The following is a 71685-nucleotide window of genomic DNA, read 5'->3' as shown; positions in this document are numbered from 1 at the left end:
AAAGGCTTTAATAGCCTTTAGATGGTATCAACTTCTAGTTGTTCCTCATCTGGGCTGGAACTGAACCAGCATCCTGTTAGCTGAAAGGCTTCGTATTCCCATTAAAAAAAATATTTTACTGCCCTTGTCTACCTAAAATACATCAAAAAGTTTCTGTTTGTGTATGTTTTTCTGCTGAAATATGGAAGCTAAAAGTGGTCCTGGAAGAACAGCTTAAACTGAAAAACATGAAGGGACAAAGCCATGGGTTGTTGAGGGCCTTTCAAGGGCAGGATGGAGTGAGCAAGGCACAGCAAGAGCTAAAAGCCTGAAAAACAGAAACACCTAGAGAGGCTTAAGTTCCTCCACTCTACAGCATAGTTGAAAAGTCTCATTAGCGTTTGTGGAGAAAGAAAAACTTTCTCTTTTCTTCCCTCCCTTCACTGTACATTTATAGCAAAAGGCACAGAGCTATTATCTAAATGAGGGGATCACAGAAATGTGTATTTTTGGTGAGAATTTAACTCTGAGTACAGCATTCCTGAAAAGGTCACTGCAGGCCATTTAGTTGGGAGATTTGAACGACCAAGAGCTATGCAAAAATTAGGTTTTCATAGAAATTAACTCCATGTTATTTCTTCTGATTTTTTTTTTTTTTTTCCAGAAAAGGCTATGGTCTTAGAGCAAATAGATTTTTCTCCAACATACAGTATATATTGTCTTTCAGTACAGCTTCCGACTAAAATTTATCTCTTACTAAATGCAGACTAAATGAATAGTGTAGAACTAATACATTTTGTGCCAAGAAAATAAATGGGCACAGTGCTAGACACTTAAAAGTGTCACTAATTATTCATGTGATTTGTGGCATCCCTTCTCAGCAAAGGTATGGGGGCTATAACTGGGAAACTCTTTCTCATTTCTCTCTTGGAAAACATATAGGGAAGAACTCGGCAGGCTCACAAACATGCCTAACCCTCCTAATTTTGGTATACCCAGAATGCTGTTCCAGCTCGCAGAAATACCGTAATACGTCTAGTGTTTGCGTGCTAAGGACAAACCGTAAGGCTTAGGCATTCCCATATGGGAACCATGTTTTTTGTTTTGGTTGTTTTTTGGGGGGTTTCTTCTTGTTTGTTTGTTTTTTTTTTTTTTTGGGGGGGGAGGGGGGATTCTTTTTGTGTACTTTGCAAGCTAGAATTGTGGAAGGCCAGTCCTGCTTTTAGCCTCCATACCTTGAATTCAAGGGCGTACCCAGAAGAGTTTTTTTAGCGGGCAGTGAATAGTTTCCAACCGCATAACTCCCAATCTGGCACAACATGTCTGCAGCTTCCGAGTAGCGCAAACAGGCGTACAGGGGCTTCCATGGTTTTGCAAAGAAATTAGAACTTTTTCTCACTTTTTTTCCCCCTTCCTCATTGTTTTTGGTTATTGTTGGCCAGCAATTTAAATGAACAAAGGAGAAGGAAGAAACAAGAGGAGGTAGCAATGTCGAGGATAAGAGTCATGTTGGCGAGAGGTATTTTTTTTAACCTTCACACATTATTGATGAATGTAGAAATTACTGCATGAGGTACCTTGAGATAGGAATGGAAAACATTCTGCCTGTGTGACTTCTTTAAAAGGAGAAGCAGATTGTCATATACACAAAGAAAACCACTGGCACACTGGAGGACATAGTCACCGGTGACAACTGCACAAAAAAACCAACAATGTAAAACATTGTAAATAAAAAGTAACCTTGTTTAGCCCTTAGGTGACTTTTTCATTTTCTGGGCAAGTTACAATTTTAATTTGGCTTTGTGATAGTCCTTGATGAACATATCAAGTTTTGTCATTGTTAGCTCCATTTTTGTGAAAAGGAAAGAACTGTCCTGGACAGCCTGTATTTTAGAATTGGTTTTCTCTTGAGGTAGTTGTTTTATTTTTGTGATAGTTGGTAGATTACTTCCACATACTGTTACCAGCATGGTCTCCAAAATTAAAGTCAGCATGGCCAAAACTGGCTGAGTGATAGCAGCTTAGGATATTTTTGCCCTTTCTCATAAGTGTGTCTGGCCAGTGTAAATTCATATTTTTAAGGGGGGGGGGGGACAGGGGGGCAGTGTTCTTTGCTTTTTCTGTATTCCCACTGCAAGGACAGGAAGTCTGCAACTACCGTCAAAAGAAACCAGAATTAGTAGGAATACAGTTATTATGCTTTTGTCTTTTATTAGACGAAAAAAGATGTTTGGCACCAACATAGTGAGATGGAGCGTGCCCATTTCTACAAAGCATTGAAAACATATTACCAGAAAAATAACTGATGTGTGTGAAAATACAACACATATTTAGATATTTGAGTGAAAACATGCTGAAAGACAGAGATTAAACTCTACCTTTAAAAGCCAGCCTGCCCAGCAAAGGCTCCCGAAACAGAGCCAGAGGGAAGCAGCTCAGATGGTGAAGGGATTCAGAATTTGGTGCAGAAGGGGCATGAGCATAGAAGGAATAAGCAGACTGAATATTGATGTATCAAAAGTCCTAGAAATGATTCCCGTTTTGCAAGCTTTTGTTGGGGAAAAGTCCAAGTTGTATTGAGAATGCTTAAATGAGCAGCATTAAGATTAATTTGGACTCGGAGTCACCAATTAGAAAACCTCTCTCTTGTAAACACCAACCTCTTAATTAGACAATCTTGCCTTTTTGTTTTCTAACATCAACAAAATGGATACATTAGTGCCATATGAAGCTGCCTTAGGAGGATTAGATAAAGGAAACTGCATATTGAACTTCACCTTTTAATTAACTTTTAATGAATTGCTCTCACAGTAGAAAGCAGTCACAGAGGGACTCAAAGATTCAGGAGTTACCTAAGGTCTATAACAGTTTTAAGGCAGGCGAAAAAGAGACCGATTTCATTGCTCTGCATCTATTTCAGCTTCACTCATAGCCTGGGCTGCAGAGTCATTGTGGGATATTTGAAAGGAAGAAAAGCTGAAAAAAAAAAAAACAAGTTAGATGTGTAACTAATTATATAAACATGTCATCTTTGTTTTTGTCAGTGTTGGTTACTGGGAAGCATATTTTCCTTATTTAGTGTTGCCTTTGTGCAGTTATATTAAGCCAAAGGGAAAAAAAAAAGGAAGGAGAAGCAGGGAGGAAAGGGGCTGGCGGGATGCTCCGGCTGCCGGTGGCAGCCCGGCCCAGCCGTCCCCACAGCGATGGCATTCCCTGAGCACAGCCATCGGGTGGAGGTGAGGATCACTAGCAGGGGCGAGTAATCACACTTGGCATTCACTGTCAGGAAGACAACTTTGGTACCGAGCCTAGAGATCATTAGGAATGAAACATCAAATGCTGGAAAACAAATGGAGGCTTAATCTTAAATGAAAGAGAACATCAGCAAAACGCGGCTTTCATGGGTTTGGGTACCTGACGTGCTGGGAATTGGCAGATTTTTACCTGTGCTGCATTCCCCATCCCTTGGACCCGTGGCACTCTGAAGCTGCCGTAAAAGGCAGAAAATCTCTCCTGCTGTGTAAGGAGAAAGCAGGCGGCAGGGCCAAATTTGGCACAAATCCATGCACATCCAGCTTTGCTTGAAATCAGAGGTAGATCTAGATGCACATCAGAGGCAGGGTTTGGCCCACTGCTTTTAATTTAAGGGGCCTTGGTGGTGGGATGCAGGATGGGAATGTACTCCCTGTATCCGACAGACTGTACATCCAACAAACCAGGACTCTGCGGGGCTGGGGCCACCCTCTCACCACCTGCACCCCACACCTCTGGCGAGCAGCTGGGCAGTGTGGAGTCACACTGCCACTATGAGAACCAGTTCAATGTGGTGAAATCAGAAGAGAGCAAACTTGCAGGAAATGGTGGTGTTCCTGAAAACCCTCCCGGTTCTGGGGGACCCTTCTCTTTGCTGTTTGCCTGCCCTCCTCTAGTTGCTTTGTGTAAACATTTGCTCACACACATTCTTGTCAGCACAATAGCCTTTCTTACTGCAAACTTCCATGTTAGCAGCCAAGACAAAGGCATCTGCGAGCAAACTGAAATATTCATTGTTGTCTTTTGCTTGGCTGAGTGTTCGCCTTCCAACATTTGTCTTTGTGACACTCAGGGACTGCCCTGAGCTGTGGGATGTCCTTCTGCAGCCCACCCCAGGCTGGGTGATGCCCACCAGAGGGACCTCCTACCCAGCCACTGAGCCGCTGCCTTGGCAGCAGGCACCCAAGCTGCCACATTTTGGGGTCCCCTGGCAAGCTCACACACAAGACATTAGGCTGGCTGCTGCAGTTGGCAGCTGTGTCCTGACTCTCATCACCCACCACAGCCAGACCACCTGAGTTTGGCAAGTGGGACCTCAAGGAAGGGTTGGCGACCCTTCTGCATGGGCTGCCCAGGAATTTGGTGCATGCTGGGGTGCATGCCAGGCCCTTGCAGAGGGGTTCCCCTGAGCCCCACCAGTGCCAGCGGGTTTTACATCCTGGCAGGGATAGCTGGGGATGGAGGCACGCTGGGTCTCCACAAGCCCTGTGGCTCTCTGATGACTGGACCCTCATGTCCTCCTGCTCCTCATCCTCATCTCCTTGTTTATGGGGTTAGAGCTTTGGTTATGGGAGTCACTTTATCTGGAGCTGCAGGTATTTATGGACTCTGCCTAAATAGCCAGCAAGTTTGTGACCCGACTAAACACCCATGTCAACTCTGCAAGGGACTTGGCACCCAGGGTGATGCTGGGATATTTTGTTTTCGCTACAAATCCACTTGCTGTGAAGGGCTCTCGTCCCATCTTAATTGTTCATTTCATCCCTTTTGTCCCCAGGTGGGGCTCCTCATCCACTCATTGAAGATTTTATAAGCTATTAATTATACATTGATTCCGTTAAGCTCATGATCCCTGTCGCATTATCAGCTTTCTAGGGAGACTGCACATGACATGCTGTGAAGGCAGATGACAGGCTGGGTGAGACGCGATGGAGATGTAGCTCTGAGAGAGGGGCCTCCATGCCTTTGCAATGCCCAGCCCCCTCCCCAAATCCTTGGGATGCTCTTCCAACCAACCAGTCACTCAACCAGAACCAGGCCCACACGACTGGTATTTCCACATCTTACAAATAATCACACATAATCAAATCAGGAGCAATATAGATGAGCAGTTTGCAGTCCTTGGCTGAATATCCTACATTATTCAAAAAAACGTGCAAGAAGGAATATATTCAGAGAAGACAAGATTGCTCATAAACAAGTCACAAGTAGAGAAAAAGCCTGTATTTGTCAGATAATTTATCCTCCATGAATAATTCAAACAAGTCTAATAATAATTATTTATTATTTATATGATACACACTGACATAGGTGTACACGGTGCCTCAATAAAAGTAATTAAAGTAATTTTGCATGTACTTATTGGATTAATGGAATAAGCACAACATATACTTTTTCTGCTTAGTGTGTTACAGAAATGATCTTTGCAACACATAATGGGCTAAGAAGTGTTTATCCAGAATTTTAGATGGGTTCTCTATGGCTCTCAATGGTGTAAAATGGCTTTAAATAATTAAAAAAATACATCCCTTGACTCAGCCTAGATATCAGTTCTGATATTTGTCTCTTTTAAGTGAGTTCAGACAGAACTGCTCAAATGATAGTCTGTCTTTCCATGGGTTACATATTTTAATCACAATGATGTGGCAGCTAATGATAAAGACATATATTAGATCTGACTTTACAAATTCTTCATGCAGGATCCAGTATTCATTTTGCTTAAAACAGAGAAGAAATAGTATGGTTTCAAAATGGAGGTTTAATAGGAACTAAAAGACGAAGATTTTGATTTGGAAAATTAAATTTAAAAAAAGAAACTTGAACTTCCAGTGCACAATTGTTTAAAAATCATGCAAAGAGTGTCTAGAAAAAGGTTTACCCCAATCTTTAATCAAGCGATTTGTATCCCCTTATGAAAAAATACTTGGATATTTTTTTTTTCTCCCTGAAAGAGTCTGAATATTATGCTGGGTTTTGCAGAGAAGCAAAATGACACACGACCTGAAAAGGTCCTCGGAATTTGCTTCCACGGCATAGCCCAAGCCATGCTTTGAGAGATGTCCTGGATATTTCAGGGAAAGAATGCCTATTAACTGTTTTCAGGGCCTGATGCATTTCACCTAAAAATGTGCTGGCAATATGCTGTCAAGCAGATCAGCTACATATTGTTCCTCCTGCTTCGCCAAGCATTTGTACGGTCCCAGAATTTCCAAAGTAAGAATAGTTCTTATAAAAAGCACGGTTTATTTGTAAGTACGATACTCTGTGTAATGACCTCTGCAAAATGCACAATCCCTAGCAGTATGCCTGGCAGGAGGAGTCCTAGCTTAGCCTCTCGCTCCGCAGAGCTCTGAAGCTTGTGCTCGCTTTCAGAATGAGAACAGGATGAGAACAGGCACATTTAAGTCGGTGAGATAACTCACCCGCATAACATTTAAAACATGCTTACACACTGTAGTGAATCAGCCTTGGCAATAAAATATACCCACAGCAACTGTTAAAGAATTCCTTAACCTAACTTCCAAAAAAAAAATTGATTGCACAGTGTCGATTTTTTGGTTTTGTTGTTGGTTTTGTTTGGTTGGTTTTTAAATCCTTTAGTAAGAAATATCTACTTTTTTTTTTTTTTAAATCCTTGCATTTTTCAGCTTGGCTTCAGTATGTTAAAAAAGTGTCAACAAACCCACAAATGTTTAGCTCTTATTAATTATGGGGAGGGAAAATTTAATTTCCTGACTGCATTTCCCGTGTACACACGAGCCCCAGGAGTTTGTGGCAATCTCCGTTGCTGCTCAGGGGAAGCTGTTAGCTGAGCACACAGCACCAGCGCAGATCTGCCAGCCAGGGAGCTGAAAGAGCAATATTAGAGGCTGGCTGAGGCGGCTTTTATAGCTAAAAATCCTACAGGCACAAAGCATAGGGTTTTATTTAATTTGTTCTCAAGAAATTAGGATGGGATGAATTTCCAGGAATCAAGGAAACATCAGGCTGTGAAAGTTGCAGTCCCTGTGGGGATGGGGAACCCTCTGGTCGGTGAAGACATCAGCTGTGTTTCAAAAGCCCCAAGTTTGCTGCTGAGCTTCTCAAGGCTCATGAAGAACATGCTGGCTGGGGCCTGCCAGGAAGGGTAGTAGGTGACGACAGGTTCAGTGTGAGTTTTCCTCCTTCTGTCTTATATCTTCTATTTTCTTAGTGATGTGTAACCTACAACGTGAAAACTGTTTCTGAAATTGATTATTAACCTGCATTTAACTTGCTCGTGTTCACATTGCTTTTTAACAAACTTACATTCAACTACATTAGAAAAGCTGCAGTGCTGTCAAGTAAAATGATTTTAAATCCAGCTGGTGGCACTGGTGCAAATTCTAGGCATACGTAAACTGGTTTAAACCTCACTTAAATTAGTTTACCGTGATTTGGTAATTTACCAGTTTCAGATAAACCTAAATAAATCCCACTCTGGGGCCTTAGGTCCTTGGGCAGCTCTTAACCCACAGTGACTGGGACTTCCAGTTGTGCTTTGTAAACTCCACAGATTCTCCAGATGAAATAGTTCCCTTTTATATTTGCCCTCTTTGTTACTCACACCGTTTGTGGTACTTGGACTTCCAAGCAGGCAGGGTTTAAAACTATTCCTTGTCACTACAATACTGATCCCCAATAAGAATTTTACAAGACTAAATTTTAAAAGTAAAAGCTCATGAAGGCTTGCAAATTCTTATGTTTGGTTTAAGAAAAAAAATGAAGGAGGGCTGGATGAATTGGGCAAAGCCAAGATGCTAGAAGGGAAGGGGAAAGGGAAGAGGAAGGGAAAAAGAGAGAGGGAGGGAGGGAAGAAAGGAGGGAAAGAAGTCCGTCTTCCTGTTACTGAAATACCAAGGAATAAAAGAATCTACCCAAGAGAATATCTGCAAAACTTATTGTTCTTTTATTGTTTGTTGGAAATGCCACTCAGAATAATGGTTATTTTTCTATTGGGAGGTCTTCTAAATTTGATCCATTTCTTGCATCACTGTATCTAAATTTTTAAATAGATTTTGAAGTACTTATTTCAGTTTGCAAAACATCGTCTATCACAGTTCTTCACTTAAAAAGTTGTTCATATGAAGGAAATGAAAATTTTCTCTGTATTTTTTACTGGAAATAGGCATGCCACTGTCATGGGAATGATATTGACACAAATTGTTTATTGTCAGGTACAGCTTCAGCAGAAATGACGTGAATTGGCTCATTTAAAAGGAAAAAAAAAATTCCTCGTCCACTGCAGAGTCACCATTATCCTAAAACTGGGGATGGGAATCTTTTAAAAATTATTCCAGGACTATGGAATAATTTTCAAAAATTACTTTAAAAATTATTCCAGGACTAAGTGGGACTATGTAAAGTTAAGGACGTATATATCTTATCCTGAAGAAAAATAAACTAGTCTACAGAAATAAAGAAGCAGCTCACTTCTGTTACAGTCGGATCCTTCCATTGCTGTTGAAGTTAATGTAAATGATAATGATCTGATGAATAAATGTTAGCTTTTCTTTTCTTTCTTTCTTTTTCTTCCTTTCTTTCTTCCTTTCTTTCTTCCTTTCTTTCTTCCTTTCTTTCTTCCTTTCTTCCTTTCTTTCTTTTTAATTTTTGGATACATAACATTCTGCAGTTGAAACACAGATCCCCTTAGGACTCAGGCTGGTTTACAGTGTGCCTATGGAGATCCCTCAGAAATAACTTCCATGAACTCCCAACAGCAGGTAGTCCATGCTACTGATCCCACCAACTCATTCTTGCAATTTCCTGGCAAAATTCTCCCTCATCTGTGACTCACACCACACCTGAAGGTGAGAATTTTATAGAGGAGCTTTCAGGCAAGTGGGTGAGGTAGAAAGTAAGAGCAAGATTGTAAGTGCCATATTCACCTTTTCTGAGCTGCTGCATCTGCTTGTCCTCCACCTGTAGGCTTGGGACAGACAGCAACTTGGCCCCTGATGGACAGCCTGAGATCATTAGGAAGCTGACACTGAAAACGTACTGTCTGCTCTCAGCATCATTTGGTTTGGGCTCTACTGGCACCCAAGAATCCTCCAAACACATAGATCACCGTGAGATCTGCACATCTGCTTTAAACGTCTCCTCTGCTCATCTTGCACAATGTATTACCCTTCTCCAGAAAGGGTGGGCCTTCTGCTTGATATGTCCAGTGTGGGGAAGAGATGCCCTAACATCATGAAGATCCCTGATACTACACAGGAATACACTTGCAAGAAATCAGATGGCCAAAACACCCCTGCATTCAAATTGATGCCAGCCTGTCCTGAAACAACTTTCTGTTTTCAGCCTCTGCACAGAGGGAGACTCTAGAGAAGGTCTGGATGAACATGTATTTTCACACCTACCGGTTGAACACGATGCCAGCACCAAATCTGGTTGTGAGGGGCAGGACACCCCACATGTACTGTGGGAGGTGGACACTAAGAATGACATCTCCATCTCCCCACTGGCTCCCCAGGTGTAGATGGGTCTTTGGAGACACCGCAAAGGTGCTCCAGGGTTTTGGAAACAAGAAGGACATGGACAAGAGCCCAGTGATGCTGGGCTTGCTCACAACGTGGAAGTAGGGGGGACAGAAGAACCCCAGAAAAATCCTGGAGGTAGTGGGGGTGGGTGGGTGTTGGTGTTGCTGTTGGGTAGGCAGCAACTGCTTGCAATGGGGAGGCCCCTCCTTGTGGACAGTCACCCCATGCCTTGGCTGGGCCCCCACTGCAGCCACCTCAGGGATGGGTGGACATGTGAGGGGAAGTGACATGAAAAACCACTGCTGGTGGGAAGGGCTGACCTTCGTGTGCCCACATAGCACATCGTCCAGCGCGGCCGCCACCCTCAGTGAGGATTTGCATGAGCCAGTCTTAGGTTTGGCTTATTTTTTTTTTTCCCATGGAGTTGCTGAAGTCCCGTTGGAATATTAAAAGCCACATCATGGTGCTATACATATTAATGTGCGAGGATTTTTTTCTATTGTCTGTACCTCTCAGTCTAAGTCTGACTGACAGCCTTATCTATGACATCCAAGCCTTAGGATGGTCTGATTTTTAGATAGGTCACTCTTCTTCCTCTTCAGCATCATATTTATTTTTCCATTTTCTTTGCTTTGCATTACTGAATGTCCAGTTTTAGTGACTTTTACTTTATACAATGTAGAGCTGACAAATTGTACTTGTTGTCTTGGCTATTAAATGTTTATACTTCCTAGATGCTAAAGTCAGAATACATTTGATTGAGCAAAAACCAGAAATGTTGATAGTTTAGATAGATGGATTTGACACAATGGAAAAAACATATGGCTTTTAATTTTAGTATTTAATATCTCTATCATTTCAACCTAAGGTCAACATACCAGTTAACATTTTTTTTCTAGTAAAATCTACTGTCACTGAAATGTACAAAAATGGATTTTTTTTTTGTATTTTCTTCTTGTTTTTTTTTTATACTATGACACTGTGCAAATCTCTTTCCCTCACCTACAGAGGGGTTATTGTTGGAGTAGTTTTCTTTTTTGATAGTCAAAACAAATAAATAAGACCAAAACCATACATAAGAGAAAAAAAGCCTGTTTGGTGTTTGACTTTTCTTCCCCTCTCCCCTAGTAGCCATGTTTGTAGCCATATTTATTTTAAGTAGCCTTGGGCAAAAAGTTATGTGCCTCATTAATCTAAATCAACCTTGCAGGGTTTTTATGGCAACTGTTGTTGCTGTTGCCACATTATGTATGCTTTTTCCTTTTGTTCTTCAATATAGTGCTTATGAAGCTAAGGAACAATTGTCACTTCCTATTATGTGAACTAAATGTACAAGAATTGATGGGGCTTTCTACCTAATGTTGTTAGCCTGAACCTGGTTTGTTTATTTAATGAACAAAATGTCACAGTGTATCTGCATCCTCCTGACATCTGAAACAGTGGCAGCTGCTGGTGGCAGATTTCCTGAAACTGGGGTGCAGAATTAACCAATTCAATTTGCATGTTATCCAAAAAAGCGGGGGGGGGAAGAGAGAGAGAGAGAAGACTCCCTTTTGAAAACATTCTTTTAAAAAGCACGTATTTTGTGCACAGATGTCCTGAGGACTATTGTATTGTGGGGGGCGGGGAGGAGCTGGTATAATCCTGACACATAACCTACTTCAGGGTGAGTAGATTTAGAGAAGTTCATTGAGATTCAGGGTTTAAATATGATACCATTACCAGATAGATGCCGGGCTGGTAAATAAAAACTGGTACCTACAGTAGCATTTTAAAAAACAGGTTTCAGTTTTGCTTCCATCCTCCCACAATGGGCTCTGTTAAAAAGGAGTTGCTGATTTTGCAGCCATGGCACCTAAATAGAAGATACACTTTATGCCTTTTTGAAGTTGGAATTTGTAGCCATAAAAAAATGGTGATAATGAACTCTTTAGAAAGTGACAAAATCTGTGGGAATTACTGAAGATGTTCACACACTGCAACTGCTAATCCTAATAATAATAATTGCTAAATCACAGTGTTCTGACATAAGCAACCAGAAGCTACAGCCACCTTTTTAGCTTGGAGTGGTTGATGGCACATAATGTTTACTGGGCACCGGAAGTTTTCAAATCAAGGTAAAACCTCCTCAAAATTTGTCTAGTTTTAACTGCTCAGTGGCAAGGCGATGCTGAGTCTCCACAGGCTCCAGTCAAAGGAAGAGCAAAGGCAACTGCTCTGGTTCCTTGTTTAGGGTGTTATGCGCATCCCTCATTGTGGCCAATGCTACTGCTGCGCTTCATATGCAAAGAAAAGAAAACACAATCTTTGGGTATATTACATGACAGTGCAGGGATCTGAACTACTTGGTAAAAGGCCCAGTTATGAGTATGTCTGGCAATTAAAAATAATTGGGAAGCAGGTTTGCCACTAACTCTTCCAAGAATGCCAGTTATGATATAATGATGTTTCATTAGACATGCTGAAAGCTGTGAGCTCCGTATGGCAATGGCAATTAGGAAGGATCATAAAGAAGAAAAAAAAAGAAGAAGAAGAAACATTAAAAATATCCCAGCTAAGATTAGCATAGCATTTAATGGCCACTTCATTAGCTAATTGATTTCTTATTAGTTACAGGGAAAAGCCCAGTTAGGGGCTCTGCACAGCTAATTAACAGCATTTACACAATTAGTCAGTTGCTCATTTTGTAACCAAACATTCTTGGAATCAACTGTGGCTCTGATGCTCTGGGCCATTTGATTAATTTTATTTTATTTTTTGCTAATATTGGCTTAACCTTCAAATAAAAAATTCATTCCCTAGGGTCCCACCATATTTAATCACAACATTATATAAACAGAAAAAAAAAGCGCTACGTCACATAGTCTTAGGACATTAATAGGTTCCTCTTTCTTTTATTTGCAAGTTGTTTTATTTGCCCCATGAAGTCAATAGCATTCAATAAGCAAAATCGTCCATCTTCTCTCCCGACAGCTGAGATTTTTGCCCATCAAACGTTATTATTATTTTACAATTGGCAAATGGAACAATGTAGGTTTGACCACAACATATTTTTTTGCTTATGAATTGGGAGAAGTATGCAGGAGGTCTGGCCGAGATATTTATTTCTAATGCAGTTGCTTCCTACTGCAGAAGAAATGTGTTTAGTAGAAAACTTGCCATTTAATAAAGTGCATGTTTTCACATTAGCTGATACCTGGAATTAAGGCTGAATGGGAAAACTGGATGATGTTATAAGGGTCAGAAAGGGACAGGCTGGATTTATGTGACACTTTGTTAGCGACTCCGAGAAAATTGACGACCGAGAACATAATAAATAACAATAATCACATTTAATAAAACAAACAAAAAGAAACTTGTCTGTTCATTTTCAGTTTATGGCAGCACTCCATAATCTCATAACAACCAATTATTATTCTGGCGAAAACCGACGTCCCTTTCGCTCCCTAGACTCCAGTGCACCAAGAGGAGCCAAACTCTGATCTCGCTGTAGGCAGTAATGATATGCCCCCGATACAGGGGCTCTCCTGTGAGACGGCAGCCTTTTAGCATTGATGCATATAGGCTGTTAGCACTGTAAGAAGACATTGCATATGTGAGCAGAAGGTCAATGTTTTCACTCGCCAGTTTTCATCGGCACACTGGGATTCTGTATGAAATTACCATACGCTAATTAAATCAAACCAAAACCTCATGATGATCGATCAGGTGAGAGATGATAGCAGATCATCAGTATATTAATTGTTATACTTTGTTTTTCTCTCGTTTCATGTCTCTTTTTTTTTTTTCTCTTCAGTGTTTCCTCACAATAAGTGCAAAATAGGAAATTATTTTCATTTACCATTACTGTAGTAATTGCAGCTAATGGAGATACACTCTCTCAGATGCATAATGGCAATTATTCCACTTCTTCTTCCTTTTTTTTTTCTTCTTTTAATGAGAATTTATTCTGTAAGAGTATTTTCAAACAGTGAACTATAATGGATGGTCATTTCTGTGTTCTGTTCCTTTTTTTTTTTTAATTGTATACATAGATAATATCTTTTGTTTCCTCCCACATTGTTTCTTTTTTTTGTTGATAATGCACATCTTGCTGAGTTGCTTCAAAGGATTGTGTGAATCAAGAAAACCTCCAAATTACCTCATTTTAAAGTGGCATATTGGCAATTTGGGACTATTTTTTTTTTTCTCCTGAGGAAATCTACCATAACTGATAGCTCTTTCTAAACTCTGAGCAACATCTACAGCACTCATGCTGAGCTTCTTTGTGCTTCTATTAAACACAGCAGAAAAGACATGGATCTGTGAGGCTTTTCCAGATTCCAGATTACTGAATCAGTTGAAGTGAGCCCTTAGGTGTCTGTGGGGTTCTGGCATTAACCTCTACAGGCTCAGACAGTGCATCAAAAGGAGAGGAGGGACTAGAAACCAGTAGCCTTGGTTCCAACTCTTATTCTCCAGCTTCTGCTGGAGATAGGTTTCTATTGTGTTCATTCAGTTCCTGCACAGTTGCCTTCTCTGGGTTACCTGGATGTCTAGATGTGTAGCAGCTACCCATGTATTTCAAATGAGGACAAAATGTAGTATGTAACTTTTGCAGCTGACATCTATTCTTCTCTTGCTTCTCCTTTGCAAATGCTACCCACTTCTCTCCTCCTTTCCACTTCAGTCAATGAGCAAAATCTTCTCAAGGTCTACCAGCTAGAAAAGAAGATGAAACAAAATCAGTTTCTGAAATTCTTCCCTGCCACCAGGATAACTATCCTGTAGGCAGCTTCCCCTACATGTGCTTGTGCAGGATTCAGGCAACAGAAGCTGCATAGCAACACCTGACTGATGCCACTTTTCTTGCCTAAAATGCAAAGGAAAAAAAAAATCATTGCTCTTCCTCTTTTAGTCCATTCCTGAAAGGAACAAACATATTTTCTCTGCCAATGATGGCTTACAAACCAGTCTCTTACATGATGTCTGTTGAGGTGTCTTCCCCCAGTCAATAGATCTCCACTGGGACACTGTAAATAAAGTAGAAGCAACTTGTCTGAATTTCAGTTTCATATGGTAATTTTGTTAGCTGCATCACCCAGCAGTTTCTTGTTGCTTTCATTTTACTGGGTTTGAAACACTTAACCGCTTAGGGATAAACATATTTTTTTTCAGTTCAAAAAAAAAGCAAAAAAATCCTTGTAGTTATCTGGTCAAACTAAGTTCCGCCCCCCATTTTTTTGCCTAAGGCCTGACTTATTTTCCAGGGACTGGAGTGTGTTTCCGTTGCCTGGACTAGACACAGAAACAGACATTTAACAGTGGTGTCTGGGCTGCTGCTCTTATGATACCCTGTGCAGCTCTGTTCCACTGCCCAAGTGCAGAGATGGCAGCTCGTTTTGGTATTTGAGTAACACAAATATTAAGGAGTGCAATTTGACCATTTTATAGGGAACTTAGGAAATTAAAGTTATATTTTTGGCTCTGTCATGTAAAGTGTAGGAAATCCCATAGGTTCACCTTGCCTCAGTTTCTCCATTTGTAAAATCATTACCTTGAAACCCTGAATAGACTGCCCTAGAAAAGGCAGGTGAAAGTGTGTACAAGACACAGGTCTTACAGAATTGCTGTCAGTCTCTGTGTGAGAGCATCTAAGCCCCGATGGCTGTGGGCTGGTGCACACCGGCTTTGAAGGACACGGTTCTGGGAGCTTGGAGGGTTGGCTCTGGTCACGCAACAATATTTGTCATTGCTAGTAGAGGTCAGCAAGCCATCTGAATGAGTTAAACTCTGATTATTTTTGTCCCAGTAATAGCTATGGTTACTCTTCAAACAGTTGGGGGAGGAAAAGGTCTTTCTTTTTTTCCCCAATATATTTTTGCTGAGGATTTAACATTATTTGGAGAAGAACCACTTTCATGGTTTCACTTCCTGGAGCCTCCTCCTGTCCCAGTCCTCATTCCCTATTTAAAAAGAGACAGAGAAGCAGTTTTTAATGACTAAAGGGATCTGTATGTGTGTGTGAGGAGCAGGGTCTGTCAGTCGCAAGGCTGCAAATTCCCCCCTTCTTTGCTCTGGAGCTGGCTAAGCTGTGCAGTTTCTGGAAAGAAATTACTAAGCACAATTGGAAAGGTGAAACAACATTATTATGGTCATCTCATTGAATCCTATAGAAAAAGTCCTGTTGGGAGAAAGAATTAGCCACTCCACAGACCCCCTGAAATTGTCAAAACTGGGAAACTAGTATCCATCCCAAGAACCAAAGAAAGAAGTCCAAACCCAGTAAAGAACATGAAACACTAACATCCCAATTGCAGGATAAAACAGAGGCTGGACAAGATATGCATAAACTATTTCTGGACCACATAAAATATACAGATTCAACAAATGATGTATTAAAACTGACAGCACAAATATATGCTGACTTCCCTTCCAATGCCTCTCTTACCACACTGTCTCTCCCTGTAATACTTTCCTTCACTCTACTGATATAATCAATGTATGGGAAAAAAAATAAAAATAACAAAACAGAGAGGGCAAAAAAAATCTGGGATTCAACTCTGCTTGACAGGCAAGTCAACGACAACCAGCAAAGCCCAGAAATTCTCAGAGTGGCACATAGAAACTGGTATGGGATGATGCTAAATGGATAAATAACAGAATGAAAAAAAAAAAATGTGGAATAATGATCTTAGGGTACAGGCTGACTGTTGTGTAGGTGAACAAACAAGTAAGAAAACTTCTTGCACACTAAGGAAGGTCTCACTTGGATTTGCTGTGTTCCATATAAACTTACCAAGGAACGGCCATCACTCCAGTGTGATCTGTCAGGCTGCAAAACCAGCAGGATTTCAACCTTTTATCCTGCACAATCTGGGCCATAAAGCTGCCGGGACATACACAAACCTTTCTGCCTTTCTGCTGAATCAATCTCTTCTGCAACCCTGTGAGGAAAGTAAAGGAGTTGAGCCAATTTTCTAGCTGTGTTTGTCTGAACTTGCAGTATATATTTTAGGGAGGACTTGGGCTGCCTAAATCCTAGAGGGTAACCCAGCATCCCTGCACGTGATTTTCCCAGAGACCCTCACTGAAGAGCTGTGGATCCCTCTGGTGAGCAACCAGATAGGGAGCGTGCTTGGGAAGAAATGAGCTTGAGGCCCCTTATCTGCTCTCTGAGGACTCTCAGAAGCCCAGTGCCCAGCTGTATCAGCGGAGCCCCGGTTACCCCCCAAATGCTCATCTCCCTGGTCCAGCACAACAGGTGATGTAGACAACCTGAAATGGCAGTAGTTCTTGGTGGCCAGGGCATTGAGTCTTACCCTTCTACTTAAGTGACATCAGAGGGCAGAAAACTTCATTTTAAAAAGAGCTAGGTTGGATTGAGGCTAGATAGGTTGGATGTCAGTGGAGGAGAATGCCAGGGAAGGTTCTTACCCCCTCAACCCTGCTGCCGGTGCCATGGCTGGCACTAGTGATCCAGGGCTACATGGTGTCCCACCAGTTGGCATCATCTCCAGAGACCATGGACAGACTGAAGATACACCCAAAAGGTATTCAGAAGTAAGCTGCTGGTGAGGCAAATGGTAGAGTGTTTTGGCTTGGGGGAGTGCTTGCCTCTCTTGTGGAGAGAGGAAAGGCAGGTTAACTAGTCTCAAAAGAAGTAATCATAGCAGATGGAAACCAGTTTTCTGAGACACAGGCTACTTAGGCTGGTCTGAAAGGTATTAAACTAAACAACAGCAAAAGGACATGGTGGCAAAGGAAAGAGAAAGCAGAAAAACCAAGATTCCCAGAACAAAATTAATCAAGGTGCCAAAGACCTGAGGAAAAGTCTCTAATTGCCTTCAAGGATTGCAAGGAGCCTTTGCAACAAGCAAAAGGAATGGAACTTGCTCACTGACTAGTGCACACACACTCCACCTGGTATTGTAAGCTACCATAAAGAAAATTGGCATGACTACAATGTTAAAATCAGTTGTACAAAACGCTTTTTTCAAAGACTGATCAAATTAGTATAAAAGGACAGAGAATGACAGTCTACATTGCAGGTGACATCAGCTGTCCCTGAATCACTGCCAAGTGCTCTTAAATTCTTATGGGCTGCTGTTCCAAAACAGAGAGCAGAAGATGAGTGGTTACTGGTACCTATTGCTGTGACCAAATTACACTAGAGAACAGAATGACTGGCTGCTTAAACACCCATCTATCAGGTGTAGAAAAAGAAAAACTGTGCTATCATGGAGGATTTCAGTCCAAATGACATGTGTTGGAAGTTTTGTGCTGCCAGATATTAAAATACCCTTGGAATTTTGCAAAATTATAGGTGACAGTTTTCTAGCTGAGAAAGGACGGCAACCAACACAGGACAATTCTGAATTGGACCTCATCTTGACAGACAGATAGAAGCTGAGCTGAGAACAAGAAGTCAGTGGTTGTTTAGGCTCAGATTAAATATATCTGTTTATGCAAACCACGTAAAATTCACATCCGTAATATATTTACTTATAGTTTTTAAAAGTCCAGTTTTACAGAACTTGAATGATTAAGATGTGAGATAGCTTGAAAGAACTGAAATGGTAAAATATGAAAGGTTGAACTCTTTTAGAATGTTTTATAAGTTATCCAAGAGCTAAAAATGTGAAGTCAAGAAAGAAGGCTTAAAAACAAACAGGTGCATATGGGAAGACAAAGCATGTATAACAATTAAAAAACAGTATAAAGAAAAAAGAAAAGTAGATAGTGGTAAGGATAAATTATGAAATCAAGAAAATTGATAAGGGAAGAAAAAAGGTTGCGAAGGGAAAGCTATAGCCAGCAGAATGTAAGGCGGTGGAAGGAGTTTTTGAATATCTAAAGAGCAAAAGGAATCTCAATGAAAATGTCATTTCACTAAGTAGTTAGACATGGCAGAACTGTCGATAAGAGGCTGAAATATTCAATAAATCTTTCTATACCCTGACTGGAGGAAGAGAGTTGAAGAAAACAGATAGTATATTTAAGTCATGCAATAATGATGAAATATGTCCCACTTCCACAGTGACTAAAGATGGTGTTAAATTACAGATACTAAAATAGGACCTTTTCAAATCATCATGTCCAAAAGTTTCAGGCTGTGAGCTGAGAAACATATTGGATCATTAATGCTGAGTTTTGGTAAACTCTGGGAAACTGGAAGACTTCAGAAAAAAAAAAAAAACGATGTACCCATATTTAGGAAAAGCAGAAGAGACACCTCAATTAACCGAAATCAGCTGAGAGCATCCCCTGATGGAGTAGCCTAATAGCAAATATAGGACCAAATTAATAATGATTTCAAGGAAGAAAATATGATAAATAGTTCTTTACAGAAGAGTCTTGTCAGACTAGCTCAGTATAAATTTTAATATGATTACAACTTTGGTTCATAGAAGTAGTAGTATTTGCAATGTAATAAAATTCCAACATTATTGCATATGGGACCACACATCTTGAATAACAAATCAGAATGTTATAAAATCAATGTCCCACATTATATAGACTGAAAATGTATTCAACAGTGTGTCCAAGTCCGATTGTAGACAGGAAACTTTCATCAAGAAAATGCATTCCTTGGATTTTGCTTTTCTTGCTATTTTCCATTTTTAGCAATAATTTAAGGATCGAAGATGGAGTTCCTCACAGCTGAGACAATAATTTGGGGATAGGCACTGATACAAAGAGAAAATACTGGACCTGGTCAAATAAGTGTTTTGGGATGGTTGAATGTGAAATAACCATCTGGGAACATGTGCAGGTGGCACTTCCAGAGGAGCTCTGCTTGGGGAAGCAGAAAATTTTGAAATGGTATTTGTGGTCAGGATGAAAATCTCCTAAGTCCAAGCTCCCAGCACAGCACTACAGCCAGAAGGGTTAAATCAGTTCCTGCTGGTATAAAAAAGAGGAATAGAGAGTGCAACTACTTCCACTGTTCTTGGTACTGGTACTGTGCTTGCTGGGGTCCTATGTCCAGATCCAGTGCCTAAATTCAAGAAGGATGTGAAAAAAAAATGCTGTGAGTTCAGGGAAGAGCTCTCAGAATAAATAAAGGATAACTAATAGGAAAAGATTTAAGTAACTTCCAAGAGAGAAGGTTAATGGTGACTTGATCATAGCCTATAAGTACCTCCACAAGGAAAAGACGGGCTTTTCAGTCCGTCAGACAAAGGTACAGTGACTAATAAGACCAATGGCTGGATACTGAAATGAGGCAAATTCAGACCAAAAAAGAAGGTGCATATTCTTAACAGCAAGGATAATTAATCATTTGGAATGATTTACACAGGATTGTGCTGGATTCTCCATTGATGGTGATTTTTAAATAAAAATGAAACACTTTTTAAAAGAGTTTGTCTGCTGCAAGCACAGCTTTTAATCTTGAATCATGAATTAGTATAGGGAAGTTCTAGGGCCTCGATTGTATTGGAAAGTAGTGAGACAATCACAACAATCCATCTTAGCTCCGAAATTGGTCAGTTTAGGAAATCTACATCAATCATAGGTGTATAAGCTTTTTTGTACAACACTTGGAGGATTTCATTTTGGTTTTGTGATGAAATTTGGTTTCCTACATATTCACGCTATTTCAGGTGTCAGGGTTTAAAAAAACACAGTGCAACAAAGGCAAACATAAGTATTTTCAAAAGCAAGAAAAGTCAGGATTAGTCACAGGATGAGGTTCTGTTTTAAAAACATAGCTATCAAGAGATGAAGCACTTGTTACAGCTTTTCATTTTACAATTTTATTAGCTCAAACCCCTTAGGAATTAATATTCCACATTGGCCTGATAAAAATTCATAGCAACAAAGTTAATAAAATGTCTCATCACCTGACAAATCTAGTAGGAAGTATTTTAAAAAATCTGTATTACAAAGTAATCCCCCAAGCCCTCGTGGCATAGTCAAAGAGTTAACTTTAAGTAGTCAGAGGTAGTGGACTGTCATTCTCTGTGCCAAAAGATGACCTGGTAGCCTCCAGAAGGAAGTCAGGAAAAAGCAGTAAAATGGTTGTTGAGAAATGGAATTACAAGAGAAGCTCCATGCCTCCAGTTCTCCAAATATATGCATTGTTATTTCCTATAAATCTCTTGGCTTTCCCCAGTGCTTATTAGACCAAGTATCTCCTAATTTTAATGCTGTCACCAAAGACCAGATGCTACTGTCAGATCCATGTTATCTGTCTTCTGAATTTGCCTGAAGTTAGGTCTGTCCTCTCTTTTGGTGTTTGCATCCAAGCATCTTTACCATCCACGGCAGATGACACCACATTTCAGCACGGGAATTGTTCCCTCCCTGCTCTAACGGGTATTTAGAGACTTGTGTGGTTGAGGTCTTTGTGGAAGAAACTTGGTCATGTGCTACAGCCAAAACTCTGTCTGCAGTGTAGGCCAAACTAGGATGACTGATTGCCTTTCAACAGGCACAGTGTTTTCTTTAAAGTAAATAAGTTGGTGTCTGATCTCTTTGGTCTCTGCCCACCAGCATACTCTTTCCAAAGAGGAAGTGGACCAGAATATTTTTGGATGTTTTCTGAAGAGGTGGCTAAGGAGCTCCATTCATGTTCTGAAGTCAGCTCTAAGTACTTTGAAAAAAACTTTTAATGGAACACATTTTTAAAAAGAGGAGGAACATCTACACTTTCCAAACATTCCTGTGAACCTGCACACTCATATTTACATGTGCAAATCCTGCAGATTTGCAGTCACCCTGAGTCACTCAGTGCATCATCAGCACCAGGCTGATGGCACAGCTGTGCACTGCAGAGATAGGTTACATGAACGCCAATGGTACTTAAGTGTTTGTGTCTACCAAAACAAGCAGGCTTTAAAGAACATGGCTCCTTACATCTTGCCTTCCATGTGGGACAACAAAGCACAGTGAACAGAGGTTTTATGAAACGCTGATATTCAAAAGACTTTGCTCTAGATGTGTTTGTATTTATAACACCCTTCACTGGCAAGCGCTACTTTCCAGCTGGGGATGTGCTGTTCTTGCAGCTTGTGCACAGAGGAGGGTCCCAGTAATTTTCAGCCTGATCTGAAAATTCCTTCCTTACAAAAGCAGCATCTGGCTGAAGAATACTGAAGGGTTTCAGCTCTAGTACTATGTATGAATTGGCTTTTTCCAAAGACCATTTGCCTTCATTCTGTGCTGCACTGCAGTGACTCATGTGTATCCAGTATTCTTTATTCTTTTTTTTTTTTTCTCCAATACACAAGTGATTGTGTAATTACCTTTACAACATCTGTGAGTAAAAAAAAAAAAATAAAAAATATACCAAGAAAATAATTGCAAATGGGAAATAATCATGAGCATGAGATCATCTCTATATCACTGCAGACTTTTATTAATGCTTGACTCAAAGGGATCATTTTCTCTACATTTCTTGGAATCCACTTCTTCATTTTCATGGACATTCTGGCAATATATTAAACATTTTCATGCATTTAATTCTAAAGCTTGTCATTTTCATTTTCCCCTTGATTTGTGACCCTTACTTAAACTAAAAGAGCAGATTCTTTTTACTTTCACCTCTGTACAGAGTGTCTTGGATGTCACCCATGGGTCCATTAACTGAGGCTTGGCATAATTCTCAGCTGGTGCAGAGCATTGCTGCCGGCTGCCTCCCACATCTGCTTTGTCTTGGGTGGAAAGAAGAATAGGAAAAGGCATTTTGGGACAGGGTGGGGCACACCTGTACTTGGCTAGCCCTCAGCTGGCACAGGGTTTCTTGCAGTCTAAAGCCATCTGGTATAGATTAGAGATGTCCTTCCTTGGGTTCAGGAGGGAATCTGTGTCAAGAGGTCTAGATTTTGTGTTATATTAAATTATATGATCTGATGGCTGATGGAGATCATCACAAGAAGAAGGGGGAGGCAGAACGTGTCCTAGAGTAGCAATAAAGTGTTGATTTGTATCAGTTTGGGACGGCCACTTCAGTCTCGAGTCATGAAATCATGGTAAAGCTATGAAGCTCAACTCATCGAGTGTTTATACCATATGAGGACATGTTTTGCCCATGCCACAATCTCAGAAAGGACATTAATTTATTTTTCCAATGAGGTGTTGAAATTTCTCCTTGTATATTTGGTATGTCTGTAGATAGAGCCACACTTTCCTGATTTACAAGGCTTTGTCAACATATGAAAATCTGCTTTGCCACATAATCAAACACATTTGTTAGCAATTAGAAGGGATGAGGAATTCAGAGCTTTTCGATAGACAGGCGTACCATGCACTTTGGATTGTGGAGGAGATGGTGGTTTGATATCGGGGCCTGTGCTTCTCCACGAGGTCTCTGCTGACTCAAGCAGCCTTCTCAGCTTTGGATTATTCATCCCCAGACCCTCACCAAACAGCAAAGGGCCTCTCCAGCTGCCTCTGGAGATTCCTGGACCTCTCTGGCTTTACACACCCACTGCCATCCTTATCCCCCTCTACAGGAGGAAGGCCATGAGGGAACCAGGGAGGAGATGCAAGGGACCGGGTGTGTCTTGCCACAGCCATGGCCAGACTGCAGCAGAGTCCCCCTGTCATAGGAACTAGCCTTGCCATTGCCTTTGCTCAGCAATGTCTACGGTTTCTGCAAGGGCAGCTGTTTGCCACAAAAGATGTGGTCCATACTGGGTCCTCCTGTTGTACCCAAAGGACACAGGTTTTTCTGCTTTCTGAGCCCCTTCCTGCAGGGACAGACCTAAAAATGAGCAGTTTTTGAGATGCTGTAACAACACTGAAAACTAGGAGTTTTTTCTACTTAATTACTGTGTCATTGGAATAGTTGAGAAGTGGTGGGCCAGCTCATGCATCTGGGCTAGCTGCAGTGGACGGGAACCAGCTCTCCAGGAGAGACCACCAGGAGAGATGAGGGAGAAGGGCCTTGCTGTCTCTGTGAAGGAGCAGCCGGGCTACAAGGAGCTCTTCAGTGGGATGGATGATGGGCTGGTGGAAAGGCTGTGAGTCCGGGGACAGGCCTGTGAGGGGGATATCATGATGGGAGGGTATTGCACACATCCAATCAGGGTAAGTAAGTTGATGGAGCCTTCTTTGAAGCACTGGAGAAAGCCTCTGAAGCACAGACCCTAGTTCTCATGGAGGAGTTTAACTTCCCTGACACCTGCTGGAAAGGCAGTGTGACAGGACACCAGCAGTCCAGGAGGCTTCAGGAGGGCATAATCTTGAAACAGATATGGGGTGGGCCAACCAGGGGTGACCCATAGTTGCATCTGCTGTTCACTGTCAAGGAAGAAGAAGTTGGGAATATAGGAATCAGCAACAGTCTGTAGTCACCATGAAATGGTGGGCTATGAGATCTGAGGAGAAGAGAAGAAGGAGACTAGCAGAAGGCAGACCCTGAATTCCAGGAGAGCAGATTTCAGCATATTTAGGAAACTGGTAGGTGGGATCCCAAGGGAGGCAGCACTGATGGACAAAGGAGCTCAGGTAAGCTGATGGGCCTTCAAGGACAGCGTGGTCCAAACACAAGAGCAGTGTGGCGCTCATGAAGACAAGCAGAAGTATCAGGAGAATGTTTTGGGTAAGCAGAGAGCTCATGGTGGACCTCTGATGTAAAAAGGAATCATACAGGAGGTGGAAGCAGGGATGTACTGCAAAAGAGGACTTTAGAAATATTAACTGGGCATCTAGGGATGGTGTCTACCTGGAGGTAATGCTTCCAGGTGAGGTCAGGAGTAATAGGAAGGGTTTCTGTGATTACATTGATAGTAAAAGGTTGAACAAAGAAAATGTGGGCCCATTGATGAACGGGAGGGGTGGCTTAAATGACAGGGGACACAGACATGGCTGAGGTAGGGACCTTCTTTGTCTCTTTGCTGAATCTGACCCTTGTGCTACTATCTGTATGCTAATAAAATAAGTTGCTGTGAAGTACTCTGTCACGTTCATGAATTGGTTTATTGTAAAGCTGTTCATGTTTACAATTTTTAAAAGTCTTATGTAGTCAGAACTGCAATATCTGGAAGTATGAGGACAAGAATAGGAAAAAAATAAAGATTTGTTGGTTTTATTTTTACTATAGTTCTCATTCTCTCAACACAGTTAATAGTAGGAGTGGACTTAAGTTCAAGTTGCATTTCTATACCAGTAGAAAAAACACAAGCACACAGGGGCTTCCCAGTGATCAATGTGAATCTCTCCTGCTCATGGAGATCTCTTTTCCACTGAAACGTTTCATTGGAGGCAGAGCTCCTTTGCACAACAGCACCTCATTATTTCCCTGCTGAGATCTAACCCTACAGTCACAGGCAACCAAAACCCCACTGAATTCCTTAAACAGAGTTCAGTGTACTCCAGAGCAGGACCTGGATCTCTCAGGAATTGAAGTTGGCCTTCCTGAAAAGTTGGATACTGCTTTTCCCCTCTCTGAGCCTCTGACTTCTCCTACGCAAGCACTGAAGGATCTCGGTTCAAGTACTGTGGGCCAGTCCTGAAAAAATCAGAGTTATGCTCCAGGAAAACGTGAGATGCTTCTGTTCTGACTGCAGGGAATCATCTGCCCAGTCACCGCACATCTGCACATGTCTCCTGGGCTTCACAGAACAACTGCATGGCATGTGTACTGGCCGTCTGGCTTTCTCCCCCAAGTGAGGGAGCTTCTCCATGGGACAACAGGGGCCCCAGGTCCAAGAAGTCAGGAAGCGAGTTAGTGAGTTAAGGAGGAATTTGAAATGGAGAAGGGAAAAAGATTGGCAGGTAGGAAGAGGCCAAAGTGTTCCAGGTGTAAGGGACAGTACGAGAGGCAACGCAGAAATGAGTGGGAGGGGAAGAAGTCTGAGAGGTCGGGAGCTGTGTAAGCTGCTTGCTTTGAATTCCCAGGGATGTGCCTTGCTTTTAAATATCCCACTGCCTTTTTGAGGAGTGAGGTCACTTTCTCAGAAAATGTCCTAGGACTATGGCCCAACATGTGAAAATCCTGTTAAAGTATACAGGCTTGCCACAGTAAGCCTGTAATTTTAACAGGTCGGTTGTTTTAACAAGACCTATTTCAGAGTGCAAACCTATTTTGTGAAATATGTTTTGGATTAGTGCGATGGAAATGTGTTGGTTTTATAGGTCAATTCTCTACTGTAAATTGCTTCTCACTTGTAATGAATTTTTATCCCCTAGCAGATTTAGTCTTTTAACTGGAATTCATTGGACAGACACACAAACAGTTCAGTCTCAAAATATAAGTTGCTTCATCATGTTAACAATAACAGTGGACCTAGCTGCATTGGCTGGATCCTCACCATTAGTGGGCTGGTTATTCATGCTTCATCACCACCCCACCTCCAGTCCTGAGCCAAGTCACTGGCTGGTAGAACCTTACGGCTATTCTAAAATACAGTTATCTGAAAAAGTCCTCAGAGGAGGTGCTCTGTAGTGGGAGATAGAAAGAGTACCATTGTCCATGCCATTTTCTTCCCAATATAGCCATAGTCAGACCTTGTATATCCCGGGAGCCTTCCCTGTGAACAGTGAGGTGGGCTCCCCACTCCACTGTTCATGGCAGCTCTGGGCTACAGGAACCGGGAGAAGCAAGCTTGAGGGAGCTTCATCCTCGTTATTTAGCTCCGGGCTAACATGGTCATTGCTAATGTTTCCCAGGATGCAGGTGGATGGGGTTCTCCTCACCTAATTTTTGAGATGTCTGCATGTGAGATGTCTGGTCTGGGCACATTGCCTGAGCTCCTGCTGCAGCAGGTACAGCAGCAAGGACCCCATGCAGGTGTCACCCTCCCCACCTGCCACTGGCTCCTGACCTGAGGGGTGGGGTGGCTCCATCTCAGGTGGAGCTTTATCTTTCTTCCTTGGCTACCAAAAGGGTAGTTTTGTCTGGACATCCATCTTGAAGAAGCCTAATATTAGGAAATGAATGCAGTCAGCCAATAGCCCCTCGCTACCCTTTTTTGCCAGGGACAGAGGCATCTGCCATACAGTGGGTGGATTTCATGGCTGTGACAGAAATGCACCTGGGAATCAGCTGAGGGAAAATATTGTATAGACATGTGGTTCACAGACTCATCCTTTACCTCTCAAAAACTCCTGCAACATGTATGTTTTGAAACCGGTATGTTTTATGCAAATACCTTTCGATTATGCCTTTAGTCCTCTACATTCTGCTTGCTACATGTCATTAGTATTTTCCTGCAAATACAGGTACTCAGTGCAAGTGGAACGTTTTCATGGACTGGTGAATTTTTTTCCTAAGTCCAGAGACAGGAGACAGAAGATATTTACTAAATTAAGACAAAGCAAACAACCTCACCACCCCACAAAGATAAAGTGCTAGTTTCTATTCCTTTGGAAGCAAAACATTTTAGCTTCCTATTAGGAAATTATGTTTTGAATGTTAGCTAATATTTTTTTTTTTAAGAATGAAAGAAAAAAACATCTTAAGAATCAGGGAAAAAGTTTCAATTACAGGTTAAACGAAGCATTCTGCACTCATGGAAAAGAAACTTTTTGTTCTGGTTAGAAGATATTTTTGCCTTGTTTGTTTGTTTGGCCACTGAACAACAACAAAAAATTCAACTGTGCCCTGAGATTAAGCTCATATGTTTTTAATGCTAATGGCCACAAGAAAAAAAGCTCAATGTAAATAAGTTACATTTTCAAAATTAATGACATCTGCTAATTGAGTTTATCCAGGTAATAAAATCCATCTAATAAAATGTATCCATCAAATATAATTCTTCCAGTTCTATAAAAAATGTATGTTTCTTTGCCTGTATATCATCTGTGTGGAGATAATGAATACCTTGTGACATTGGGGTCACAGGTCAAATCCCAGACCTTATTACAAATCTAGGGAAAATTACTTTTTCACTGACCTGTAGTATGACCTAATAGTCTAGGAGGAGTTAAAGGCCAATTGTTCATTCAGCATCACCAAATAATATATATATAAGTGTATATATATATTTAATAACACTGATGCAATGAAAACTTACTCCTGTAGATGTGGATTTACAGCACGTCCACAGGGATTTCTCATGCAGATCTCAAGATGTCAAAAAACAACATAACCGCAACACTCTGAAGTGCATGTTTGAAATGAATGATGACAGACCTTGGTGTGTGGGGTAGGGTTTTATTGTTCCTCCAGTGACTTGCCATAGCCCCAGATAGAGCATATTTAACAACTCTAGATGACAAGCCTTTCTCACACTTTTAAGGATGTGGGTTAATTGCAGCTACTTTTGCTGGCTATGAGGAGACAAGGTGTTCAATGGTGTCGCTCCATGCAGCAGCACTGCCAGTGCCAAAACCCTTCTGTGAGGTCCCAGCCCTCCATTGCTGCAGCTTCTTCTGATGCCACAGTGCGTGGGACTGGGCTGCAAAACTGAGCCAGGGAAATGATCCAGGCCCTTAGAAAAGCCTTTGGAAAGGGGCACCTGGAGTTGTGGGGAGTTTTTCTTGCTCGGCTCTACAGCACATCCCCTCACATGACTGCACCAGGAGGGAAGGATGGCTGACCCACATAGTGCCCAAGACCAGGACCAGGGAGCGGGGCTCGGGGAGTGATGTGGCCACTGAAGACCTTGTAACATCTTGAAACGACACCCTAAAAGATTACATCAGCCAAAGGTGCTAGCATGCCTAAGAGAGCAGTTTTAATGTGAAGAGGAGGCTGCTGCCTTTTCCGTGGCTGAAGATATTGTCCAGCACCAGTTATTATCAGGCCCTTCATAAGAGCCCCATGTGGTCAGAATGGGGGAGCCTTAAATAATCACACATGTTTTCTACATTCATTTGCTCCCTTTTTTCAAGGCTTAGACATGTTCTCAGCACACAGGTCATTCAAACGCGTCTTTCTCGGCAAACTTTCATCCCGATTCCCTTCCAGCCTGCTGCACAATAACATCTCCCATGTTTCCTTCAATGGCTGTGTTGAACAGCATCCTGTGTGTTTGAGCTTGCCTTGATTTGCAGGTCTGCTGCCCTATAATGACTGACAAACAGGCCACAGATTACTTCCATTTTATGACTGGAGTTTAGGGAAATTGAACATCCTAATTAAGCACAGATGTAAGGTTAAAGTGTAGAACAATCTGGACTGGTTTTCATTTAAGCCCTTTTCTGATTCATTTGGTTCCATAAGAGAGTCACAATTAGAAAAAAATATTTTGTCAATGTTGAAAGACATGTGATGTAGAACTGATTGGATTAAATCTGAGTTCATGTGAATTTTGGCAAATTCAATTAGGAGAGGCCCTTGCAAGTACTCTGTGGAAAACCTCCAATGGCTTTGCAAACTGTATTTGGATTTTCCAGTCCATAACGCTGCATGCGTTGACAGAGCGCCATCCCAGCATAATGTGAGAGCATTACAAACAAGTTTCTTTGCTTTGCAGGAGCCGTAAGTTCAGATGCAGAGTGAAACTGCAAACCCAGGCTCATTTGAAGATTCCAGACCATGGAAAAGACCAGGTGAGTGCAGGTTAAGGGGCGACTTGAGGAAAGACCTCAGTAAACTGCTTCAAACAGCTTTTGGTGGTACAAGAGTCATAGGCTAAGTGGGAGAGCTTTCTGAAGGAGCGGTGGCTTTTTGTGCAATTGCTTGTCTCATGACTGGACAAAAGTACCCTAATTTCTGCTTGCAATGTCCGTGTGCCACCACCATGAAAAGCTTTTAATACCTGATATTAAAATATCTTATGAAATGTTTCTGGGTCTGAAGATGGTGGGTCTGACCCTGCTACTTTGATAGTCATCTAGTTGTTCATGGCTTTGGTTCATAACGTTTTTGTGGGGAAAATACTTGCAGAAGTACCTGTGTCAAGCCAGATCTACTTGGTGGGGGGTGAGGGAAGATTGACTGAGTTTTGTTGAAATCTCTTCTCCCCGAGCAGACAGAAAGAAATACCTCCCTGTTAGACGTAGTAAGACTGAAACAGTTTTCTTCTATTTTCTGACTTTGTTAAAGATGAAATCCAGCTCCTGACTTCCCTTATGCTACTCAGGAATGTGCATCAATTTTAATACTGGTAACATATGTTGTCAGTTTATATTATTTTTAATAATCTTTTGTTCTGTCTGTGCTAGCAAAGCACGATCACCAGGACTTCTTTGGCTTGATAACCGTTCTGTATGAACTAACAGACAAACAAGAACAGCTTTGTTTTCATAAAGCAGTTTTCCTTCCCTTAGAAATGCAATGTTTTGTTATTGATGCAAAATGGATTTGCCTTTCTCAAGTCTCTCTCTCCTCTCTAGTCAGGCACTGGATAGTGCTGCAAATAAAAACAAAACAAAACAATAAAACCAGTACATTAAAATGGACCCCTGCAATACAGTCAAAATAGAAAGCAAGTAGAAGGCTTGGTGAAAGAACCGCAAAATTTGTTGGCCGTTTCCCATCTCTCCCCATGGTGAGGGACTGTCACATGTGCCTGAGGGGGGTAAAGTCCCTTTTTGCTGTGGCTTTCTAAGAAGCCTCTAGCTATGTGAGCTTTGCCTAAGTGCTTGAACTGATTTCAGAAACTTTAGAAACACTCGTTGCTTTTTGATTCAATTTACAGGGCCTCTTCTTCTTTTCTTTTTCCTTTGTAAAATATGGGGGGGTGTAGAAGTAATTTCATACTTTTCCTGAAAACAAAGGAGGCAAAGCCCCCCTCTATGAAGCCCCCCCAAAACGAGAAGCCAAAGATATCTTTGTTGTGACAGAGGAACTATTTGAGCTGCAGCAGCTGTGGCTGCAGATCTGGCTCCTCTGCATGGAACACGTTTCAGCCATGCCCAGATCGGTGGCTGATCAGGCTGAGTCCCTTTGCAAAGTTACTTTGCAGTGAGGACATTACCTACACCCAGAGTCCCTCAAATCAAAGTTGTTTCTGTTCCCCCTTTCGTCAAAATTTTGTCATTGGTGATTCTGCCAGCAGCAAGAGTTTTATCAGCCCCTTCCAACGCAGCTTTCTTCTTTTGCACGTCTACCAGTATTGGCTCGTGTCACTCAAGTTTGTACAAAAACGTGGCAATTCATCTTGCTGATATATCTCCAACTCCTGCTTTTTATTGACAGTTTTCCATACTGGAATAAACTCTGGGCTTCATTGAGTCAGTGGGAATTTTGCCTTTTCCTTTCATCAGGTCAAGATTTCCTCTGTCATCTTCAGATACCATCGTGAACTTGCTCCCCATTTTATCATCTCTGCCTGCTCTGAAACTTGCTTCCTATACTCCTTAAGTACTCTTTCTTTTTCTTCCAGTGCCCTTCCCCTTAAATGCTGTACTGCAGTTGAAAGTCCTTGTAGGAAAGGCCGGGAAAATTTTCTCTGGAGAACCTGAAAATAATACATGCAATCTTCTGCAATCTGGTATACCACAAGGCAGAAGAGGAAATTGCACTCAGATCTTTTGCACCATTAGAATTGACATAAAGATTAATCCTTCAGACTTAGGTGGAATCTGAGCTGGCTCTTCCACCTCTCTAAGTTTTGAACATGTAATTATGTCTCTGTGGGGAGAACATGGATAGATTTTGTATGACACAATTATTCTTCCCCTTGTCTGGCCATCATGAACAATGAGGCCAGCTTTCTTGATACTTCTTTGGAAGGGTGCATGCAAATCTCATTAACAAAGTAAACGCTAAATGTTCTTGAAGCTTTGCTGTAGTTGTTGGGAAGCCAGGATGGGTCACGTTGCAAACTTGAAAAGAAAATTACTAAGCTAGTGATCTCTGATTTGGAAAGAAACTTTTCCTTGGAGGTGCTTTGGAGGCATGTGGGAATGTTTATTTGTCCGGTATATGTGAATTATTTGGTTGCTTCTTACTGAACTGTGGATTATTAAGTTATTTTTTATTGAAGTACTTTTTCAAATCCTCTATAGCCAAACCAACTCATACTGTTATGATCTTAGCATGTTGTTGTTAAAATAGTGCACAAAATGTTACCCTTTTTTTTTTTTTCCTTTGTCTATAGTGGTATTGTGGGATATTGTAGAACTAGCAAATATGAACCCACTGTTTGGCTCTTCTTACAATTCAAGGAGACATTTTGAATTAGTTGACTAAAATGGCAGCAATGCTACAGGTTCCACCAAAATCAGTTTCTGCATCAGTTGCCTGGGATTTTATGAACCTAATTTTTATTGAGTTAATGGATGGCAGGACATTACTTCTGAAGCAGAGCTGAATAATTCAAGGATACTGATAACAGCTACTTTTCAGCACCAACCTAAGCATGTAACTTTAAAACTTAGCATCATACAGAGACCACTGGCAGGCAGATGGAACCTAGAAGCACAGCTCTGTTAAGCAGTATGTAGGATCATATCTAACTTAAGAACATTTACCCCTTCCCTGTAAGCTACTGCTTGTTACTCTCTAAATATCTTTCATCTGGATTTGTTTTCTTCACTGAAGGAAATGTGGTTCTGGAAAATGTGCTTTTCAAAGGCACTGAGACAGATATCCATCCAACTTGCATTGGTTTTGCATGGGTATGAAGTCCACAAGCAAAATTTGTCTAGGAGGATGTGATTTCAGTCCTTTTTGAAAATGACAGAGGAAACAAAATAACCATTCTTCTTATCATAAACACACAAAACCTGTGACGCAGCTGACATGACAATGTATCTCAACACATTTGGTATTAAAGCCCCGTTTATTTGGCCTGTTCACTTACTTATGTGCAAAATCCAGCTCCTAGTCATGCATTTCCCAGCCTATAGTGTGACCTGGTGCAATTCAACTGTACTAATTTCAAGATCATTAGAAAAAAATCCAAGCATCATATTACTCTGTTCATTACATATGTACATGGAAGCAGCTAATGAAGCTCAGCTTTTGCCAGGCAAGAAGAGGAAATTTGCAGCCTTGTTAACACTTTTGAAATGAGAGGGAGAAAAATCTCGACTGGATGTGCAGATCTGCCTTCTTACCCGCACAAGACAGATTCTGCCTTGTGCCTTTGCAGCCATGAAAAGAAGCAGGACCAAAAGCTCTCCTAAAAATGGCTTGGATTAACTAGTTTGGAGATGCACCAACTTTGTCATTTCCAGGGAACTGGTTAGAAATTTTCCATCTGAATTGGAAATGACCTGAATGGAAAGAAAATGTTGCCAAACTGTTAGGAAATTATTCATGCCCACCCTCTGTTTTCCTATAGCTGTCCTTTGGCCTGACTCATCTCCTCCTGGAATCCCTGGACATCCTTCCCCTGGGTTTGTTTGGAACTTATCTGGTCCTTTGCTTTCTATCTAGAATTTCTGAGACACTTATATAGAATTTTGTAAGTTAATGTAAAAGTAAACATCTATTGTACAGAGAATAAATACTGAAAAGCAATACTGTTTTATGTAAAAACCATTCTGCTGTAGACACTGTGCACACGATCCAATAAAACTCTTAGGAACACATAAGAGGAAGGTAGGGTCCTTCACTTTGGGGTGAATTTCACATGTAAGACCTCAGCTTCACTGAGATCACACTATGAAACAACCTATTGCATACACCTTGCATTGAAAACAAAAGGTAGAACTTCATTGAAATAATCATAAAACTATTTTTCCTATACTAACTACAGCTGTGGGGCATGTTTCTATGGAAACAGTTTTCCTTACGTGCTTCTCTATAGCTAAAGGTCTCAAATGGACCTTCTGTCTACTCATTGCCTGTATAAACTGCGGATTCTGTACAATAATCTCTAACACAGATCAGCTGAATCTCCTGATATGTGTCAGAAAACATTATCAGGAGGCAAACACCAGTTATTGCAGGTTCCCATAAATTTCTAGATAATCAGGTCCTTAGTGGCAAGTTGGCATCTTAAGTGTAAGGACTGTATTGAGGAGTTTTGATTAGAGGTCATTGTCCTATCCAAAGCTGTAACACATGGCGATGAATTCTGCAGCTTCACCTTTGCTATACAAAGATTTATGTTGCTTTGATTTGAATAATTTATGCTGCATACTGCATTCTAGATACCAGACGCTAAAAACAATTTGTTCTTTGTTGACATAAGTAAAACTCTTGCAAAATTGCTGATTAAACGAGCCATGCACTTTTAATATTTCCCTTATTGTAAACCATTACTGTAGAAAAGAAGGCATAAGTAAAGCTGATATTCAATCAGTGATGCCTGGCAGTACAAGCTAGTTGGTAAAGCCACATAGATAGTGAAACAGCTGTTATATAAAAACACAAGATAAATTGCTTACAGTTTTAGAAATCCTCAAATTATCATCTACTAGTCCACACTGTGCAAGCTGTCTTTATATTATTCACACTCAGAGACACTTAAATATAAAGGTATACAAATGCAATATTTTTTTTTAATATGCTTGTGTACATGTAGTAATCTGTGTATGAATAATGCAGAAGCAGTTAGGGGTATAGACTAATATGTACATGAGGGGGTCTTATTTGATTCAGAAGAAGGCAATGTGTACATTTACATTTAATATAACAACTGAAACGGTTTGTTTTCAAGCTGTCAGTTGTTATCATTGGTAGAGCATGGGCCACAGCTATGCACATGGTTATGAGAATTAAATTGTATTATAGCAGCTCCTAATAAATTATGAAGATGGCAGGCAGTAACTTTTGAGTCCACAGTATTGCATAGCAGGGTGAGACTCATTGAATCCTGCTTTAGAGTTCAGCATGACTCTGAGAGAGCTGCTGGGGATCCTTTTGGAGTCAGCGAAGGAGAACCTTCAGAAAGTGAAAGCGAGCCATCCCTCTGGGACATGCAGTATGGGCTGAGATGGGTGAGATAAATGAAGCAGAACAAATTCCCCCATAAGGGTGATAGCCTCTTTACACAGTATAGGAGAGGAAGCCCACACCACCAGTTTTAACTGAACACTGAACATTTAGATAAGTAAATGTAAGTAATGTGAATGCAGTTCTACTTCTCATTACCCAATATCTTCAATGTTACATTTTAAAATGTGATTCATTTATGCGTTTAATTTAAAATCCACTTCACTTTTCATCAGCTACATTCTCAGTTTACTCTTTATACTTCACTCAGTTCAGGCAAAATAAACAGACAAGTCTGATATTTTATGTCATAATTTCCTCTTTCTGGTTCCCTTTAGTGGCATGGGGTTCCTTGGACTTTTTTTTTTTTTTTTTTTTTTTTTATGAGAGACTTTTACAGCTTTTATTTTACATATTTTACATAGCTGATAAATGTACATCCTACATAAGTGTGCTGGGTGAACCTGCCTGGGTGGGCACAGTGAACTCAGGTAGCAGGTGGCAGCGAGCAGTGAGCAAGGAGAAGTTTACTGTGTGCTCAAACACAACTCTGACGTGTTCACGGAACATCTGGGCGCTGAGGACAATGTCCCAGTTTAAAACTGTGGGGAAGCTGTGTGCACGGTTCCACACACCCAGTCACTGCTGCTGCCATGGGGTGTTATCCGCTGTGTGCTGGGAGGGAAGGTCCACACTATTAAAATGGCTACAGATTTCCTGAGCTCACCATTATTATGACTGTTTATACCAGGACAACATGTGCCCAGAATAGCCAAGAGTTACTTTCACCATTTTGGGATCATGTTATGGCCTCCTGAAGCAGTCTGTATATGGAATAATTCCACTTATCCCTGTGGAATTTCATTAGATCTTTTCCTGGATACTCAAAAGAGGAGTTTTGCTTGTTTATTTTTGACACTTCTCTTACATAAATTTAACTGCATTACTTTTGCTATTGTTTGACTAGCTAGGGCTTTTATTTCCCCTAGATGAACAGCTGGAAATGTGTGCAACCCTGAAAGCTTTGTAAAAACACATTCAGCATGGGAAAGTGCTGTGGAGTGAATAAGGTGTAGTGGATGACATTGGGCCAAATAAGGGGAAACCTGTGGAAAAAGAAGCCTATACCAAAGTTGAGTTCCATCAGAAGGACAGAAAAGACTTAAATAAATAAACCCTTAAAAACCAAATCCTTCTTGCCTTGTCAGTTCATGGTTTTGAATCAGTACCAGAAACTGTTTAACTGGTTTATTTATATCAGCTATCCGAGAATATCTCAGACCAATTAAACATCTCAGAACCGCATTACAGGCAAGTTTTATAGAAATTTTAAATACCTTTTTAAAAAAAAAAAAAAAATTAAGAATTACTTATGGATGAGAGGAAAGTCCAGAAGGATTGCAATCATTAAAAATATATGTAGTTATCCATTGTTGGGTCTCACGTGTTTAACTATATCAGACTCAGTAGTCCAATACTCTCATCTGCAGACTGCTTCCAGTAACTTTTGCAAAAGATAGCTGTTAAGGACATATGGCCTAGCACTAAACCAATTGCTATCCTGCATTTTTTTGCAATTTCTTTCTATTTTGCTTTTTGTTAACACAGCCAGATATAACCAAGCATATTGAAGCTGTAGTTAAGCCCCGTGCACCTGCTTGAGCTTACTTCCTTCTCCCCAAAGCCAAAGCAAATCTCTGTTAAGGTTAAGTGCGAAGAAAATGCATAAGCAAGGAAAAGTGCATTAAAAAAGGCTCTCTGGATCTGAGCAGAGTAGTGGGAACCAGAAATACCTCTGATCTGTAGCCTTCTTTGTCCCTGACAGAGGCCAGCTTTGCAGGAGAAGCTTCCAAATCCAAACGTCAGCATCTGCAGGTCCCCAAGCAATGAGAGCTCGCTCCTGGCCCTGGAGGCTCTGGTTGCCTGAACCTGCGCTGGTGGTCTGATGCCCCTTCAGTTATTGAGCTAAGTCTCTTCTGATTCCCTCTGCCTTCAACACCAATGTTTCACTAGCTAGTTGTAGTTCTGCATTTCCCACTCTGGTGAAGAGCCGCTCCATTGAAATGGTTTATTTGCATCATTTATAAATGCTCCTTTCCACTATCGCTTTAGCACACTCTGTGTCAGTGTGCATTTAAGCTATCAACACCTCTGTCTCAACATACCCTTTGAATTATGTAAGAGATGTAGGGCCTGCCTATTGTAATGTCATCTTCATTAATCAGCCTTTTAATTTTGCAGTATATTGCTGCTAGGGGCAAAGAATTGCCTGAGTTTTCTTCGGCTTTCACCGTAGCTGTTTGCTGTCGAATTTCAGTCAGTACTTTCTGTGGGATGCAGGAACCTGAATAAACTTCCCTTTAAAACCTCTGTGCCAAACGTTGCTCTATTTGTTCTGCCTCTCCATTAATTAAAGCAGTATACTGTTGCAGCTTTGCAGCAACCAGATAGCAGAGCTCAAGCTAAGACCTTATAGGCAGAGCAGGTGATTTCGTTTCACATCAGAAAGGGTTTGGCTGGCTGATGCTTTCACACTCACAAGCTCCCAAGCCCAGGAACTTGGGTCAACACAGCCCAGGTGGCATTCCTGAATTCCTGATTCCCCGACAGACAGAACAAGAGGTGCTGCCTGGCAACTCCATTTTATATCTCTTGGGGTTTTAGACTGGTGGTCATGTTCTGGTTTTGGTCATGTTCTCCATTTTAGGAATCATCAACAGTTACTCTCTTTTCTCTTTTTTCTTCCTGTTCCACTGCTAGCATCATTGTCATTTGTTGTCTCCTTTGCCACTTTTTCTGGATGTTTGGAGACTCCAGTCCTATTCTGCTCCCCCCAGGGCTTTGGATCTCCTGTGTTTTCCAGAATTAAGAAGCTGAACACAGATCTGGCGTTACTTCAGTGACCTGCTAGTCTAGGTGTCAAAACCATATATCCATTCTACCTTTTATTTCATCTGGTGCTCCCACACTCAACCATTTCCTGTCATTCTCCATTCAGACTGATTTTAGTGTTTCTATTGCAGATTTCTATACATTCAGGATGATAGATAACTGTAGAAGACCTTGGAGGACCCCATGAGGGATTTTTGCAGTTCTCTGGAAGTCTATTCATTCTCTGGTTCTTTTAGTTTTGCTCTCAACTTTGCATCACTCTCACAAAAATCTCTGCTTAATCGTGTTGTGAGCAGTTACCTGACACTTGGTGAATATATTCCAGTTCATCTACTTGTTCCTTTTCACCCGCTCCAACTGCTGAAGGCTTTTGAATGTGGGTTTGAAGCTCCACCTATAACAAGGTGGGCAAATCTATTGGCAAATTTTCGCTTGTTTCTACTCAGGCTGAATGTCCTTGATGGTCTTGTCTCCTCTCTGCACAAAAAGAGACCTCAATATAAGAAACATTTGGCAGCAGTGGAAGAAACGTGTTTGGCCTAGAAGGTCTGCTTGCAATATCTTTTATTTACTCTCCTCCACAGTCACATCACTTTAATCCTACCAAAGAAATAGAAATTACTAGTGCAACTGCCACATCAGTGTGGATGTTACATTGGCAAAGGGTATGTATAATTAATTTATTGTTATTAAAATGCTTATCAATCAGTTGTTCCCATGTCTGGTATCTCTTCGCAGGCTTTAATTACTCACTTTTAAGGAGTTCAAGGTTACACTGCACCTTTCTTTGGCATAAGGAAACTTCACTCCTGACTGGCATTATCTGTATACTTTATATAGTGGAAAACTAGTTAGTTTTTACACAACATACTGCTACTGAGTGTCTTCACTTGCCCTTAGCAGGAGTCATCATTTCTCATTGGATTCACTGAAAGGCATGGCAAGAACAGTTGCAGAGGGCACAATGTCTGAGCAAACAAATAAATTCCTGCAGTTTTCTGAGCGGTAAGAGATCCACTATACAGGACTTCATATAGAAACTCTGGGGAGCCTCCACGTCCCTCTCTGCTGACAAGAACACGACAGAGGTAGCTGTACAAGCACAACAGGGAGTGTATTCTGGCTATACCTACAACAGCAAGTGTCCCAGGAGCTGATCTTTAGGGCAAAATGGTGCTGAGGACCCAACACTCATGCCGTCTGCATTTTGAGGAATTTACTTTGATCTATATCTAGTCAGGTCCTGGGGACTGAACTCCCACTACTGATTGGTGTGCACCAGGTCAGCTCCCGGTGCACAGCTTCTAGCGGTGCCTGATGGTCATGAGTTTCACGTGACAAGCACACTCCTGGTCTGAGTTGAAAGGCTGATGTGGACACAGGGTTGTGCCTGGTATGGACTGGCTGCATCATCCTCTTATTTGGGAACAGGGAGGAGAAGCAGAGAGGGATTATGCCTGGGGTGGGAAGAGAGGAACTGTTTATATGGGTTATAGTAGATACCTTATTTAAGTACTGATATTAGGTTGCTGACAGCTATAGGCTTTCTGTGTGAAGGTATTATCTGTTAGTGAGAGATTCAGAGAAAAAACCTGAATTAAATGCTTTGAATAGACCTCTCAAGGGATTTGCCCCTACACCTGGGCAAGTGAGGCAGTGAGACTAGCTTCACAAATGAAAAATGTAAGTAGGTGGTACTCTCAGCTGTGTGGATGTGCATCCAGGCTCTGAGCTTGGACTCTTAAACGTAAATGGGGAGACTGGTATGTGAACCCACCTGAAAATTAATTTCCCAAGGTCAGGCCTTTGAAAAAATCTAGTGAAGCAGGCAGGCAATTACGAAGTATTTCAAGCATGGTGATGCATCTAAATTCATTTCCCACTGACAAGTGTCAGGCAGTTCCTTGATGAGCATCTCACTCAGGGATGGAGTGTACTCTGCAGCTCTGGTATGGAGGCACTGGTGGTACTGGAGGCTTTCAAAGTTTACATCAGGGATTTATGGCCTGCATGTGCGTCAGAAGCATGGCTAATTGTGAGTTGTGATTTTTAGGATCATGGGATAATTCAGGTAGAAAGGACCTTGGAAGGTCACCTAGTCCGACTTTAAATGAGGTCAGTTCTGTAACTGACCCGTGTGGATTTACAGCTGTATATGTCATGTAAGCTTTTTTGTTGTCATTGTTTTTGAAGACTGTGATTATGGAGATTATATATGTATTTTCCTAGTGAATGTTGTCTTTTCCCCTGTACAACATGCTTTGTTTAATACTAATGGTAGATGTAGATTAAGGATCTATATTACTTATTATTTGTAAAAGTTTAATTTTAACAAACTAAAAAAGCATTGCTAATATTCTATAAATAATTTTGCTGGCAAACAAATTCCAGAATTTAAATAATCATTTTGGAAAGTCATTATTTTGTCATTCTTTACAGTGAAGACGGTTTCCAGTAGCAGACCTAACTCTGACATCTTCAGTTTAACTTAGTAAGCAAGACAACCACCTGATTTGCATCACACATCTAATGCAAAGACAGAAAAACCTGGTTACTATTGAGCCTTTTTACTGGTCAATTGTCTGATAAAAAACCCAACCAACCAAACAAAAAAAAACAACAACAACTAACCAGCCAAACAACAACAACAACAAATGTTAGGAGATGTCTATTCAACCACTCATGCCAAAAATCTTTCTTAAAATACAATCTAGGTTAGCAAATATGCTCATACAGCTTTTCTCCCATTGGGCCTGTTTTATTTTAAAATCACCTTAGAATTAATAGAAATTTGAAGCGCGCACAAATTACATTTGACCTTTCATCCAATCTATTTATTGTATGAGAATGATATACCTAAATATGAAGGATCTTGAGGCAAAGGAATGTTGTCTAGTAATGCACAAATAGACCACAAAGGGAGTTTTATTCTCTTTCTTTCACATTGTAATTCTCTGAAGGACAGTATCATTTTTATGTCTCCTCCCTCAAGCAGCATGAAGTCTGTGTCCACAGAGCCTGAATATTTGCCATGGGAAAACAAAACAATAAAGAGAGAAAAACTAGTCTGAAAAATCTTAGAAAGTAAGGGACAAAAAACATAACCGTTTCTAGCGGTTGTTACTAGTAAGTTATTTTGAAAATTAATTGCACCTGTGTGCTTCTGGAAAAAAACAATCACATGAGCTATTATGTAAAAAATTAAATAAGGAAAATTATTCAGAACACTCCAATGCATTTTACTTGCATATTCATAAGAAGTAGGAATTAGTCCTAAATATTTACGGATATTAGTAGTCCTTTATACTTACTCCCCATGTGCCGTGCTACACAGGCACACAAAGTGACAGCAAGTCTGAGCGAAGACGCTGGCCCGTGTGTTTCAGTGGCCGAGGGCTACACTCACTGCGCTCTGTCTGCGGGTGAGGGAAGGCAGTAACCTCTGGCAGAGGAATAGCAATAAGCAGCTGGTGATGGTAACTTCTTAAACTGTTCCAGCAAGGCCTGCCAGATTTAATCTGATTGTACCCCTCATTTGCTATAATGGAGGAATAAAAAAAAAAAAGTAATTACTTAAACCTAGCCTCTTTAATGCAGTCTCTTATTTGAGGTGCCTCACCTTTTGGTGATTTAGGAGATAAATGGGACACAACTTTTTGAAGAGCACAGTAATTAACAATTTGTGATGGTTGAAGACAACAGGAATTGACAGCACATGACCTGGTTTTAAATCTGGACCTGTTGCCTCAGATTAGGGGGGAGACGGAGACAGATAAATGACTGGCCACTTTTAAAGCCTGGGCTCTGCTATTCCCAGCCACCCCCTAAAGGATTTGAGCATATTCATAGTGCAAACATGAGGTCTACGTTCTGTATGGATCCTCTCTTTCCGTGAATTTAAAAATCTTGGGAACCACTTTGCTGTTTAGTGTTTCTGTCTTAAGAAGGGCAAGTTATTTTTGGGTCACTGGTGGTTTCAACCAATCTACCAAGCAGAGCAGAGTAGATGGGTCAGTTTGGCAGACAGCAGTGATTGTTATTTCCTTGTAATCTGGTAAGACCTTGTTCAGTGGGAGGCAGAGACTCCACAGAGATGCTGTGGAGATATTTTGTGCATTTGGCTCATGAGAACAAGATGTGACGAACTCTGTGGCCAAAGGCTGTGGAAAAAAAAAAAAGAAAAGAAAAAAAAAAAAAGAGAACCTGTTAAACTTATTGTCTGTGTTATGGAAAATGCCTAAGGATCCCAAGGAACGTGAAACTGCCTAACAGTAGACACAACAAAAATAGAAGCAATGCCCTAAACTTTATAGACTGCGTAGATAAGATATACAAATGAAGAGAAGACAAAATGTTCTGTTTAATTCCCATCTTGCAGGTAGGAAACTGAGGCAGAAGAAGATTAAAAAGTGACTTACTCAACAGCACACAGGAAATCCCTCATGAAACTACAGATCACAAACCCCAGATATTCCAGGCCTCCAGCAGCAGCATCACCAAACCCTCTTCCATAACAAAACTCTTCTTGTTCTGGTTTTCACTGGTGGTTTTTATCTGCACCAAGACTTTCATGTTACTGCAGAGCTGGCCTCCTGATTTCTTTTTTTCTGTACAAAAGCTTATATATAACTATATATTGTGCTTGATGTCACACCTTAGATCAAAGTGTGCCTTCTTTCAAAGGAAAGTGGTTAAACTTCAGGCGGGTTGAGCTGACCCTTCTCCTTCCCTCGCACAACCCTCCTGAATACTTGATCGAGTCATGGGAAGGACAGTGATGGCTCGGAGAAAGGCCATGATGACCTCTGCTAATACTAACAAGTCTCGCTCCCTGTGAACACAGCAAGGATTCATTAGCACAGGGAGGATCCAAAAATATATAGGATGAAGAAAATTAGGCAAATTAAAGATGCACTCAATTTTGCCTCCTCTAAAATGGATTCCCAGAGGAGTGCAGTCAGTTTAACTAGTTTAAAAAACTATGGTGTCTAGAGGCGATGTATTTAACTGTTCCCTTCCTCCTTGCACTTTTAGCACCCAGCTCCTTGTCTTTTTCTAGTTGCCAGAAGGGTTTATGCAGGGTTTCCCCCCACCCTTTACAGCACAACACGGGCTCTTTGAACGTTTTCCTGAGACCTTTGGCCCCCATCCCCAGGCTTGCCTCCATGAGCGGCTGGCCAGCCCTCAACAAACTGCAGCGGTGCAGCTGCCACAAGCTGCTTTCTGGGTTACCCAAGCCTGGAAAGGCACTCAGGATCTCCAAAGCCTTTCATATCCCTCCAGTTGCTCCTTAATGCAGAAAGCAGGAATGTCCCACCATAGTAATCAAACGACGCTCTCCTTAAGCATGGTCTGTATGAGGGTTTCCTTGGAACCTCCCTGCAGCAGGCAGGGGAACCACTGAGAGCTGATAATCTTCTAATTAATAACACGGAGTTAGTGAATAACTCATGCTTTACAAATAAGTCAGCACATGGAGGTCTCAAGACCCCAGTGTATCCAAAGGAAGCCCGAGAGAAACTAATTGACATCTGTGGGGGCTACAAGGTCTGTTGGCTAGCCTTGCAGCTCTCCACAGCTGCTCACACGTACCCAGAGGAACTAAGGGAAGGCTGCAGGCAGCCAATTTTTAAACAAAACCAGAAACCCCCACAGCCTTGTCAATAGGTGGATATTTGCACGCGTGGACACGCAGTGAGGGGTTTAAACAGGAGCGTACGGTGTGATTTGGATGTGCGGCAGCCTAAGTCTTGTTTATTTAGCAACGCTGAGGACAGAATTCTTCTCTTTAAGGAAAAATAAATGAATAAACACTCTCCTCTCTGACAGTGCTCCCACCCCCTGCCCAAAAGGAGCAGAATTACTATGCTATTAAACCTTTTCTTTCCCATTGCTTTTCCTCCCTCAGCATTAAATGAGGACCCAGTGCAGCAAAGGGACCTGCAGAAGTCAGCCCTCGGCCTCCATTTCCTTGGCGCTGATATCAGGAGACCCAACTATTTCTGAAGGCCACGTCCTTACTGCTGAGCAGCTGAGCCCTCGTGAGCAAACCCCAGGCAAGCCACTGGCGGGGCACTTCTTGCCTCAAAGGTGGGGGCAGGAAATGCAGCCAAGAAAATAAGACTATCAGCTGGGAAAATAAGCCCCAAAGTCCCTCCATTTTGGGGAGACAAAAGAAAACACTCCACTTTGCTGCTTCTGGTGCCAGCAGCCCCATCAGCATCACCCTTCCCCCTGGTGCAGCAGCCCCACTGGTGCTGGAGAGTGGCCCCAAGACTCCCAGGTGTTCCAGGACCATCTCCTCCCAGGCCTCCTTGGAGGCCAGCACCATCCCAGAGCCTTTTGCATCACACAGCCTCTGGGAGAAATGGCTCCCCTAGGCCAGAAAAAGGCTGCATGTAACCTGCACTCCCAAGCCCCTCCCTGTGCCATTGCTCTCCTCATGGTGCAAGCAGCAGCAGAGCAGCTTAAATTGATCGTTTAGCAAGTTGGAGATTCCATGCGGCAAGCACAGGGAATCTTCGAAACAGCAGTAAAGCACATGGCAGAGTTTCAGTTTCCCCTGTGTTTCTAAGTCTAGTCAAGTCTAGTCTTCAAGCATTTCTAAATCCAATTCATCTACAGAAAGTCTGCACGCTTGCAAGTAATTAGCTTGGAAGATGTCTTTGTTGCCTCAGCCTGGCTCTGTATAATACGCTCTGGTGAGTTGAGGAATTTAGTTCACTTAGAATGGGGTCATGTTAAGAAACAAGCTTGCAATCCTCAAATTGCCTCTGTCATTGGAAAAAATAAACCTCTCTTTTTCAAATCCTATTTACAGAGGCACAACGCAAGCCCCCATCAGTGTTAAGTGTTGTGACCTGCTGTGCGTGGTAGGTGCTCCCCAGAGCTGTGTCCTGTCCCATCCACAGGCAGTTCCTGGCGTTAAGTGAAGCCAAGGGTGAAGCGCTGACACAATATAAGGGAAAACCACAAGGACGGGATGTTCCAGGAGTAATGAAACACTAGGGAAATTAGGAGTGGGATGTATATATATGAGAGACATTTCAATGTGCAATTCAAGGGCTGAGCGTATTAAATGAAGTTTGTCATATTACTTATCCCACTGATTTTCCTCCACCAGAGCATGGGTTTCTGGCTACTTCCACTCTTTCTTTTTTGTGCTAGACACAGGGCTGTGTTGCAGTGAAAGGCAACCAAGCTCAGACAAAGCTGAGGGTGTCTTATCTGGATAAACATCCCTCCCACCGGCAGGTTTGCTGATGTTGTTTCACACCATAGAAAGTTGAGGATGTTTTGGGGGGTACAGCAGCCTTGCTGTGGGGCTGGTAACCCAGGGAACACTGCTAGCTCCATCTCGCTAGGCTTCAGTCCAAGAGGACTACCCCACCAAAGGAGCTGGAGAGTACAGTAGGGAATTAGGAGCCTTTTCATGCTGATGCTCAAAAGGTAGAAATCCAGTAACCTCTTCCTCCCCAAAGAGGGGAAGGAAGAAAGGGCAGGGGAAGGAGAGGGCAAGCTGCTTCTTAAACTCCCTTGCAGACCTCCTCCCACTCTATGCTATTCTCACCCCTGACTCCTTAAAGCCTCATTTGGCAAGGGACTTAACTGCACATCGGACCACTGTTGTATAACTTCTACCTAGAGCTACTGTTCCCAAGCTTCCCACCTCTCTGAGTCTCACCTACAATAATCCCTATCATAAGCACTTCTGCATAACCCTCCTCTGTACAACATGGGAGGAAGCCCTGCCTGCTGCCAGTGGTAGAATGTCTCCATTGTGGCCCCGTGCAGGCGCTGTATATAATCTTTCTCTGCCAATATATGTCTTCTTGAGCTGCCCCCCCATCCCCCTCCCGAAAATAAAACGACTATTCTTTTCTGTTTTAAGTAGGTTTCGTGCAATAAAAAACATTTTATTGCTTCCAGTAATTGGTATTTAATTTGCAGGCCTTTACAACTTGCAGAGAACAGACCGCTTTAGCCAGAGAGCTGGTATGTGTGTGCACTTTGTGGATTTTATTCCACTGGCACTTGCTTAGTTGACTGGTGTAAAATGATACAATTATGGTTTTGCAATCAGAAAGGCTGCAGATAAAGACCTGGAGAGATGTTATAGGGTCCTGGGTCCAATTTGAAGCAGCAGGCAAGACAATATAATTTTAGGGGGCGCTGCCAGCCTCAGACATCAAAACTTGACTCCTGTTAAGTGTTTTCCATTTTACTGTCAAAATATCAAAGGCTGTTATTTAAACCCGGAGTCTCTTAAAGTTGATTTTCTTTCTCTCTCCTTCTCCCCCACCTCTTTTTTCCCCTTTAACTGCCCCGATAAACTTGAGGTGAGGGAACCTGTGAAATGTTAGCTCCCTTGCTCCCCACCCCACCGTTCAGGGGCATTGAAGCCCGCCGAAGTCCTTAATCTTTTTTGGGGGTGAAACCTCTCTCTGTCCGACCCCATTCCTTCCTACAGCAGCCGGGCGGGGGCGGCGAGGGGTTCTCTGCCCGTCGGCTGCGGAGGGCGGCAGCCAGTGCCGAGGCCAGCTCAGGGCGGACCGGAGGGGACGCGGTCCGATCCTTTCTCAGGAGAGCTGCTGTACCCACCGATTTTCTCCCTGGGGTGTTGGGGCAGATCTCAGCAGCAGGCACCGGCCTGCACACCTCGCCCACCCGCAGCCTGCACGAGTGGGGACCGGAGACAAGGGGGGTGTCCGCCCTTTTGCTCTCTGGGGCACAGCTGCAAATCTGCCGTTAACAATCTGTCCCGTTCTCCCGACAGGCCGGGCCGGGCCGGGCCGGCCGCGGATGCAACCCCGGGCAGGGCAGCGTCCCGCTCCGTCTGACCCAGGAACAGCGGGGAGCCGGCGGAGCCCCCGGCCTGGCCGCGGGGGTGGGGAGGGGGCAAACCACCTCTGCCGCTGAGCCCTGCCAGATCACGGAGTGGGGGCTCGCAGGGCTTGTGCGTGTGTGTGTCCGTGCCTGTGCACGCACGCCCGTATGCAGGGATCCGTCTGTGTGTGTGAGCGTGCGTGTATGACTGCCCACGCGTGTGCATACTCTCCAGGTCTGCGAGGACTTACCGCAGAACGGGGCGAGCAGAACGTTGAAGAGACCTTTCGAAAACACGCGTGTCGTTTCCAACTTGCTTTAACCGTACGGTCACGGCGGAGCTCACGCCGCCGTGGTGGAGTGCGGGTCAGTGGGGTGCCCGCTGCCCGCTCCCCCGACCGCTAAACCTCCGCGACCCCGCGGGGGCCTCCAGCACCCACCCCGATGCACGGTGCCTTCCCTCTGCCCACGACCGTTGGCAAGGAAATGGGCGAGCTGTACCTTATTCTTACATTAAAATATAGGCAAATCCACGGGCTTCTGCTTGTAATAAACTCGCAAATGAATTATTCCTTCCCTTGAGTATTAAACTATTATCTGATTTAAGTTTACACTAATGTTTCAACAATTTCATTCTGGTAAGGGAAAAGGGGTGGGGGGGAGAGGAGAAGAGAAGAGACAGTTGTGCCCTTGACAGAATAAATAAATAAATAAATAAATAACCCCTAAATAGTCTTCTGTAGGAAAGAAGTTAATATACTCAATTATTTTCTGCAAAAGATCATAACATCTGGAAATTGATATCAAATGGTGTACAATCCCTGAGAGACGATAAACTTCCACTGTATAATATTTCCACTAGAAATCTTAATAATCCCATAAATCTTCCCTGTGAATTGGGAAAATGTAACAGTTCATTGAAATGCTCATTGGGAAATAATTGAAAAAATGTAATAGTTCACCGAAATAGTCGCGGGGTTTTTTTCCTTTCTTTGGTGCTGTTGCTAACTCTGTGCATGTGTGTAAATATTCCTACTTCGTTTTAAAGACATACATGGAATATTCCCTTGAGCGCTGCATACCATAAAATAAAAATATGCCCTTTTGACTTATTAATCATTATTACAGAGTTCAAAATTGCAGCGTCCCTCGCACATTACTGAAGGAGGGAAACAATTCTCTCTGTGTGTATTTTGTCTTGCTAAAATCAGTACAAACTTTACAGCTCGGAACTTTTTTTCTTTCTTTTTCTGCGGTTTTTCTAATGGACTTCCAATTCTGCTCGAGTTATCCAGGGCGACTAAAATCAAGGCGCTACTCGCCCGTTATGCTCACCCACTAAACTGTAATTAATTACACACAAAAGAAATTGCTTATTGTAATTCACTACGTGAATGTTTAATTTTACACAAGTAGATGAGGACTTGAACGCGTCTAGACTTCCTGTAATTAATATATGAGTAATTAATGTAGCTGGCAGTATGCGGTTTAAAAAAAAAATAATAATTGTGATAGAGAAGAGACGTTGTGGGGGGTGTCTGTGTGTGTGTGCGTGAGAGTGCGTGTTTGCATGTGCCTCCGTGTAGGAGAGAGGAGAGCATTTGTGTGTTTTTGTATTGAATTAATGTATCCCTTTGGTTGCGTTGCTAGAAGTCGGAATAAAGACAATTAAGCCCTTAGCATTTCTGTCACACTCCATTAATTACTGTAGCCGCTCCATGTCCCGACTGCTTCGTAACATATTCATCAGGTACGGTACCCGTCCAGCAGCCTCAGCCGGAGAAGTAGGCTATTGTTGGTTTAAACTATAGCCTTTCAAGTGTTCTTTATTTTACTTCTCATCCAAGATTGTTTTCCTCTCCTTTAAAAATGTTTTTCTAAAAATAAAACTCAACATAAATGTTTTAAGATTAGATTTGCAGGGAAACAGTTTAATTTTCACCATATGTTGCCCCAGCGGCGTGTAGATTAAAAAAAAAAAAAAAAAATCTTTCCACTGAAGCTACCAAAAAAAAAATCTAATATAAAAAAGTATTCTTCCCAATGCGTTTCCCTCCTGTGGGTCGTTTTACAGCCCCCAAATAAATCTTTAAGGTTGCAAGGAGGTAAAAAAAAAAAAAAAAGAAAAAAGTGCCCTGATGACGGAAAAGCAAGTCCTGCCGTGATAATGTCCTTTATTAATATTATAGATGTGTAGTGTGCTGGATGGATCAATCATATCCATTCACAATCAGGATTAAGAGAGCCTATTTTAATGAAAATCTATTAGTCTCTCATTTGAGACACGGATGTTGCTTAAATCAATAAACAGCATAAAAGAGAATACGACGCAGGTTTCTAAATAAAAAAAAAAAAATCCCATCTATGAAACGTGTTAAGGTGCCTGTAAAATCCTGAAACCCTCGATCGATACTTATAAATATTTAATTTTTTTTTAAACACAAATTGAAAACCATTAACACTGCATCTATTCTTATTATTAAAACAAATTGTCCTTGGAATTATGTGCTGTGGAAATGGAGCCAGATTGAAAGGGCATCCACTGAAATATGTTTACTCGCTTTCATGTAAACCAATAAAAATCTGCAGGAGTCTGTAGAGTGAGCAGAAAGGTTTGATGTACAATGTCCATGATTACAGTCTCTGAATTAATCAAGAGAGAGAGAGGGAGGGAGAGAGGGAGGGAGGGATGGAGATGGGGAGAGAGGACTCAGATATCTACTCAACCAAATCTTCCTCTTCAGGTCAACGCTTATTAAAGTGTGGATTAAAACGATGTTTTTTCTGTTTGCTTATTTGCTCCAATTCGACGAAAATAAGCTGACGAGGGAGGGTGAGAGGAAATCAGTTTTGCCCAACGTCATACCATGAGTCAATGTACAAATGTAAATTCCTCTTATAAATATGAAATCCAATACTTTGCCTTGGAAATGCTTAAAGCTAATGCAACGCTTAAACTCATTCATAATTATTCCTCTCGCTTAACTCGGAGAAAAACTCCCAGTGGTCAAGAGATCCCTTCGAAAGCTGAGCAAAAAAACAGCACATGTATCGACACCACGCTAAATAAACGCTTTTCTGCCATACCTGGCCCCGGGCTGTTCCCCGGCAGAGCGAGATTCCCTGCTCTCAAGCCTTAACCCTAAGCCTCACACTCCTACCCATTTTTGAGCACTCGGGGCCACCCACCCCCGGCTCCCCTCGGCCGGCAGCCTCTGTGCACCCCTCCGAGACCCCGGGGCTTCGGGGGCTGCGGGGAGCGGCAGCCGGGGAGGAGACGGCGGCCCGGGGGCGGGCTCGGGTCTCCGAAGGGGATTCAGCCCCGTAAGGGCCGACGGTGGGGCAAGTGAGGAGATGGGAAAGAAAGCGGGGTGGAATGAATGGGACCCCACCTCGCTTTTGCCCAGTTAAGATTCCCAGTAGGGAAGAGGACTGCTGTCCGGTGCCCCGGGGCGACAAGGAGGGAGAAGCAGGATATGGGGGTACAGTGCCCCGCAGATGACCCAGGAGGACGCGCTGCCAGAGGAACCCTTAACACGCCGCTGATACCCAGCCCTGGGAGGGAGTGTAAGGGGGGGTCAGGGAGAGCGGGGTGGCTTGTACCGCGGCAAAGGGGTAATCGGGGTGCCGAGCTGAGGCGGGGGCAGCTCTGAGCGGCGCTGGTGAGTTCTTAGTTTTGCGACAGGGTCCCAAGAGCTCCATGACTGCAAGGGAATGAGGTTTGGACGGCAGCTCTTTCTCTCCCCCCCTCCCTCCATCCCTTCTCCCGAGCCCGTTATCAGGAACAGCAATGTGTAATTCCCCCATGCACCCGCTGCTAAAATTTGTAGCGAGGTCAACAATGACCCCCACCTTTGCCCACATCCGCACCACCCTGTCCTAGGTGTCCACACAGCCAGGGGCTAGGGGGCGGGGGGCTGGGTACGCTCCCCGCCTCCCCCTGCTCCCCGCCGCCCCATAGGGATGGGACGGGACGGGCCCGTTATTCCGCGCAAAGCTCCGCGGTGCAGGGAGCGCGCAGTGAGGACGTGCCCGCCCACGGGGCTGCCCGCGCCCCCGCACCCTCCGCCTCCTGCTCCCGTGGCGTGGGGCGGTGGCCGGATCCCCGGGGAAGGTTGCGATTTACACCGCTTTTTCTTTTTTTCCTTTTCCCCTTTTTTCCCCCCCTTTCCCTTTCCGGTGCTTTGTTTCGCTTTTCGCTTTCGGAGTGAGTCTGAGGCAAGTTCCCCCCGTCTGCAGGGCTGCCCCCCGGCTGCCTTCCCCGCTGCCGTCGGGGGTGGCGGGTGGCGGCGGTCGCGGACTGCCGCGCAATTTGCGCGCCCGGGCCCAGCTGCGCCCCGCGGGCTGCGAGAGCCGAGAGGGGAACCGGCTTTCCCACAGCGAGCCCCCGCGCTGCTGGAAAGCGGGAAGGGGGCGGGGGAGGGATGGGGATGGGACGGTGGGGAAGCAATAGAGCTTTTTTTACTTCTGTTTTAGGATGCTAGGATTTGCCGCTGTTCTTGGGGGCAGAAGCCCCGGCGGTGGCAGGAGGGACCCGGGAGGTCTCCGGGAGAAGCGCGGCCTCACGCTCGCGTGGGCTGAAGGCGTGGGGCTGGGCGCGGCGGGGGAGCCGCGGGGAGGAGAGCGGGACGCGGGCGACGGGGAGGAAAGGGGGGGATCCGGCGGAGGGGGATGCAAACTTCGGCAGCTCGGCGAAGCCTAAGAGCACCGTGCCACATCGGGGCTGGGGAAGCCGAGTTAGTAAATATTTATCCTTATTTGCTGTTCGTTGCGGGGGAGGCAGAGGGAGGCTGGGCACCGGGGAGGAGGGGAACGGGGGACGAGATCGATGCCGAGCGAGCCCTGGGGAAAGTTTCCCCGGCGGCGGCTCAGCCTCAGCGCAGCCCCGTGGAGCCTCTCCGCCGCGGGAACGGGTGCCTGTGTCCCCGCGTGTCCGTGTGTCCTTAACAGCCTCGCACCGCGCCAACCAGCGTGTGTGACAATCCACCACCCACACACACAGACTGCATGAGAGAGGCACAAGCTGCGTGTCGTGCCGGAATCTTTTCTTAGCCATACGTTACTTCCACGTCTATCCTTTGCCTTTATTATTTATGTGGTGCCGTGTGATATACATTAGAGCCTCGGATTTGATTGGCGTTCGCGATGACAAGACCTGTTTGTTAAGTTGTAAGGCTTCCTCGGCTCCCTTACTTGCTAAATGAACTCTGGAGGAAGGATGTCACCGAGACACAGCAATATAATAAATGTCAGGGATATCCGCAGTGCCGAGATCAAATGATCAATCCTTGTCCCATAGATAATCATTTTAAATTCGCACAGGGGGAGATTGATTTTTTTTTAAAGCCCTTTATTAATTGCTTCCTCGATTATTATTTTCCCCCTCCTCCTGTGGAGGTGTTAACTCTGGTGCTGGGGGCACCTTTGGATTAATTAAACGTATTTTTAGTGTTTTAATGTTCTGCTAATTTTCAGAGCAGTCCCACGCTCCCCCGGAAAAGAAACAATGGCCCCTTGCTCCAGCAAGGAGCCTCTTTTGGTTGAGATTCAGAGCAGAGGGTGGCGTTATGATGGGCTCTGATTATCTCAAACTCGAGGTGAGGGAATGAGAAGGACGTAAAAAGCCAAACGACCAGAAGACAAAATTCCTCCAAATACCAAAGAACCCTTCGCGTTACAGCCCGAGGAAAAGAGACAGAAATAAATAGCTGCGAAGTCGACTCCGCTTGCGGATCAAACGGTGCGGAGAGGCGCTAGAAATGCCGGCGCTGTTATCTGGAGCTGGATTTCAGGCAGCTATTCAAGCGCACAGAGTAATAATTATTCCGGGAGTACAACAAAAATAACAGCAGTCTACTAAGAACAAGGTGGGGGAGTTGTTGCCAGTCCAATCTTAAATCCGACAGGTTATGTTTCGGGTTTTTTTTTTTTTTCTTTTTCTTTTTTAAAAAAGACGATTTAATGCTCTATTTGTCGTGTACAAACCCTTGTGTTAATAAATTACCCCTCTGCTGCACGCAGCAGGACAGCTTTACATTCAAAGAAACATTTTAGGTTATAATTTTTCCCAACAGCACCTTCAGATGACACAATAACAGTAAACAAGAAAACAGAACCTGCAATGTTTACACGCATCTGGAGAGCCCCCCTACCTATGGAAAACCCCCTTCCAGCCAAGCAACCCCCTCCAAATCCTCCGAACACACCGACACGGATCTCCGCGACACCTCGCAACTTGTTTAACTGCAACACACGTCCCCCTCCGCGCACCCACCCACCCGCCAGAACAGGCAACACTTTCAAAACAGCATTTTTGGTTCGCTGATTATTTTGACCATTTAATTAAGCGAAATTAGCTAAATAGCAAATCAGGTAGCATTTCCAATGATTACAACAAATGCACATCTCCGGCTTTTTATTCATTACCTTTTTATTGAACACTCATTTTCTTTTCCTCTTGACAGCGATACATTTAATTGCAGGAACACAGTTATTTGATTAGCTGTGGGTCCGCTTTTACTCACAGTGTTGCCACGCACGGGATGTCCTTACAATCAATTAAGTCTTCCTCGACTTTCATTTCTGCAACCCCTTTACAGAATGCAGATACCTATTTTCATGTTTTCTTCTTCGCCCCCCCTCCCTTTTATTCCTCTCTCTCCCTCCCTCTCTCTCTCCCCCTCTTTTTCGCTTTTGCCTCCTTGCGTCCCTAAATCAAGGTGCAAAGATGCCAAAGAGTGATGAAATGAAAAGAAAGCCAATTGCTGGACTGAGGTGGGGGAGATAGCTGCTAGGAGTCCGCCTGCGACTATGGAGCAGTCAGTAATTGCTGGAGACAGGGAGAGCTGGGGGTTGGGCTGAGGTAGCCATGTATAAATAGTGTGATCTCAAATTGAAAGGCATAAATAACAGCAGGAGTGATCTAACCCTATACAGCCCATCTTCTACGTGCAAAAACAGCGTGCGGAGGACGGCCACATCTTCGACTGAAAACAAGTGGATCTCTGTGGATAAGATCACCGGGCAGCCATGGAAGAACTTACGGCTTTTGTATCCAAATCTTTTGACCAGAAAAGCAAAGAGAGCAGCAGCGGTAGTGGCAGCAGCAGCAAGAAGGAGACGATCACGTACAGGGAAGTTTTGGAGAGTGGGTTGGCTCGCTCTAGGGAGCTTGGAAACTCTGACTCTAACCTGCAGGACATGACCGAGAGCAGCAACCATTGCCCGGTGCATCTTTTCAAAGACCACGTAGAGAGCGACAAGGACAAACTCAAGGAGTTCAGTACGGGCAGGACGGCGGAAGGTAAGATCGGAGCTGGGAGCCCTCCGCCCCGCGACCCTCGCCGGCAGCCCCGGCCCCCTCCCCAGCCTCCCCCGCTGGCCCCGGCGTTCCGCAGCGGGATGAACCGGCCACCGCGGCCCCGGCCGGGTGAGCGGGCTCGCCTCCCGCATCTTGCCTCCCTCCTCCGGCTGCCTCCCTCCCGCAGCGGCGGAAACACACGCTTACAAACACATATGCCTGCATGCATAACGTTAACATAGCCGTGAAAAATAAGTCGCAACTTCGGTCCTCCCACCCCCTATCCCCGCCAGGCCCCTTTCACATCCGAAATCGATCCGGTACGTTAGGCGTTCACTCGCCCGGGGGAATGGGGCAGCGCAGGACGTCAGACATTTTTGTCTATCTGTGTGGTTTTGTACGAGGAAACCTTGTCCGGGGAGTTTTTACGCCTCAGAAGACCTGTTCTTCCTGCTTCCGGGCCGTCAGGATGCTGCTGCTTCTTCTGGGAGAAAGCTGGATATGGAGGGGGCTTTCCCTGGACATTTTGTCTTGTGTCGGTCAGCCCGTCCTAGTCAGAGGCTGAGGCCGGCGAGGAGGAGGAGGAGGAGGAGAGGAGCCTGGCTGTAGGGGAGCTCCCTGGGCCCGGGCGAAACGGAGCATCCCTGCGAGACAGGCACCGGCGGGCCCTGCCGCCTGGTCCCTCGGTACCCTGCCTGCCCTTCTCACCTGGGCCAGGGTAGCTCCGCATCCTCCCGGGCTGCGGGGACCGCCGGCCTGGTGGTAAAACGCCATTTCATCTCTTAGCGGAAAGAAAATTCAAATTAAAAATAATTTTTAGGCCGAGCAAGCTAAAACCCCCGCACAGGGTCGCAGGGGAAGGAGAAAATAAAGAGGGCGGGAGGGATTAGAAAGTTGAGAAAGTGTCTCTAGGCAAGTTAGACAGGTGGACCTGCCTGGGGAGCTACTGGCTAGCTTGGGGTAATAAAAAACGGTTAATAGGTTGGGGAACAACAACCAGTCTTTCAGCTGTTTCCTACTGTTTGATCTTGTTTAATATAACATCGAGCGAAAGGCAATTTAATTTACAGCCCAAACGCTTATTTAATATCCTCCTCTCTTCCACACCCTCCCCAAACAGAAGGTCAGGGTATAATCACATATTCGGGTACACATATTTCTGCACAAGCTCAGTACTGCTGATTTTCCTTCTCTGGTCAAGAGATGTTTCTTGAAAAATGAAAGCAGGGCATGGTCCAGGAAAAGAAAAATCTAAAAAAAAACCCAAAAAGCGAATGAACGAAAAAAATCTCTACTACTCCCCCTTTTCCCTGTGTATCGAAATTCTGGCTTGTATGTTTAGCTAATCTAATCTATGGAGAGGGGCTGGGGGTGGGGATGGAAGGGAGGAGTTGGAGAGAGCTGAGATGCTTGTGACAGTTTAAATTCATGCCAGGTTTCACTCTAATTTCAACTGATTCTGGCGTGTGATTTCAGTCCCACCGATATGCTAGTTAATATTTTATACCTATCACAGGCATGCTGTAGCTTCGGATCTCCGAAAGCAGACAGAGCTTTTGAACGCGCCTAATTTTCCCTGGGCATTTGTTGGGTTAGCACCCTCGTTTTTCGTAGGGGTCCTCCCTACAGGAGAAATGCGAACAAAATGCCATTAAAACCAACGAGCGAACACCCCCCTTCGGAGGCCAGACCCTTCTCAAAGTTTTATACAGCCGATATCCAGCCCGGAGTCGGAGACGGGGAACCCGGAGGAGCGATTACGGCCAGGGACACTTTTCATTTCGGAAGTGAAAACGAGCAGTTCGGCTTCAGTCCCCGTCTGGCTTAAGCACAGATGCAGTTCAGGACTTTTCATTACGTTCAATTACCTTACGATTTGCAGCTAGCCATTTGGATTTTGGGATGCCCCTAAGTATATAGGGTAATATATATGTGCATGCGCACACTTGTGTGTGCACATACGTACATATATATATATGTGTATATATATATATATATATATATATATACGAACTACGTGTGTATTTGATGAGGGGAAAGGGTTTTAATTCCGGATCATCTGCAAATGTGGCTTCCCTCAACCCCAGCCCTACAAAGCCTAGAAGGTGAAGCAGGACAAAGGACGCAGCTGGGGGAGGTTTGTCCCGGGACTCCGCCGGTGTCCCCGCTGGTTGCCCACCCCAGCGGGACGCCCCTGACAGGCAGGGGATTCCGGGGAACCGGTTCAGCCTCCAGAGGTGCCCCTTGCTCCAGCACCTCTCCTCTTTCGTTACGGAGATTTAGAAGAGGGCCGACGACTTAGGTCGCCTTACATTAAGGATGGGGAGGCGGGCGGCGGGGTGGAGAAGAAAACAAAAAGGAGGAAAGCAAGCTGTAAAGCCAAAACACGAAATCCCCCCTTCTTCCTCCAAGACCAAAAGGGGCAACTGTTTTCCCCGCTGCCCCCCACCCGTTCTCCCCTCTTCCCGGGACAAGCGTGCACAGCGACTGCCTCCGGTCGCAAGATGGTCCCGAGCCCTGTGGGGCTCCATGAGGAGGGGTGGTGTTTGCTCTTTCAGAGGGCTTGCAAGGCACCCACGGTCCTTGAACCCGCTCCCCCTCCGCACCGGGCTGTGCAGGCCCGCTGCCCCGGGGGTTTCGCACGCTGGCAGGTATTTTGGGCGGAGGAGGGGTGATAAGGGGGAGAGGGACGAACGGTGTCAGTCTCAGGCACATGGAAAGTTTCTTTCACGAGGCAAATATTTCCGCCGTGGCTTCGCCATGACAGCGGTGGGGAGCTTCTTGCATAACCCTCTTTACTTCGGGACAAAACGGCGACGGAGAAACTCCCTTAGCCTGCCTTTTTCTACTGCCTGGAGGTATCGGGGGGCCGATGGTTTTCCTACCAGTCCCGTCCCCAAACTGCCCGTGCCAACCGGCTTCACGGTTTCCTCCTCATGCTGGAAAGAAAATTATATTTATATATATGTTTTTTTTCTGATGGGGCATCAGCCAGGCAAGGCAGCGTTGATCTCTCCCTCAGCCCGACTGGACCCCCCGGGCCCGGCCCCTGGCCCCTCTCGCCCCTCTGGCCTGCCGGGGCCGGCCTGGGGACTCCCTCCCGCCCGCCGGTTGCCTTTGCAGGTTACGCTGCGTTTGGGGATGAAATGAGGGGGCGACTAAGAGAGGGGACTGGGGATATCCCCGGGTGCTGAGGAAAGAAACTTCAGAGAGGTATGATGGGAGGCTCAGTATCGTTTTCGCTTCCCCCTCCCGGCAGGGATCTACGAGTGCAAAGAGAAGAGGGATGATGTGAAGTCAGAAGATGAAGATGGACAGACCAAGCTCAAACAAAGGAGAAGCAGAACCAATTTCACACTAGAGCAGCTGAATGAGCTGGAAAGACTTTTTGATGAGACTCACTATCCGGATGCCTTCATGAGGGAGGAACTAAGCCAGAGGCTGGGACTGTCTGAAGCTAGGGTTCAGGTAAGAGAAAGGCTCTGTTCCTGGAAACGTCCTCATCTCACTTCCTAACTGCCAGCGGATCCCAGCACAGTGCCCCGTTTCATCCAAAGAGGGGAGGTGAAGGCAGAGACGACACGTGTGATGGGGAAGCTGTTGCAACTCCGCTGTACCTGTCCTGCCAAATAATAATTCTGCTCTGTGAATATCTGCCCATGCCTTGCATTTCCTGGGAAAGTGGTTTAATTTTTTTTTTAAATTATTTTTTTTGGGGGGGGGGGCAGGGGAATGGAGGGGTAGTGTTGGTGATAGTGGTGACATGTCTCTTAATAACTGAGCAACTTCCTATTTTTATTTTTTTTTTAATTATTGTAGTTTTCCTTGCAAATGTGACACTAACTCTCGCTTAATCCTCACCTTCCCCCTCCTACCCGTCCCTCCCTCCTGCATATCTTTTATGGTACCGTTATGTTTTTTTTTTTTTTAAAGAAAAGCCCATAAAACAATCGCCGTGAATAAGGCTAGACGGTTTGGGTGCTGAGGGACAGGATTAGCCAGAGATGGGGGAAAGGTGCCCCCTCTGATTCGCACAGCAAGCGTATGAATGCATGGCACCCCATCTGGCGGACTCTCCCCGCGTCCCTCCCATCACGTTTCAGACACAGCTAAATGCCAATTAGCCTTCGAAACCTTGAAAATAAGTCCGGTTGTTGCAGTTTTGGGGCCATCAGAGACGTCTGTTCGAGTGCCTCCACATCCATTATTTTAAGATTCAGTTTTCGGTTTGATGTAGGGGAAAAGTACCCAACTCCCCTGCCCACCTTAAGCCACTTCGGCATGCATCCCCAAAACAGCTGTCATGTAAAAATAGAAATAATTTACAGAAGCAACCTGTGGCTCTCTGAGCAGGCCTAGAGCAGGAGAAACCTAAAGGAAATCTCTTCTTAGGTTATAACTCTGTGCTTGGGCTAACAGACTCAAACCAAAACCCAAGAGGAAAATGTCACCCGGTGAACCCCTCCACTGAACAAAATGCCGTCATACCCTGGAGATAAGAGATGCACATGCATATGTATATCTGTTTATAAGTGTTCGTGTGGATACACAAAGGTGCGTGTGTGGTTACATGGGCGTAATTGGACGTCCCCGGTCCTGTGCCTATTCCCATCAGAGTGGGAAGACAAGAAAAAAGAGAGGTCTTCTTGTCCCTCCCCTTAACCTTGACCCACAGTGGAAAGCAAACGGCCAGGACCCCGCTGCTCCTGGACCCACTCAGAAAGACTTTGCCTGACTAAGCGACTATCTCGCTTTAAACAACGGCCTCCTGGAGGCATTTCCCGAAATAAATGGAGGGTTTGTTTGTTTGTTTGTTTGTTTTTGTTTTGTTTTTAAGGCTCCTTTCTCCCCTCAGCTCTTGCCTCTCTCTGTATAAACGGAGCTGGATGAGGGATGGTGCCGGGCACTTGCCTTAGAAAGGGTGGCTTGCAGGGGATATTGCAGGGGTTCAGAGTGCTGCTGGCCTACTTTCTCCTGGAAGATTGATCTAACCACACCATATAAATTAATGAAAAGATTAAACTTTTGCTGAAGGGGACATCAACTCTTATGTCATCTTCCCAGATCTTTCTTGGGCTCTGTAATATCTTTCCAAGGCCTTGATGTACTGTTTCTATAAAAATAAATTACTTGTAATTGAATTCTGCACTCTTTCTTTCAAGTACTTTATTACTGAGCAGCACCTTAACAGGATGTTCATACTTACAGGAAAATTGGTGCTTCAAGTGCTTACAGATCTTAAACCAGAACACCCCAAAAAAACCCCAACTGATTCAGGCAGAGATTATGAGAGAGATAAAAAAAATGAATTTAATAATCTTACAAAAGAGGTTTGAATGAATATAAAGCTAGAAATAAAAGACATATCAAGAGGGAGAAGAGGAGAAATGGATAATTAATTAGGAAATAAGCAGAGAGCTTGACATCCATCAGGAAATGGAAGTGAGGAAAAAAGAAGGGGAAAGCGGGAAAATGGAAAGGGTTTTTTTAACACTTTCAGAATTGTTCTCTAATTCCTATCTGGACCGCTTGTCCCTTGCTGTTAAAGGATATAGTTTCAATTTAGTGTGGAAATTTGCTGTAAATAAATTGAAGCTCCTATGGTAGCTAGTCCTTATTAACCTTTTATTTTTAGTGTTGTACTGGAAACTCATATCACCCAGCTGTCAGGGTTATAATTGAAAGTTATGAGACCATAGTGAGGAGCAGGCAGTAATTCAATTACAACAAATATCTTTGGGTTTATGGTGCAGGGCTAAATTAAATGTCATTATTCACTGTCTCTAATGGAAATCAAAAGGAAATCAGATTAGAGCATTTGTGAAAGAAATCACTGAGTGATCCTTAATGAAGAAATAACTGTCTAAAACAGTGTACTGTGCTTTACTTAGCATATTCAAGACTAATTGGAATTGATCGTGAATCACACCAAGCCTGATTTATTATCGCTTAACGCAGTGGCTAATTCATCACTTTTATTCCTCATAACCTTATTTTTTCATAGCTAAAGGGAAAGGGCACTTCGTTTTCCAGATTTAAATATAATTTCTGTTTGAAAGATGTTCTGATTTGCAAGAGAAGTTGTTTAAACGCTGCTTAAATTCCTCCTGACAATTTATACTCCTTTGGGGTGGGGGGGGGCGGGAGTGGGAAACACGTACAAGGGGATTTCCTCCAAGGATTTATAACCGTAAAAAAATGTATTATTGTCTCTGCTCACGATGATATTTTGCATGCTTTTTTTTTTTTTTTCCTTTTTTAAATATAAATCTCTAACGGCCCCGTTAAAAGGAGAAGCGTTGCGTGTTGTTAATCTTTGCGTCTTGCTCGTATGGAAAAAAAAGGAGGCTTGTGCTGTGCTGTGCGTTTCAGGGCAGCGGGGCGGCAACGAGCCGGCCCGGGCTGCGGAGCCAGATGGCGAGTTAGGGTGGGGAGGACTGCGCTAGCAGAGTAGGACGAGGAGCATCGGTCGGTCGGTCCGTCGGTCGGTCGGTCGGTCCGTACCCGCAGCGCCCGCCGCTTCCCGCCCGCTGCGCGCTCTCCCCCAGCCACCCTAGGCAGGACAAATAGTGCTCCAATTCAGGGAAGGCCGATTCCTACTTAAGAAAATCACTTAGGTACCCGAGGTAATTAATGCCTTTGGAAGCCTTTCTTTGCACTAATTACTCTGTTGTAAATGACCATCATTAAGGCAATTGAAGAAAGCTTGAAGGGAAAATTTGATGTAGGAAGTGCAGTTAGTATTAATTAACCGTATGATCTCTTGGCAAGTGCAAGAACATCAAAGGTTGTAGGTGTTTACTTAACTACAAGATTTTATCAGCTGTGAAAGTCAATGTTTGTCCGTATTCGGTAGGTTTTGGTGTTAGGATAAGGGTCCACAAAATATTTTGGTCCGTGCCTCTGCCGATTCTTTGGGGAGGGCTACTTAACCAAGCACGTCGGAAGGGGAAAAGTAATAAGGTCTGAAATGGCCCTGGAAAAGAGGCATGGGAGGAGCAGCCACAACTGCAAGTTCTGCGCTTGTTTGAGTCAGAACGGCTGGAAGTGTGGCAGGATTATTGAATTACAGGCATTTCTCGAGTAGGTACAAGAACACTTATTTGAATCCCAGCATGCAAAGATGTTGCTCTTGTCTGTACAGAAGTCTACCGAAGCATGTTTTTGTTTTCTTTTCACGTTTGGGAAAAGGGGAATGTTTCAGCCCCTTTTGTGCAAGTTCAGTATCTCGCATCTTCTCAGAGATTTTAATAATTTCCAAGCCCACCTTGGGGGCAGATGGTCCTGTCGCTTAAGGACCAGACCCCGGAGTCTGAGCAGGTCCACGCCGGCTGTTCCCGGCATGTTTGAGGTGTGACTGGAAAGGGAGCGAGGGTCCCATCCGGTCTGCCTGTGGGCGTATTTGAAATGAGAGTGGGAGCGACCCCTCTCTCCAGACGGGTAGCACAAGGACCGCCACTGTCAGCCCGTGGGACACGGGGCCTTGGAGACCTGGTGCGAAGCGGCCGTCCCCTTGGCTCCCCAGCTGCGAGGGCGCTTCTGATCTCCCAGGTTCAGCTCCCGCTGAGAAACCACACCAAAAAGCAGGACCCCCCCCACAAATAGCCACACCGCAGCATATATAGGGGCTCGCTCCCCGCAGAGTTGAGCTCTTTCCCTCAGCTGCTCCCGAGGAAGGACCTCAGCAAAGTTGTGCGAAGTCCCTCGCCCTTCATCCCTAGCCCCCGAGACTGTCCACCCTTAGGAGCTGCGTAGTCTGCCTCCATTTTTCTTTCTTTTTTGTTTTCTTTTTACAGGTCTGGTTCCAAAACAGGAGAGCGAAGTGCCGAAAGCAGGAAAACCAGATGCACAAAGGTGGGTAAGGGGTGCGGGCCGGCCGGGAAGCGTGGCCGCGAAGCCCCGGGGCGCCTTCACCGCTCACCCAGCCCTGTTTCTCCCCGCAGGTGTGATCCTGGGAACCGCCAGCCATTTAGACGCCTGTAGAGTGGCCCCCTATGTGAATATGGGAGCCCTGAGGATGCCTTTCCAACAGGTAGTTAGCTTCGGGTTTATTTTCCTTTCCCCGGCAAGCTCCGACCCCCGTTCGTTTGCACGAGAGGAAGCCGGACACTTTTACAAGTGCCATTTATATAGAAGTTGGCACATATTAAAAACAGGCTGTAAAACTTTGTGAAGGAGCCCCCGACCGGCTGCCGGGAGCTCAGCGCCCCTCGGGGTCGGGAAGGGGGATGAGCGTGGGGTCCCACGGCCCCGGGAGGCGCCACTGGTGCTACGGGTCCCCCCGCTGCCGTTGCGACGGGCTGGTACACGGCCCCGGGGCTGGCCTCCCGGAGACGCATCGTCTTCCTGGTGCAGGCAGGGCCGGTGGTCGCCCGGGCAAGTACGTGGACGGAGCGTCCCGGCCCAGAGCCGGCCAGGTAGCTTCGGGCCCCGTCGGAACTGTGCCCGGCGCTGCAGAGCGCTGCGGGAGGGTCTCCCACCCACTACGAAGGGGAAGAACTATGCGGACCCTTGCCCTCTCGTTCTCCCCCAACTTCTCAGGCAGGCTGTCGACGTCTGGCCTATTCCGACTGAGGCGGCCGCCCACGAGGTGGGGAGGCTTCTCCCCGAGGCGCTGCCGCCGTGCCGGCCAGCAGGGACCGGGGTAGTGGCGGAGCGCAGGCTCCAGGGTCGGGTCCTTCACCCAGCGAGGCACAGACCCCAGGGGAACGCGCTGGGGAAAACCGGGACGAGGGAGATGAAATTCCGTCCCGGTTCCTGCCACCTCTCACCGCCGTTTCTGACTCTCCCCTTCCCCCTCATTTTTTTTTTTTTTTTTTTTTGGTCAATTAATCGGGGAATCGATTTTTCCCAGCCCAAAGGGACCTTACACCACCTTCTCCATCTCAGAGACACGTGGACCTGACAGATTAATTGTATTGATTTTTAAAAAGACATATTTGGACCAAAATAATTAAATACATAAATAAACTCCCCCCCCTTCCCCCCCATCCTCCTCGAACCTACCCGGAGCTGAAATCTCTCAGTCAGCCCAAGGTGTTTGTGTAGGTCGAGAAAGCTCCAAAGCAAACACCAACCCAGTATATGAGGGACCCGTGGCCAAAGAGTTTTTAGCAACGTATAAATAAACATCCCTGGAAAAAAATATATATAAAAAATTTAGCTATTTAGTGCTTGTTGGCGCCCGTGCATTTGGCCTTTTTTTTTTTTTTTAATGTGCGGTGGGGGGTTAAGAATGTCTCTGTGCCTCTGGGTAAGCGTGGCGCGGAGATTTGCTACGCTGCGCGCCTGCCCCGCCCTTGCCTGCCGTGGGCTCCCTTAACAAGTTGCTCTTTCAGCTGCCGGGCTCCCGGGAAGGGTCGAGGCGGGGGTGGCTGGATGGATGGGTGGATGGATGGTTGGGTGGGTGCGGGGCGGTTCCGTGTCAGTGTCCGTGGGGCTGACGCCGTGTCTCTGCCACCGCCGACCCAGGTCCAGGCGCAGCTGCAGCTGGAGGGCGTGGCCCACGCGCACCCGCACCTGCACCCGCACCTGGCGGCCCACGCTCCCTATTTGATGTTCCCGCCGCCGCCCTTCGGGCTGCCCATCGCCTCCCTGGCCGAGTCCGCCTCCGCCGCCGCCGTGGTGGCCGCCGCCGCCAAGAGCAACAGCAAGAACTCCAGCATCGCTGACCTGCGGCTGAAGGCCCGCAAGCACGCCGAGGCCCTGGGGCTCTGACACGCTTCGGTCGAGATCCCCCCTACCCCACCCCGCCCCGGGTGCCCGCGGCGGGCGTGTGTGTGACCCGCACGGACCGCCACTCTGACCCCCGGCTCCTCCTCCTCCCTGGCCGCAGGCGAGCAGCCCTGCCGCCTTCTCTCGTTTTTGTTATTTTTTATTATTATTTTTTAATTTTGTTTGAGTTTTTGTTTTGTTTTGTTTTTTTTTTTGTTTCTTTCCCCTCTCCCAAGGTCTGCGAGCGCTCGGCGGCAGCCTCCTCCCGCCGCTTTTCCTCGACCTCTCGCCCCCAGAGACTTCGGCGGCCGGGGGAGGCGGGCGAAGAGGGAGGCCCCGGCGACCGTTGGAGGCCGTTGGCGGCCGTTGGTGCCCGTTGGTGCCGTGTGACACGGCGGGGGACTCTCCGCCCGCCGCGGGGCGAGTGCGCCCGGTTCCCGCCTCGGGCACACGGACACACACACACACGCAACAACCCCACACCCACGAGTCAGAGACTCCGCGGAGGATAAAGTAGGTGGGAGGAGGGAACAAGGAGAGTTAAAAAAAACCCAAACCAACCCAACACACACACACATACAAAGGAGGAAAAAAAAAAAAAAAAAAGGAAACGATGTCTAAATTATGTTAATCTGTGAACATTGGGGACGCTTTGGATTTTTGACCCTGGCAAAAGTGATCGCTCCAGCATAACGTCATCTGCTGCTGTCAGTTTTGCTACCTTGTGCATGTGTCTAGCTAAAACACGTTTTGAAGATCAAAAATATATTAGAACGAAACTAAACAAAACAAATAGTAATAATAATAAATAATAAATCCTTGGGGCTGGTCTCCATTAAAGATGACATTTCTTTGTTGCCAACAGTATTATTTCACTGCCATGAATCTCTTCCATCACTGAGGAGCTGCTGCAGAACTGGTTTGAATTTAAATGTGGAATTTCAGATCTGAGGCAAGGCAGTTTTTTTTCTTTCCTTTAAAAAAAAAAAAAAGAAAAAAAAGCAGCAATAACAAAAAATGTGCGTCTCAAATGGCTATGTCCTTTGAAAGGAGAAAAAGAGAGAGACTAGAATTTACTAATCATTAGTGATAACTTGAAAGATGGGAACAATAAGAAATGCGCCTGTTTTGCCAGAATCACCTGAACTCAATAAGATGCATTGTGTCATAGAAACAGGTCGACTTTTCTATATTTTTTTTTTCAAATGTCTGGATCTTTGAATTAAAATCTTGCTGTTTTACAGGATGTAGAAAGAATGACTTATACAACAAAGATGGACATATGGTTTTAAGGCATAATATTGATGCAGCATTAATTTTAGTGAAATGCAATTAAGTGCAGTAAAGTGCAATACTGTAAATATTATAGAATAAAAGAAAAATAGCCGTACTTATTCTGTTAATAACCAATTCTGCAAGAAACATAACTTAAGTCCTTTATGCTCAGACTGGTACATTGCAGCTCCTTGCCAAAATGACAGTCTGAGTCTTCTATGAATGGATAAAATTATATGTATCACATACGGGGAAAGGCAGATGCCATGGTTTCTAGTCAAGTTAATGTGCCATATTTCTGAGAAGTAAGCTGAAAAGTCTATATGACACTTTCATTTTAAGTAAAAACAAAACAAAAACAACAAGAAAACAAAAAAAACAACCAGAAAAAAAACACCGCCCCCCCCTCCCCAACCCAGAGAAGTGTTTTGTAGAGGTGGACAAGTTCAATATTTGGCCGTCTTAATTTTTGCCTGTGATTTAGACACCAAGTCTTACGCTAATGCTTAAGCAAAGTAACTATTAATAGTATAAATCCAGAAAGGATGGGGAGTAGGGAAATCCTTTAAATTATATTACCAAAGCATCTGGGTTTATTGACACCCCCCCCCCTTTTTATGCTATTCACTTCTAAGTAGGCTTTTATTTTCCTTGATTTTGGGTGGGGATGAGAGAGGGGAAGGTGCAAATATTGGTCTTGTCTACATCTAACAAGATAGCTATTTGTTGCCTTTGTTACCAAGGCCTGTGTTGATGTAAGGTTATCCTCTCAACAGTACCATTATTAAGCCTGCTTTTTATGTCTCGTTTAGCAATCCATTACTAGTTTTGGCTTTTGCTGATATTTATCAAATCCAAATGTTGCTGTAGGACAAAAATTCATACTGTAGATAGACACTTGTCTTTTTCGTTTCTCCTTCAAGTTTTGATATTTTCTAGCAAGGAAAATTTCTGGAATGTAAAATTTGTGCCATATCCCTTCTATTTATTACATGAGTAGTAGTTATATTTTGGATTCGCTAGAGCTGATAAATGTTACCAGCTTTTTCTACCTCTCTGTGAAAGCCCAGTACCTTTTTAAAGCAAGGCCAAAATATTAAGATAGTGTTACTTGTTGCTGAGAAATATGACAAAAATCTCAGGCAATTAACAATTCTTATGGAACAAAACATTACTTAGAAAGTATAATGTTAGTCCTGAGGATGTAGGAATTTCTGGTTAAAATAAGAAATATTTGGTAGGTTTCCAGCGCTTCTAACATGCAGATCCAAAAAATAACAAACATTGCTACAGATATGCTTTAGGCTATAACAAGTAACCTGTTATACAGGGAAACCAACAGCCATGGAAGGAGAATTTGATGCACACTGTTGAAGACCAAGGGCATAGAGCTTACGATTGAATGGGGACTGCTTGTTATCTGTATCTGTGACCTAATTACTACCCTTTCGAGTCCTCTTTTTAGAGTTTAAGAGATGCTTGAGTGACTTTTTCAGTCCTGTGCTGGACTTTCACAAAGGAGTGATTTTCACCCACAAACAATTCCATAGAACAAGCTCTGTCGTAGCTGTAGGTTTGGGATCTGAATTTTCTCAGACAACTTCTAAGTGAGGCTGTGAAGTGCTACCTAGCTTGCAGTGTTACAGGATGCATGTGCAGTACGTATCCGCGTCAGACTGGCAGGAATAACTTTTCTACCTTTGCACAGCAGAAGTGCTTATAGAATTCTCTCAGAAAGGTTGTTACATGTAGCTTCCATCTTGTATTTAAAAAAAACAGTGGTAATATTAATACAGTTCCCTGCTAACATGAAACAAGGTGGTTAGTGTAGCTTACATCTTTTAGAATCAAAAATTCTTACAGTTTTTTCTGATTGCTTTCAATGGATGTTTCAAGAACAGTCTTGCCTTCTACCACAAAAGGGCAGAATATGGCAAGATTTATCAGCCTAGCTTGTTTTGAAGGATGTACCATAGATCAGCCTGGGGGAAAGGGCAGGGTGTTGCTATGCATCTACCAAGGTGCTTCATGCTGCTCTTGCATTTCGTTGAGCATGACAGGAAATGAAAAGCCACACCATGCAAGCACTGGAGCCAAAACCGGTTCTGCTTTGCTTATTTCTTGAATGGGCTGATTGCATCAGTGGTGGTATAAAAGCTTTGCCCTGTTTCGGATGATGCATGCAGGTGGCCTCCTCTTCTTGTTGTCCTTACATTGATAGGAAGAAATGAGAAGTCCTAACCGGACTACCATGTACTGGACTGTACTTTCACTAAGCGCAAGCCACTGTGACTCTGTTCACCACGTGGATTTTCAGTGACCCATACAAGTTGAGAATCTGGACCATAGCCTCTACTCCATCTCTGTTAGTGCGTACTTTGTCTTTTTTTTCCTGTTTCTTTAGTTATTTTCCTTGAGGAGGTTGGAAGTTGAAGATAAGATAGTGAGGTAGTTAAATTTAAAAGTATTGTAATTGGTTTAGATTCTCAGGCACGCCAAGCCTCATTTATAGTCCACCTGATGTTTGCGTAATCTTTGATTTGAGAAGTGTGAGATTTCCAAGAACAGCAGCCACTGGGCAGAGTTCCCTTGGAGAAGGCCTTTATCTAGTGTATGTGGATTGCTAAAGAACCTTCCTCAAAAGTTTAGTCTGGTATTTGAAAAGAAACTTGGATGAATGCCAAACAAATAGTGCTGTTTATAAGCGAATCTATTAAAAAGGCTTTATGTATTACATGGGCCCCTTCATAATACAAAAATCAGTCTCCGACTTTTTTGGAACTGTCAAATTAGCTCAAGTACTTCATCCATTTGTATCAAAATAGTAAGCTGACTCCGTGGTTCATTTTTATTGAGTTGGAAATATGTGAAAAAAAATATACTGGAAGTTTTTTTGCTTAGTAGGGTCATATAGATATAGTGACATTTTGGTTAATATCATAATACTTAGCACTTATATAATGTTTATTTGCAAAACACTGTATAAATGTTTATTGTTTAACCCTCACCCATTATGAAGTAGGTAAGAATTGCTATCCCCATTTTTTTGTAGAAATTAAGGCATATAAATCAATGGCCAGGTTCCATCACTCATTGTCAGCACTGAGTATTGTTACTTTTGCTTTCGTAATGTAGCAGCATCGCCCAGATCATAATCTGCCATGAACTTTGTGGTGCTAGACACTTTCAAAACTGTAAGTAGTGGAGGCCCTGCTCCAAGGAATTTAAACTCCTTACCTGACTTCAGCAAAAGTCTTGAAGGGAACATTGAATGTGGCTCAGAGTGACAGAATGTGTCCGTGAGTTATTTCCACAGAACATGAAGTTACTGCCCAACCCTCTGGCCCTGTATGTCTGTGGGAGTTTGGTTTATGACTCAGAAGGGCCAAGTTGCAGAAGCCCTAAGACTGGAAGCAAAAACCTGAGTTACTTACAGCATGCACAAATTGCTAGAAAACCCTGATTTTCCATTTCCCTACCATAAATTTTTCAGACAGACAAGTGTGCTGATGTCAATTCTTTGCATGCTTTATCTGCTATATCTTTTAGTCCTATGTTTGCCTATAAAATAAGATATGATTTTGAATAGACATAACATTGACACATTTGGACTGTTGACTCAAATACAACAGACATGTAATCCAGATCCCTAAGGCAAACCCAGGCTATGATTATTATTATTTTTTTTTTTGTGGTGAAAAGTACACATATTTTCTGCTCTTTCAAATGTGATAGGCTTTTTTTTTTTTTTTTTTAAATTTTATTTTTAAACAGAAAATGTTCGTTTTTGGAGACTTTATTACTTTGGAGGTGGCAGGCTTTTTTGCCCTTCAGTTTGAGGAAAATTTTCACAGTATAGGAAATATAGATTATGCATCTTTCTTAGAAATGTGTTTATTTTTATAATATCTAATACCTAATGATCCAGGTGGTGTCCTTGTAATTGCTAATTGTACTCAATTCTATAAAGTGCGCACAACCAAGATGTTTGGAAAATTTTTGTGTTCCTGGTTAAAAAAGACGGTCAAGGTGACCCCCACTCCTCATCTGTAAGCAGCCTACTGACCCCATTATGTTATTTTCTTTTCCTGATGTGACAGAATTCCCATGGCTAACAAGTTTCCAAATAGCTGTGGCTAACATGGCAAGAGCTTCTCATGTGGTCTCTTGAAAATCTCTACTGGTTGCAGTAACATGTGGTAGCGCTGGAGAAGGCCTGGTATTGCTTGGAAGCAAACTAAAAAGAAATACTGTGTGCTACAGAGTGTGATCTCCTCTCTCCAGAGAAAAACAGAGCTTTCTGCTATATGACTCATGCTTTTTGTAAGATGGCATCTCTAAGCCACATCTTTAAAAGGTGCAACCTGGGTCTCGTCAATGTAACCCAGTGGCTCATGTTATATTGGTTATATTTTTGCTGGTTGACCTTTCTAGACAGGTCAGTGGAAGGCCATAGGCTTTGGCGTTTAAGGCATTCTTCAAAAGGGGTATGATAACAGATATCCCTCAAATTTTGTTTGTCTGTTAGGCAGATTTTATGCTAAAAGTTGGTGCCTAATTTTAGTAAATCAGCCTAGAAACTTGCTGATTTCCAATAAATAGTTGAAACTTGATGCAGTTCATACACCTTACATTGAAAATTGATATTTAACTAAAATCAGTCAAAGAATGTAGAAAATATCAGATTTTGAAGCTGAAGATATTTATTGAAAGGCAATACTTTCATGAATCTAGGCTTATGGTATGTATTAATTACATCAGACAGGCAAATATCTCTGTTTCTTTGTATTAATGTATGTGGATATTTTATTTATTTTTTTGTTTGAAAATTTCTAAATGTGTATTATTTTAATTATGTTGAGTGTAAATTTGACAATGCTTTGCATTTATTTTTATATTTTTTCAACCTGTTGCTTTTGCGAAACTATGAGCAGCCAGTACGATTTACGGTACCATTGCATTGTTTTGGTTATGTACACACAGTGTGTCTAAGTTTACAGACATTTCAGGGATTGCTAAAATGAAAAAAAATCTCCAAAACCAAGTCGTCTTAAAAGTTTGTACCCCTTTGTTAATGTGAAAGAGAAAAGCAAACAAGCAAACAACTTTTTTTTAGATTTCGGTTATGCCAGCATGCTCCTACATGAATTCACCAGACATGTTGAGTTCCAGTTTCAAAGTGTATTATGTTGAATCACATGATATGAATGTACATCTTGTAAAAGTGAGATATGAATAAACTTATAAATATTTGTAATAATGCGTTAATGGATACTATTACCAAAAGGACTATTAATTATACGGTGTTTCCCCCGTTAAAACGTAAGTTTTTCTTTGGTATTTAATGCTTTTTCTTTTTTAACCACATTACTCATATTCTCATTGCAAGGATTTAATACAATGCATCTTAGTATGTAGTCCTACTTAGAGATACCTCACTAGCTTCTCTCTTAGTTTTACTAAGCAAATTATAGCTTAGTAATGACTAATCAGAAGCTACTTTTGCATCCCATCTACCTGCAGGATTTTTTTTGTTGTTGTTTGGTATTCTATTTTCTTTAAACAATTGATAATTTTTCCTTAGTGTCAGGAGAAATAAAAGAATCTTCATAGTGGACCCTTCTAGGGATTGTATTTGATGGCTCCGCTCAGTTGTCTGTTCAAATCAACAGGAGAGGCACTAGATCAGGCGCTTAATTTTCAGGTGATTAAGGAGTATTATTTTGCATGTCCCTGCTTGTCAGTATATTAGATGTAATTTTCTCTCATAGTTTTATTCTTTCTAGTTGTAATCCTGCATTTTGGTGTTGAAAAGGATACCCAAGGAATCCTCTTGATCCTGTGCACAGTGTCTTTTCGTCAACAGCGCCAGGACAGACTGGGTTGGTGGATATCTTTCTGCTAGGTTACAGTCTGTGGATGAGGTTCTGAACCTCCAAACTGGTCACAAGGGTTAGGTTAGACCTGCCTTGTTCAAAAGCCAGTTTGTCTGATGCATATGTTGCCTTTAAACTTCATCAAGAGGGGTAGTTCCATAACCCAGCCCTTTCCCCAAATCCTCTCGGCATGTCTTTATTCTTTCTTGTCTGCAGCTGGGTCTATAAGCTGAAGTCAGAACCTGTGTGTAGGTTTTCTAACCTTGCATTTTCTGCAAGTATTTGTGTCTCTTGGAGCTCTGACCTGGAACATAGCTGGAAAGCAGTTGGTACAATATTCCCACATCATGATTACTGTTTTTCTCTAAGCCAACACCACAAACTGACATCCTGTTTTTCCTGCCATTAACTATGTAAGTGGCAGGCTATTATAAGAAAATTAATCCTTCCTTTCTGTCTCTTAAAGATACGTAGGCAGTGAATGGTTGTCAGTAGTGTGTACTGTAAGAGCACTCAGAAAAAATATAAAGTGATAACAGCATGTGCTGAAAGAGGAGCTTCATCAGCAGACAGTCTAATAGCAATCTATAAATAAATCTGTTTTGACAGTCTTATTTTTTGTCTGTTCATATTCAGTTCAGATGTTGAAAAGAGAGATTAGTTCTTTGGCAATTTGGTTGTTAGGAAGAGATTTTTCCCTCTTCATTTTTGTTGATTAACATGTTTTTCCAATGACTTCTTGTTCTATTGCTTCCTGAAATAATTGATGGTTCTGAGGGAGGTTTCCTCTCTCTTGTCTTTGAATATTCTGTTTTCTTCTTTGCATGAGAATTTATTTTTAATTAAAAAAAATTATACTTTGACCCTATTGCCACCAGCATTTTTGGCTGCTGTGTCTAGTTCTCTCTGTATGATCTGAAGTGAATTGGATAAGAATAAACACAGTAACAAAATCAATTCCTTATGAATTGTCAGTAAATTTTTCCTTTCTTTCCTGAGTAGCTTCTTGCTTAGACCATTATTTTTTAAGCTGCAAATGTCTGAAAAGAAAATTATGAGGAGCTATGCAGGAAACAGGACTGAGTATCTGTTGGCACGAATACCTGTGAACTGTGGAAATTTTACCAATATGATGTGTGGTTCAGTCCTGTATTGCTTGCGTATCCAAAACTCCAGTTAAAGTTAGAGAGAAATCTTTATAATCAAGTCTGCAGGAGCAACCACAGAAAGACAAATCTACGTTCAAGAACCACATGTAAATGACTACAGACTGGACAACAGAACAAAAGGAAATATATGTAATTTCATTTCCCCAAATCAAATACTCAGACTTCATTACCAATATGATTAAGGGTAATGATCCTACTCTTACATTTAATTGCCTGTTTATAATTGCTACCAAGAGGCTATAAAAATACAAAGTCAGAAAGCTGTATTCCAAAAAGGGTCTTAATGCTCCACTCTAAAGTTAGGCTTCAGAGGAATTTAAGCACTTAGTTCCAAAACCTTAACACAGGACTCTTGGCTGCTTCTCAAACCCTACTGAAGCCTGAGGGCTGCAGGTCCTGTAGTTCCACACAT

General features: G+C 43.5%; 1 protein-coding gene and 1 long non-coding RNA gene across 4 annotated transcripts; one reads left to right on the top strand and one right to left on the bottom strand.

Annotated features, from left to right (window-relative positions):
- Positions 1 to 12421: 12421 nt before the first annotated feature.
- LOC135580431 (uncharacterized) lies at positions 12422 to 52963 on the bottom strand. Its single transcript, XR_010474967.1, has 3 exons — positions 52366 to 52963; positions 16294 to 16441; positions 12422 to 14216 (listed from the first exon to the last, which is right to left on the bottom strand). It is a non-coding gene; the product is annotated as an uncharacterized LOC135580431 (long non-coding RNA).
- On the top strand, positions 49935 to 69488 carry SHOX (SHOX homeobox). 3 transcript variants are annotated; one of them, XM_065074804.1, is made up of 6 exons: positions 49935 to 50053; positions 52876 to 53242; positions 56499 to 56707; positions 61036 to 61093; positions 61183 to 61271; positions 62711 to 69488. In XM_065074804.1, exons 2-6 carry the CDS (start codon positions 52969 to 52971, stop codon positions 62954 to 62956), a joined length of 876 nt encoding a protein of 291 aa, XP_064930876.1. In that variant the 5' UTR covers positions 49935 to 50053; positions 52876 to 52968; the 3' UTR covers positions 62957 to 69488. The 3 variants fall into 3 exon arrangements, with proteins under 3 accessions (XP_064930876.1, XP_064930874.1, XP_064930880.1); XM_065074802.1 differs by lacking the exon at positions 49935 to 50053 and adding an exon at positions 50574 to 50675; XM_065074808.1 differs by lacking the exon at positions 49935 to 50053 and adding an exon at positions 50725 to 51806.
- The last annotated feature ends 2197 nt before the right edge of the window (positions 69489 to 71685 follow it).

The sequence above is a fragment of the Columba livia genome, chromosome 1 (genome assembly GCF_036013475.1).
Source record: "Columba livia isolate bColLiv1 breed racing homer chromosome 1, bColLiv1.pat.W.v2, whole genome shotgun sequence".
In the NCBI taxonomy this organism is placed as follows: domain Eukaryota; kingdom Metazoa; phylum Chordata; class Aves; order Columbiformes; family Columbidae; genus Columba; species Columba livia.
Note: the sequence above shows the minus strand (reverse complement) of the source record. Positions and strands in the feature narration are given on the sequence as shown.

What these genes read in the sequence shown, in the direction of transcription:
- SHOX (XM_065074804.1), top strand. Translation starts at nt 52,969, where the DNA reads ATGGAAGAACTTACGGCTTTTGTATCCAAATCTTTTGACCAGAAAAGC. An exon ending in TACGGGCAGGACGGCGGAAG is followed by an intron (nt 53,243 to 56,498) that starts GTAAGATCGGAG and finishes CCCTCCCGGCAG; the next exon opens with GGATCTACGAGTGCAAAGAG. An exon ending in TGAGGATGCCTTTCCAACAG is followed by an intron (nt 61,272 to 62,710) that starts GTAGTTAGCTTC and finishes CCGCCGACCCAG; the next exon opens with GTCCAGGCGCAGCTGCAGCT.